Source organism: Micromys minutus (assembly GCF_963924665.1).
Source record: "Micromys minutus genome assembly, chromosome: 16".
Lineage (NCBI taxonomy): Eukaryota > Metazoa > Chordata > Mammalia > Rodentia > Muridae > Micromys > Micromys minutus.
In genome coordinates, this window is record NC_137985.1 from 47612800 (window position 1) to 47683662 (window position 70863).

General features: G+C 52.0%; 2 protein-coding genes across 2 annotated transcripts; one reads left to right on the forward strand and one right to left on the reverse strand.

Annotated features, from left to right (window-relative positions):
* Nucleotides 1-8284: 8284 nt before the first annotated feature.
* Nucleotides 8285-12207, reverse strand: CIMAP1C (ciliary microtubule associated protein 1C; the record flags this gene model as incomplete). The annotated part of the gene is made up of 5 exons (XM_080929938.1): nt 12102-12207; nt 11166-11282; nt 10233-10343; nt 9439-9552; nt 8285-8766 (listed from the first exon to the last, which is right to left on the reverse strand). The coding sequence occupies exons 1-5, from the start codon at nt 12127-12129 to the stop codon at nt 8285-8287; spliced, it is 852 nt and encodes a 283-aa protein (XP_080786064.1). The 5' UTR covers nt 12130-12207.
* Nucleotides 12208-24366: 12159 nt separating this feature from the next.
* On the forward strand, nt 24367-58090 carry CSPG4 (chondroitin sulfate proteoglycan 4). Its single transcript, XM_080929808.1, has 10 exons — nt 24367-24512; nt 42236-42399; nt 43704-47249; nt 48387-48869; nt 49100-49276; nt 50716-50914; nt 51032-51166; nt 51271-51437; nt 54771-54954; nt 55245-58090. Exons 1-10 carry the CDS (start codon nt 24425-24427, stop codon nt 57077-57079), a joined length of 6978 nt encoding a protein of 2325 aa, XP_080785934.1. The 5' UTR covers nt 24367-24424; the 3' UTR covers nt 57080-58090.
* The last annotated feature ends 12773 nt before the right edge of the window (nt 58091-70863 follow it).

Here is a 70863-nt window from a genome sequence, read left to right on the forward strand (position 1 = left end):
ACAGCCTGGGCTTCTACATGAACCCACAGGTCTGATCTGTAGTGTATCTCTAAATAGCCCATGCATGCCTGAGCCATAAGAATTCCTGGTGTTTGTGTAAATGCACGAGCAACTGCTGGCATGAGGTCTCAGTGCACATACAACAAATCACCTATGTGCGACGTTTATGTGTTAAATACAAGCCTGTGTGGCAAGGCTTGGGAATGCATGTACACATCTGTTTGCTCATGTGCACCACATGTCCACATGCATGGGCACTTCTGTGTGTTTTAGGCCGTGTCCACACGTTCTAGCTGCCTGCATATATTGCCATTCTGGCTCCCTGGAGCTGACACCTGTCCCCCACCAGAGAACCACTGTGTCACGTCTCTGGGTGGTGGTGGTGGCAGGGGCAGCAGGAAGCTAGGCCTGTAGGTAAGGATTACGCAATGTAGCAGAAGGCTCACTAATGAGGACACCTCCTTGCCAGCCTGGAAGCAGGTACGGCTAATTATTGCTCAGTGAGCAGCTCCCTGGAGAAGGGCTGCTGAAGGGCCTGCTCTCTCCCTCCCCTGAGTCCTCTTTCTCTACTCGCTGCTAACACTGAGAGGCAGCCAAATCCACAGACATCACAAAGGGAGAGAGAACAGAGGGCTAATCAGAGGTCAGTGCTTGGTCCCACCAAGAGACTCAAGGTGCTTGTGCGCCTTCCCATTAGCCCGCTTCTAGAAACCACTTCCTGTGTGTTCCTCTGTATTTGAACACAGTCTCCAAGAAGCCTTCAGAAGTCCCAGCATGCTCCAGCAGGAAATGGAGACCTGTGCACCCAGTGCAGTTCCTTCATGGACAAGGAACTCACACCAGAATAACACCAGAGGAGCAGTCAGTCGGGCTGGGCTGCTAACCCTACAGCTGTGTGACCTTGAGCATGTCCCTACACTTCTGGGCCCTGGTTTCTTTGTCTGTAAAATGAAGGAAGACTAGAAACCAACATTCACAGAGTGGTGTGTGACCCATGATGATGCCTAATCATTTAGAAAGTATGCCTTGTGCAAAATCTGTGGTGTTTGCTATAACCTGAGTACACCCTCACATATATATGAAATAATGACAAAAATCCTGCGCATGTTCAGTATAAACATTTTTTCCAGATATGTTCAGTTTACAATTGGGGTGACTCTGTGGATGCTGATATTACCAGAAAAAATGGATGGCTGCATATACTTGTATGTATGGAGCAGAGTTACACATGTGTGTGCATATATATTTGTGTGTATTAACTACAGCATTACATCCTGGTTTCACAAGTCTTGCTAAAGACAAGGCAAACTCACGTGTTTGGATTTTGTAAACCAGCTTAAAGAAAAATACAAGCAAATGGAAGTTCTGAGGGTGTGTGAGTGTAACAGAGTCCTGATTGAATAGATGTTAACAAATGGCCACCCCTCCCTGAGGTCCTTTCTCTGCCTGAGGAGTGTTGGGACCCCTGAAATTCAAATTATGCAAACAAGGTCCTGTGTCCCTTTGCCCTCATGGTCACCTGGACAGAATACTGTGTGAGAAGTCAGAGCCATTTGCTGAGGGGCATGTAGGACAGACATATCCTCTGGTCACAGGTCCCACAGAATCTCAGATACTGCACACTCATGGACCCAAACTGCACACATATGGCCTCAGTTTGGTTCAGCTCAGAACACCGAGGGACCCAACTGAAGCCTATATCTGCACAGAGGTGGCTCAGAATAGACCTAAATCTTCCCTGGGGGAGGAAACTCTGCACCATGCTCCCTGGGAGGCTGTCTCCAGCCCCTGTCATGACCTAGACTCTTCCACAAGCTCACCTATTCTGTCTAGGAGAGAAAAGCCTCTCCCATAGCCCCAAATGCCTCTGTCCTCCAAGAGGCTGGTGTGAATCACAGGAATTTACAGCCAGCCTAGAGTGGGATTTATGAGTCTGCCTGAAGCCCCGGCCATGAGGAGGGGCTGCCTGTCAGCCCCCCATTGCCACTGATTGATGAGGCTGTTTCCTGCCAAGAAAAACTCCCCTCTGAGGTTGGCAGTGAGGGAAAGACTCCCAGGAATAAGGGGTGGCTTCTCACCTTGCACCTGCTCCAGGCCTAAATGAGCCCACACTCACAGACCAGCTTCCCTGTGCACCCCCATTCTCACACAGCTGTGCAAGCCTGACATGATTCACCACCAGGTCTTCCACTCTCACCCTCAGACCCAAGCCTTGGAAACTGTTCAACTGAACCTGTTGAGTCCAAAGCCAGAAACTCTCTGAGAAGTCCAGAACATGTATAGACACACACACACACATAAACACATACAGACACATGCATGCACACGGAACATGTGCACACATACACACATATACATACACATGCACACACATGCACACAGACACACAGGCAGACACATGCATGCACATAACTGTATACACATTAATATATTTACATGCACTTGCACACACATGAACAAGCACACATGCACACACATAGACACACATAAATTCATGAACAAAGGAGTGGATCTTACACATGCACACAGACATATATTTATATACACATACACACATGCACAAACACATACACAGTCATGCACATACACACACATACATACAAACACACACACACACTTGTGAACCAAGGAATGGCTCTTATCCACTTACACGTTAGTACAGTCGCAAGACTGACCCTGAACCTAGAGCCTAGTCCCAGCTGATTACCACAGGTTCTCGGGAGATGGGGAGGCAATATTTTGGCCTCAAACAAGGGCTTCTCCCCAGAGGATAGACTGACTTGGGCTTAAATCCCTGCTCCACCAGTGTGTGTTTAAACAGTCACAACCCCTTCATACCTGCTTCCTTACCAGGAAAGTGGGGATCAAAATAAACTCAACTACTGTGAGATTCCAGTAGATGCTACAACCAAACCCTGTGACAGAGCACCTGAGATCTCAAGGGATCCACTATCTGGCAGCACCTTTTGGAGCTCAGGGAATGAGGTGGCTTCTTGCTGGAGGAGAGGAAGAGGGTTCCCTGGAAGATCCAGAGAATTCCATGAAAATAGAGCTGACCTTATACCTTGCCACAGTTAAGTTTCTACTGTGGGCAACCTGATAGCAAGTCCCTTTCCCGTTTCTGGCCATCAAGACAAAGCCAAGGAGGACCAATTTGGGAAACAGTGAGTCCCACCTTCTGCAGTACCCAATTCTTACCACTTGGAGGCAGCAGAGAGTGGACCTGGAGCTCAGCCTCCTTTCAGCTGCAGAGGATGCAGTCTGGCTGCTGGCCAGTCCCTCTCCCAGCACTTGATGGGTATTGTTCCTTTCCACCTCTAACCAGCTTTTCAGAGAACCAGAGCTGGGAGACCATCTTATCCAGATGTTTGATGCTCCCCACAACCCCAAGGAGCAGCCAGCGGTTCTCAGTTTTCTGATGGGGAAACTGATGAGCCAGAAAAAGGGAGGGTTTGTGCAAAGTCCCACAAGCAAATGTGCTGGAGCCAACTTCTCTACCCTCTTTCTCAGCTGCCATCCCCTGGGACAGGCCGTGTGGAAGGAGGGCTTCTGCCAGGCCAACCCCAACTGGACGATACCATCTCACCCCCAGCTGTGCTGCTGGTCCACTCATCTACCCTCTCTGAGCCTTTACTTACATCAGGGTCTGGAACATAGCAAGGACTGTGCATGAGGCTCCTGCTTTGCTTCTGGTGGGTGTCACGTTCCCCAAGAGACATGTCTATCTTACTCACTTGGCACCCGCCACCAGGGTCTTCCTGCTCGAATGCCCTCCACAATCTTGTATCAACCCTTTTTTTAATCTCTCTTCTCTCCAGCAGCCTCCCCCACCCCCACCCACACCCTCAAGCTTTGAGGAAGAACTAAGGGACCCCTTCTCCTCAGCATCCCACCGATCTCCTCTCCAGTGCCCACCCCACCCCCACCTCCCAGCCCCCTCTCCTCAGCCCTGCCTCTCCCTTGTCCCTCTCTCCTGCTGAGTCTCTGCTTGTGAGCACTGCAACTGTGTTTACAAGACAGCGATGACAGTTTTTTATTTCTCTCCTTTGTCTCCCTTCCTCCCCTGAAGGGAAACGTGCTTCCAAACTCCCAGGAAGAAATGAAGGCTCTAGACAGAAAGGACACAAAGGACATTGGGACCATGGCTGACATTCCACACCCACTCATGGGTTCCGTATACAAACATGCATGAGCACTCTCATGTGCTTGTACACTTGAGCACGCTCGCTCGCAGACACACTTTGTGTGTGGTGTGTGTGTGTGTACACACACACACATACGCGCACACACACACACACTCTGGCTAGAGACTCCAAGAGCAGCTGTGTTATTTCAGGGTAATTGAAAATGTCCATCTTTATTCTAGAGTATAAACAGGGCAGAGGGACACAGGAGTCAAGACGGAAAGCAGTGTCGGGGACCACAGGAAGGAGACCCGGTGAGAAGAGCTAGAACCAGATGGCAGGCTGCATGCCCAGAAGGGAAAAGCAGGAAGTTCTCTTCCCACCACAGACAGCTGAGACATGCATCTTCCCACCCTCAGCCACTACTCCGCCCGTTGAGGCAGGAGGACAGAAGAGCTGCCCTCACTCTGGGTGCTCCTTCTGTGTGCTGGCGGCTGGCAGAGACCACCTGACATCCTGGTGGACAAGCGACACCTTCGACCCGGAACACCTCAACTCTTTTATGAGCACAGAGCACTCTCCTGTCCTCCTACCTCAGCCCCCACCTCTGCATGTGTGCATGTATGTGTGTATGTGTGCATGTGCATGTATGTGTGTATGTATGCATGTGTGTACGTATGTGTGCATGTATGTGTGTATGTGTGCATGTGCATGTATGTGTGTATGTATGCATGTGCATGTATGTGTGTATGTGTGCATGTGCATGTATGTGTGTATGTATGCATGTGTGTATGTATGTATGCATGTGTGTACGTATGTGTGCATGTATGTGTGTATGTATGCATGTATGTGTGTATGTATGCATGTGCATGTATGTGTGTATGTATGCATGTGCATGTATGTATGTATGTGTGCATGTGTGTATGTATGTATCTGTGTAGGTATGTGTGTATGCAAGCATGTCTGTATGCCTGTATGTGTGTATGCATGTGTGTGTATGTAAGCATGTCTGTATGCATGTGTGTATGCATGTGTGTATGTATGCATGAATGTGTGCATTGCTCTGTCAATCTTATATTCTATATCCTTTGCTTCTGGAGATTTGGGGTGCGTCTGTGAGCCAGCCCAAGAGATGTTAGATGAGGAGGTGCCTGGAGTATCTGGGGTGCTACAAGGTGGGAGAAGTAACTGCTGTGGAATCTAGCAGAGGTTCTTGCTTTCTCCCTGGGAAGACAGTGCGAGGGATGTGTTCGAGGGCAGCTGGTAGAAGGTAAACTGTGGGGTTTCCATTTCTCTGAAAGACATCTTGGATCAGTGTACCTGTAAGTAAGGGACATAAGTCCACAAGGGACTTGTTCTGATTCTTTCCTCCTTTTTTTATCCCTCAGAACCCCAAATTCATTCCCAGGGTCCCCTCTAGTTCTCTCGTCCTCTGACCCTGCTCTTACCTGGTGAGCCTAGGGGCCTGGCTGATCTGTCCAGGGTAAAGAGTGGACTCAGCCCCAGGATGAGTAAAAGCCCCAATCCTGGCCACACAGCAACATGAGTCTGGAGACAGGCCACTCATTGTGTAGTCAGAATTGTTTCTTTGCCCTGGGACTTGATTCTATCCTTCTAATGGTGATCTGGGCCTACATTAGGCACTCCATCAGAAAGGGCCTGTGTAGGTCAGGCATGTTAGCACATGCCTTTAATTCCAGCACTCAGGAGGCACAGGCATGTGGATCTCTATGAGTTCAAGGCCAGCAAGGTCTACAGATCAAGCCCAGGACAGCCAGGGCTATGTTACACAGAGAGATCCTGTCTTGAACCACCAACACCACCCCTGTCCAAAAAAAAAAGAAAAAAAAAAAGAAAGAAAAAGAAAAGGCCTGCTCAGATACTGGTCTGAGGCTCACCTGACCTGATGACACAGGAAACTCACAGCCTGCAACCCCCACCCCCATTCAACATTTTCAGCCCAAGCATCACTAATTTTTGCAGCCGGTATGATAAATGGCATTGTCGGCAAAATGACATCTTTCTAATCTGCTGCAAGACAGATGGGTCCCTGTGCAGGCTCTCTCTCTCCCTCTCCCTCCCTCCCTCTCCCTCTGGAGAGCCTGCCTAGGCCAGCCTTGCAGAGGTTTGGGGATAATAGGACAGTCATGGGCTCAGGGTCTGGGAGGAAGAGACTTCAGGGCTCTGAGCCAGGTATGAACCCAGGTGGCTCCTGCAAGCCTGTTTCCTAAGCATTGCTGCGTCTCTTTTAATATTCCACCAGCAATCTCAGTTGCTTGCCTTCCATACTTAGGTTTATTCAATTCCGTTTTCATTTCAGCCAAAATCAGAATGTTAACCCGGGTGTAGTGGTGCACACCTGAAATTCTAGCATTCAGGAGACTGAGGCAGAAGGGTCACAAGGTCAAGTCCAGCGTGAGCTGCACAGCAAAACCCTGCCTTTTAAAAGGAAACAAAATCCTGGAGCTGGAAAGATGAGTCAGGCAACCCTCTGGTAGGCAAGGATGAGGTCTTGCGTTTGATTCCCAGCACCGTCAGGTATGGTAACCCACCCCAGCCCTGGGGAGGACACAGGAGAGGTGTGGGGGATCCCCTGACTAACCAGTACAGCCAAACTGAACAGCTTCTAGTTCACTAAGAAACCTGGTCTTGAAAGCTAAAGTGGAGAGGAATTGGGGCAGACTTCCAGTACTGACTGTGGTCTCCACATGCATACATGTATATGTGTACCCGTATGTACATGTGTGTGCACACATATGAACACCGAACACACACAGGCAGGTAGGCAGATCTCTATGAGTTCAAGGCCAGCCTGGTCTACATAGTGAGTTCCAGTACACCCAAGATTACAAAAGGAGATTTTCTCTCAAAATAAAATATAATAAAATAAAATAGAGAGAGGACAAGCCGTTAGATACTGGTTCTTACTCGGAATGTCCCCCTCTAGCTGAGCCAGGGAAGTTTATAGCCCTTCTTTTCTCCTTTCCAGGTTCCTAGGCCCCTAGATCTGAACCCTGGTAAACTGCAGATCAGGGGCTGTCACCACCTTCCTATGGTAGGTGAGAACCGCTCTAAGGATTGAGGTGAATTGGGGTCTGGAGGAAAAAGCTCAAGAGTCAATGACTGGCAGGTGTCTGCTTGGAAGGTTTCAGCCTACAGGTAACCCATCACCCAAAAGCCGGTGGAGCCAGGCCTGGCCTTGAAGACTGAGGAAGTGCTGCCCTCCCCTGGCCACACTGCAGTCTGTCCTCTACCAGGCTGAGCTACTGAGATTAGGGGCATAGGAGTGACTCTCCGAAGATAGCATGTGACACTCAGGCCCCCTCCCAGGAGCCCTCAGGCTGACCACAGCCTCCAGCACTGCCCTTGCTGGCCAGCGCTCTCTGACTGCCCAAAGTCTTCAGGAAGACAGTGTCTTCACTGGGTGTAGTGTTATACACTAATCCTACACTTGCAAGGCTAAGGAGAGCTTGGGCTACAAGACAAACAAAACCGTTGTCCCATCTAGCTAAAGCCCTCAGGGTACAGCCAGAGCTCCTGACTTGAGCAAGGCCTCAGCTTGCACCCTTTGGTCACCCTGTGTGCTGTCTCTCTACTTCTACCTGCCCCAGCAGTCTCAACGTGTCCATTTGGGTTTTCTCCCAAACCAAGATGACCCCTTCCATTTCTGCCATGCCCTGGCTCCTCTGCTTCTACCTTGGGGACTGGTTAGTCTGCATCTAACCAGGGACCAGAGCTACAACCCTAGAACTAGGGGAATTTAGACTTCATCCAGGGCCGTCCCCCATACTGTTGGGAAGGGACTATGAGACTCAGAGAAGAGCAGGGAAAAGCCACACAGATTGTCAGTGGCCACTCTCGGGTGGGCCCAAGGGCCCTGGAGGTCACACAGCAGCTTTCCCTAGTAACCAGCATGGAAACCCATGTATACCAGATAAATGTACCAAGGATCCCCAGCCCCTCGTAGCAAGGCCAAGAGAAAGCAGCTGAGAGTGCTTGCAAAACAAAGGAATGAACAAACAAAAATATTTATCCAATGCTTCTTTGTGCTAGCCACTCAGCAGGGACAAGCTCTGCTACAGGAATCCATGGCCAAGTTGCTCAATGTGATCTAGGAAAATAAATCTGTGAGGCCGGAGGGGCATGCACTGGCAGGGGCCTCAGTCATGAATGTCCACAATCAGTGGGCACAAGTAGGATGAGTGTTTGATGCCCATGGTGAAGGCAGGGATGCTGGGCTTGTGCACAGTGACCGTCTGGATGTTGTGGGAGCCTGGGCCAGGCCGAAGTGTGTGATCCAGAGGATAAGCAAAGCGCTTGGCCATGCTGAACACAGGGCTGCGGTTCTGGTAGACAGACGGCTCGGGTCGGGCATGCATAGCAGGTCCAGGACCTCCTGCAATATTCTCCTTGTGGAACCAATTCTTGTTTTTGGAAGTCAGACTATAGCAAGGGGCAGCTCGGAAGACCGGGACGTTGGGCCCCAGCGAGAGTGGCAGCTGATACTGGTTAGGAGCCGGGTTTGGGTCCATCACTCTATATGGACACCGGTAGCCAAAAGTATACTGGGGAGGCCTACGTTCCGCAGGGGGTCGTGTCTTCTCAAGGTTGTAGTGGCAGGAGGCTGGCATGGTACTTAGGCCTGAAAGTAAAGAAAACAGAGAGAGCCTCACAGCTCCTAATACCAGCTGCTGGGTCACAAAGAGAGTTGAGTTCTTGCCCAGCCCTAGGGGCTTCAAACAGTACAGCAGCAGACACAAGTTATTAGGATTACATGGGGCTGTGGGCAGGGAAAGGGCACTAAGACAGTCCCTAGGATGGTGACATTGTTTTCATAAAACAAAAGCCATCACTGCCATTGTAGCAATGACTCCTTGGCAGTCAACAGGATGGCATCGCCCCATGTCCCACGACAGCACCAGTAATATTTTTTTAGGTCACTAGATGTGTGAGTTCCTTAGCATGACAACTTTACAACTTTGACAAGAGCCCTGTGACATCACAGCACAATGTATATTATCACTGGCTCCTATGAATAGAAACAGTGGCACCTGCATGTTAATAGCAGCATCATGTCCATTTCCTCTTTTTAGAGACAGAGTTACTACTATGTGACCCGACCCTGGCCGGCCTGGGACAGGCTGTGTAGATCAGGATATCCTACTTTCCAGCTGCTTCAGCATTTCTGTCATAGTGTGTATGAGATACCAGCACTCTCGGGTATGCTCCTGCTTCATCCCTTTCCAGGTGCTAAGGATGGACACCCCACACACAGCTCATCCTCCCTATGGCCCACTTTCCCAGCCCATCTTACGTAGGTTGGAGATGCGCTCCTCCATGGGGACCTGGGGGCAGGTAGATATTCCAAAGCGAGTTGCTTTGGGGTCCAAGAAATAGCAAGGTCCGGGGCTGTTTGTGTCTGTGATCCCTGCAAGGGACAAAAAAAAAGGGGGGGGGGCTGGCCTGCCACAGCTGCCACCCAGCAAGGGCTCCCTCCAGACTCCTCTGCCTCTTAGCTGTCTTGTGGGCTTCAATTTCCTTATCTGTAAAATGGGACCCCTTGTGCAAGACTGCTGGAGGCTGCTGGCAGGACCACAGTATGGTCAGCCTCCTACCGCAGACACATCTGGATTGGTGCCAAGGGCAGTGACAACTGCTGCAGCTACTGTGAGGACTAAGAAAGGGCTCAGTCCCAGCCAAAAACCTCTGCCAAAGGGATGTTAGGGCGGGGGTTGAGGGGACAGTCACCCTAGACGTCAGAGCCCCAAACACACGACCAGATCCCCACCCAACCTCTCATCTCACTGGGCTTGGCTGTCAGCCACAGGTCATCGCTGACTACTGCAAGCCTCCCCAGCAGAATATGTGACACCAGAGCCAAAGAGCCCCAGGGAGAGAGAACCCAGCTCTGCCAGCGACAGGTCTAGGCCCCCACAGTTCCCTGGGGAGATCTGCCTGATCTACCTTCAGATGTTGGGGGTCCACTTAGGAAATCTTACTGGCTTCCTTCTGTCTCCATCTTCACCAGCCACAGCCCCCAGTGGCCTGTGGTAGCAATCTTGGACAGTAGACCTGACCCTTAAGGGACAGACAGTGGGGACTGCTCACGTTTCTTAGTGTGCCTTGTATGCAGACTGAAAGCTGGCTCCTGGAACATGGAGATGTCATGGGCTATGTAGCCAGTACAGGATGGCCGGAGGTACTTGGCAGGCCCTGGACCTGTAGGACAGACAAGATGACCTTTAGCCTCAGCCCCAGCCCACTGTGAGGACACAGGGGCTCTGCTCTGGCTAAAGGCATACTGCCACAGAGTTGAGCATCAGCTGGTTCCCTACAAGGTAGTATGCAGAGGTAAAAGGCCATTCCCTGTGGAGCCACAGCTCACCGTAGAAAGGCAACAGTTAAGGTCAGTGGAGAACTTGGTCTTTATTAAGACTCATGCTAACCACTTGATATGGCTATTTTCAGTTGAGCCTCCAGACAACCTTATTAAGACAGAGCCTCTCATCTTTTCCACCTTACAGATAACAATACTGAGGCTAAGAAATAATCACTCTATCCAGACACAGTAACTGGCGACGTGAGACTCAGGAGAACCCAAACATTTCATCGTTCACCACTCTGAAACACTTCCCAAGTAATAATCAGCTAACAACTTAGTGAGAAGTCATTCGCCTGGTCTCCACTTGAAGGAAATAGAAATCACCAAAGGCAGGGCTGGTGAAGTATCTGAGCGGTGAAGCCCTCACCTATAACGTCTGGATCCCAGGGTTCAGTCCCTGGCACCCTGAAAAGAAAAAAAAAAAAAACCAAGCTAAAAGTTCCTAATCCTTTTCCCCCAAAACATGCTGTGTGCCCCCTAAGTCCTGACCTTCTTCCAGCATCTCACAGAGCCAGTGGGTGGCTTTAACTTGGAGGTTCAGGTTGCTTTAAGGTCTTGAGGTGTGTTTGCTGGGATTTTGCTGGAGGCAAGGCTGGCTGTCCCGAAAGGCCTTGAGCAGCAGCCTGGAAGAATGGGCCATAGGATAGGGCTGCTCTCACCTTTGATTGTGGCCATGACCACAGGGGTCTGCTTGATTTCCTGCCACGAAGGTATTTCTTCCTCCTTCTCTGGGTGCTGTGCGTAGAACACATAGTTCCTGGCCCCCATAGTGAAGGCTGAGAGAAAACGGTAGCAGGCAGTTACGAGTAGTACCTGAGAAGCCCGGAGCCAGTACCCCTGCCCAGGCCCCCCTACCCATTACCCACCCCACTTCAGAGACACCAGAACAGCTGGAGGGGCTGTGTGGGGAGATGCCTGGGCTCGGCAGTTGAAGCCACCACAGGAGTGCAGCCAGCACGGTGGGGTGGGGGTGGGGGCCCAATGGCTGGAATGGAGAATGACATCACATCACAGCAGAACTTGTACTGTGAAGCCCGGAGTGTTTATTTCCCCCGTTGCCGTGGCGCCTGAACTGTGGCATGGCGGCTCTCAGCTGAGAGCCCAGATACAGGAAAATTTAGCTCCATGTCATTTCACATATCCAACCAGGCTGAATGCCCTGGGCGTTCCCCAGTACCCTAGGTCTGGGAAGGGAGTAGCGAGTGACATGAATCCTGAGCCAGCTACTCGCCACCCCAGTAGGTATTTTATAACTGGGGACAGAAACAGAAAGGTTGAGTAGGTCCCAGGCAAAGGGTTCCTGCTCCAGTCCACCCCTACAGCCCTGGGACCTTCTACCCCAACCCCCCATCCCCTCCACCTAGCTCCTCTAGACTCTGAATAAGTCCTCTCTTCTGTCAGAGTCTACTTGTTTCAGCTAACCCATTTCCCACTAAGGTGTGACTGTCTCCCTCACAACCCCTTCCCAAACTCCTTTGCCAAAGCATGATATCTTTAAGGATCCACATCTAGCTAAAAAAAAAAAAAAAAAAATACTTATCTAATGGTGGCATTTCAGACATAATGTAAGGAGCAAAGAGAGGAAAAGGACTCACGGTCCGGTCCACAGCAGCAGATTCCCATGACTCTGAGGGAGTATGTCAGACTATGCAGTCTCCATGTGATGGAGGGATGAGTCTCGGGTCTAGGAAAATCCCAGCGATGTCTGTTCATCCACCACTGGGATTAGATCTGAGCCAGGTTAAGAAAGATCTCCATCATGGGACCTAAAATGATGGATGGTGGTAGCCTTTAGATGGGGTCTGTCACCACCCCGGTGTAGACCCTGAGACCACAGCAGGGAACAAGGACTTATCCTAGCTCCTAGCTTCCTCAGTGACTGGAGGGAAACCAGGACACAAAATGCACGGATCTCTTCAGATCAGTCTCACTACTCACAGAGTTGCTATTGTGGTGGTGTTCTGAAATCATGGCAGCCACCAAGTGCTGCCATCCTCAAGGCATGCTGGGAAATCAAGTCTTGGGGACAGAAAGGCTCAGAACAGAGCCGGCTCCCAGCTCTGCTGGGGACCATGTCTAGATGCTGCCTGTCCATCCTGTAAACACTCCGGGCCGCCCCCTCCTGCCTGTTTCCTTCAGTTCTCCAAGTGTTTCCTTCCCAGGGGTCTTTGTGTTCCTGTCAGATGCCCGCAGACACAGCTTTCTTGAGGAAATGGATTCCCACACCTCCAGCTGGCCCACATTGCTCTCCTCTGGTGTAGTCACTCCACCTCTGATGACGTTTGGGATCCTCTGAAGCAGGCCCTTGGTTTCCATTCATGGCTCTTTAGAGTCCCCTCTTTGTCAAATGGGTTCCAGGGACCAGAAGTAAGTTGCCTCAGCTTCTCTGGGCCACCTGTTCCTCACAACCCAGTGTCGGTCCTGGCTTATAGCTACTTCTGCCCTTCTAACTCCTACCATGACCTGGAAACTTTAGCCCACCTAATAGCCACTTCTCAATCAATGGCCAGTCCTCCTCATGCACAAAGACCTCTGCCAAGGCCCTTCCAAGCCCTGTTCCCAGCAGTGGTCCTGGGCTTTTCATTACCTCACACAACACTAACTGCCACCTCCCGGTAGATACAAACTTCATTTCCAACTCCCTAGTAGTTGTTATGTACCAGAATGATGAGCCCTTGCCTCCTCCCCGCCTCTTCCTCCTCCTCCTCCCCCTCTTCCTTCTCCTCCTCCCCCTTCCCCTCCTCTTCCTCCTTCTCTTCTCCTCCTCCCCCTTCTCTCCCTCCTCCCCCTCTTCCTCCTCTCCCTCCTCTTCCTCCTCTTCCTCTTCCACCTTCTCCTCCTCACCTTCTTCCTCCTCTTCCTCCTCACCCTCAGGCTCTTCCTGCCTTCAGAGCTCTCAACCTTGGATTTGGCAACTTCGACAAGCCTCACCTCTAGGAAGTTTGCTCCCTGTCCCCAGATATTATCCCAGCATGCCTCAGTCCCCTCCACAAGACTAGACCTCCATCCAGTTCCTGCCCACCTGCACCAAGCAAAAACAGAGATCATGAAATGCTGTAGCTACAGCCTGCTCAGCGAGGCCTACCCACTCCCACTTCCCACTGGAAGCTATGGCTGCTCTTCCAATTTCCACGTCATCAGGCACCTCTTGTCACCTGACATTCAAGGTCCTAAAGAGATGGCTCACTGGCTAAGAGCACTTGCAGTTCTTCCAGAGGGCTGGGGTTCAGCTTCCAGAACACACATCGGGTGGCTCATAACCACCCATAACTCGGGGTCCAATACTCTCTTCTACTATCTAGGCCCTGCATACATGTGGTTACATTATACATACATTCAAGCATACACAGATACTCATACAATGAATAAATAATGTCTTTAAAAATAAAAGCAACCCTTCCCTTGAGCCCATGCGTGTCTCTGGACCTACCTGTCTGTCACTGCCTTTTCATAGTCACGGTTACTCAAAGGGCGTTTTCTCTGTGGTGACCAGTCTGTCTCTCTCTCCTTCTTGACTCACTAAAAGCTGGCTTTAGGCCCATTGCTCCACCCAAACTAAGCTGGACTAGATGCCCACAGACCTGCATGCAGACACTGAACACAGTGGACTCTTAACAACCTCTTCAGATTTGGCCTCTTGGTAACACTGGACCAATCCTGCTGACCACTCCCCCTGCTTCTCACAGACCCTCTTCTAGCTTCGGGATGTTCTCCTCCAGGATGTTCTCCTGGTTTCAGCTGTCCCGTTACAGACTTGCTTCTGGGTCTTCTTCCTCACCCTGACCTTTCAGTATTGGCAAATGCCTATTAATCACAAAAATGGAGAAGAGTAACTGCTTGGAAGCAGTCTGGTGGGCTCGGCCTCAGCCAGGTGATACACATGTGACAAAGCTCAGTGGGTAAGGTGCTTATGATGCAAGCGCAAGAAGCTGAGCTTGGACTCCCTGGATCCTCATCAAAAGCGAGATGAAGCGGTGTGTGCCTGTAGTCCCAGCACTGGGGAGGAGTGTCTGACCCTTTGGCTTTACCTAATCAGTGAGCTTCAGGTACAATGAGAGACTTGGCCTCAAAAAAGAAGGTAGGGAGCAGTAGAGAAAGCTACCCAATGGTGGTTGACCTCTGGCTTCCAACAGGAGTACATACACTTATATCTCACAGAACTGTTCATTATTGTGTTGCTGTGTGTTGTGTGGGTGTGTGCACACCACAGGACAACTTTTAAAAGTCAGTGCTCTGCTTCTACTGTGGGATCCTGGGACTGAACTCAGGTCATCAAGCTAGTGAGTTCTTCTACCCACTAAACTGTCTTGGCTGGCCCCAAGTTTGCTGAGGGTGGGGTCTCACCATGTAGCTTCAGATGTCCTGAAACTTGCCATGTAGACCAGGCTGGCCTCGAACCCACAGAGATTGCTTGCCTCTGCCTCCCAAGTGCTGGGTGCTACCATGCCTCATTCCACAATATTTTTCACTTAAAAACCAAAACAAAGGCAAACAAAACAAAACTCCACCAAGGGAGACACTGGAAGAATACGCAGGAGACACTGGAAGAATACGCAGGAGACCACAACACCACTCTATTGTGTTTCCCAGAGACACAAAATCTGACCACAAGAACACCAGACAAACTGAGGTCAAGACCCATCCACAAGGCCTGGAGTTAAAAATCAAAAACAAAAAACAACTTCCAGTATCACAGAAAACAAAGAAATCCTGAAGAACTGTGCCAGATTTGTAAAACCTCAAAATCCCAGACATCTCAATGCAACATGGAAGGCAGGGCTTGCTTTTTTTCTTACTTATTTTTATTTCATATGTGTTGGTGTTTTTACTTGCACGTATATATGTGTGAGGGTGTCAGATCCTCAGGAACTGGAGTTATAGGCAGGTGCTGGGAATTGAACCCGGGACCTCTGGAAGAGCAGCCAATACACTTAACCACTGAGCCATCACTCCAGCCTGGCTTGCTTTTGATGTCATTAGGAAAATTGGCAAAAACAGAAATAAGTCTATCGCTTACTTCAAAATGTAGCCAGGTTTATTTCCTGGTTTATCATTGCACTCCTAGAAGGGAAGGTCTTTGTTCTTAGAAATCATTGACTTGTTTAAAGAAAAATTGTTCCTCAAATGATTCAGGAAATAAACATGATAGACAGAAAGACAGACAGACAGACAGATTGATTGATAGACAGGTAGATAGGTAGGTAGATGATAGATAGATAGATAGATAGATAGATAGATAGATAGATAGATAGATAGATGCACGCATATATAGATAAAAAATAAAAAGCATCTGCCTTTATTCCTAACACTTAGGAGGCAGCGGCAGTCAGAATTCTGAATTTGAAGCCAGACTGGAGTAAACTAATGTATAGAGTAGACCAAAATAATCAGGGCTACATAGAGACCCTGTCTCAAAACAAACAAAGGAGTGGTAAAATATTAGCACTTGGGAACTCTAGGTGAAGAGTGTGTGAGAACTATTTGTAATAATCTTACCACTTCTATGTAAGTTTAGAACTATGTGCAATAAAAAAAAAAAAAAAAAAAAAGGAAAGGAAAAAATAGCAAGCTGGGGAGATGGCTCAACAAGTAAAGAGCTTTGTTGTAAAGACCCAAGTTGGAATGTTCAGAACTTGTGTAAAGCCAGGTTCAGCAGCATGTGTTTACAATCCTTGGCTCCAAACACCATGGGAGAATGAGGCAGGAGAATCCCACTAGCCTGACATATAGAACAGCAAACTAGACCCTGCCTCAAACAAGGGGGAAGCAAGAACTGACAATAGAGGTTGTACACGCACAAACACACACACACACACACAGACACACACACACACGAGGGGGGACTTAAAAAGCAAAGCTGTGAGTACTGGTGTCTGCAGGTCTACAGGCTCAGACCTGCACAAGGCCCCCCTCCTCTTGTGGCTTCAATCTCATTAATCAATGATTCCTCAACAGTTCTTCATCCTTCCTGTATTCTCAGCAGCATTAGGCTCATGCCTACACCGTGTCATTTGGAGTTCACATGCTCTGCAAAATAAACATGCCTGGTTCACTGTAGTTGAGAATGACCTTGAACTTCTGATCCTCCTGTCTCAACCTCCCAAGTGCTCAAATTAAAAGTGTGAGCACCACTATGCCTGGTTTTATCCTTACCAAACCTAGGACTTTGTACATACTAAACAAGCCTTCTAACAACTGAGCTACATCTCTAACCTCCAAAGAACTTCTTGTGAGATGTCCCCATCTCAGTGTGTCATTCCCACCAACCCCATCCATCTTAGTGCCTGTGCCTTGGGCTTGTCCTTTCTGCCCAACCAATTACCAGCTCACTTTAGGGAGCTTATAAATCCCAAAATTCTGACTCCTATAATTAGTCACCCTAGTATCCCCAATGCCTCCCTCTGGCATAGTGCCTGGCACCTGGTCTACATTTAAGAAATATTTCTCAAGAGGTGGGAGATAAACCCATTGATAAACTACCTGCCATGCAGTCATGATTACCTGAGTTCAGATTCCCTGGCACCTGGTAAAAGCCAGACACAGCTGGGAACCTATATAAGTTCAGTGCTGAGGGGCAGGGGCTGAGCACAGAGAAAGGCAGGTCTTTGGAACTCTTAGGTCCTTCTATCCGAATCAGACTCAGTGGCGGACCCTGTACTAAAAGCTGGGGTGGAGGGGCTGGAGAAATGGCTCCGGAGTTAAGCTCTTCCAAAGGATCTGAGGTCTGTTGGCAGCGCCCACGTCATTGTCTCACAGCTGCCTGTAACTCCAGCTGCAGCAGATCTGACCTCTGTCAACACCTTCATACATGTGGCATACATTCACACAGATACATAAATAATGAGAGAAAGGGGGAAAAAAACAATCCTAAGCTGAAGGGCTGCCTAGACAGCTCAGTGGGAAAGACACTCACCACTGACTTGAAACTTGATAGGACAAGACCCAAGTGGTAGGAAAGAAACTATCCCTTTGTCCTCTGGCCTCCACTCACGCACTGTAACATGTATTTGTGCTCTCTCTCTCTCTCTCTTTCTCTCTCTCTCTATCTATCTATCTATCTATCTATCACACACACACACACACACACACACGCATTTAAAATAAGATGAGCAGCTGGGCAGTGGTAGCATATTCCTTAATCCCAGCATTTAGAAGGCAGAGGTAGGCAGATCTCTGTGAGTTTAAGGCTAGCCTGATCTCCAGAGAAAGTTCCAGGATAACCAAGGCTGTCAGAGAAACCCTGTCTCAAAAAACAAAAACAAAAAAAAAAAAAAAAAAATGTGGCCATCAATTAAGACACCTGATGTTGAACTCTGACCTCATCATGCATGTACCCAGATGCACACACACACACACACACACACACATACACACACACACACACACACACACACACATGTTCCCACACATGCACTCCTATGAACACATGAATAAACAACCTATAAACATAGACCAAGGGAAAAAATATTTTGGGAGGCTGAGGGTGTGCAGCTCAGGAGTGGTTGGACATGTGTCTAGCTTGGGTGAGACCTGAGTTTAACTCTCAGCAGAGGGAAGGAATGCTGTTCGAGTAAGTTAATTCACTGGCCCACTGGTTGAGCAGAGGAATGCCACTCGGTCAGCAGGAGTAGAGCATCCTTGTCGGGTGCAAACACAGGTCTATCTCACTCACTGGTCCATCCTTAGAAGGCAGCTATGCAGTATTACACCCATTACCTAGTGTCAAGACACAAACAACTTACTACAGCAATCTCCTGTCTTCACACAGTGCCTGGGATTGAGAAATGGGGACAGATCTGGCTTGAGGTTCAGGTTCTAGAGCTCTGGGAGGTGGCAGTCAGAATGATGGTAGGGCCTGCAGTCATGTTTGGAGCTGGCAGACACACCCTAAGATGGCTCATTCTCATAAGAGGTGAGGTGGTGCTGGCTGTTAGGGAGTGGCCTCTGCTCCACCCCACACGGGCCTTCCCCAGGCTGCCTAACTGTCCTTATTTATGGGATGACCATCATAGCAAAGGAGCAGAGGGAGCAAAGCCTAGCCTTGGAGGCGGCAGTATCCCTTCTACCCTGACTTCTTAGCTGCATAGGTCAGTTCTGTTCATCCAGGGCAGGAACTGCTCCGGATGGGGACTGCTGAGGGCTCTTACACACTGGCTACTCTGAGGCTCTGTGTGTGCATGTTATATGCATGTATGTATGAGTATGTCTGCCAGTGCATTGGAGGTCAAAGGTTAACATAAGACGTCTTCCTCTATCACTTTTGAACTTCCTCTTCTGAAAGCTTTATCCTATTTTTAATCCTGTATATGTTTGTCTTTGTGGCTCTAGGCCAAGTATGCAGGAGTACCCCAGGGGGCCTGGAGCTGCCTGATGTGGGTGCTGGGAATTGAACTCAGGTCCTCTGGAAGAGTAATGCACATTCTTACCCACCAAGCCATCTCTCCCACCCCACTCCACATTATATATTTTTGGAGACAGATCTCTCACTGAATCCAGAGCTCATGGTTTTAAGACAAACTGGCTAGCCAGCAAACTTCCAAAAGCCTACCTATTTCTACTCATCAGAACTGGGATCACAGGTCAGGCCATGCTTAGCTTTTTACATGGGTGCTGGGGATACAAAATCAGAGGCTCATACATGTTCTCAACCATCTCCTCAGCCCCATGGGGAAGTGTTGCTCTCTACAAGGGCAAGGGATCAACAGACCAGAGGTGGCTGCAGCCAAAGCTGCATGGGCTTGTATAGACCGCATTCTCCTAGAGTTCTAGAGAGGTTGATAATAGCCCCACTAGCTTCCCCTCTCCTAAAGGGAATCCAGAGAGTCCTAAACAAAAAGTGAAACCCTGGCAGAACCTTCATCCAGGCTCTGCCCTTTAATTTACAAAGCCTCGGTATCCTTGGAGGCCATCATCCCGTACCATGGTGGCTCTGCACAGATGAGGGAAAGCACAAACAGGTGACATGACTCATCTGAGGCACACAGAGAAGGCTTGGCAAGACACAACTCCTGGCTCCTCACCCCACATTCTTTCCATTTCCCTGCCCAGATCGCCAGCTCAGATCCACATCTAAAGCCCATTGCAAGGTCCGAGCAGGTATTTCTCATCCTTCCCGGAACCCAGAAGAGCCCCTCGGATGCCCAACCCATTCCAGACCTTGAATGAGTACACTCACAGATTTTCCACCTAATGGGCCCCATTCAGCCCCCTTCCCAAAGCTTGTCTCGGCAGGCTTTCAATGTCCATTAAGACAGCATTGTAAGGGTTAACAGCATGAACTAATATTTAGAAATAGCACATCCCAAAGGGAGTCAGCTGTGGCCAGCTGGTCACAGCCACTGAAGCCACAAGCCTTTGTGGACTTGGTGTGGCAGGGGAAGGCCTATTCTGGGGAACCTGAGAAGCCCCGAGAGGGTAACCCACCCCTGCACCCATGCCATAGACCCAGTATGGCATAGGTATGGCCAAGAGCCCACTGGGCTAGATAGGCAAAGCTCCCCATGGGCCTCCTATTCACAGCCTTGCTCCCAAACCAGCAAAGACAACTTTTCAGCTTCTGAATTGTGTAATTGTTGGGACTAGCTGCTCCTGCCTGCCTGAGCTGGCTGCCTGCACTTGGAGTAGCCCCATAGGCTCCTGGGCCAAAAAGCTGGAGAGAGACCACTCCTAGCAGAAGCTTGGCCTGAGGCTGCTGCAGGGGAGTTTCTGATTATGAGACTGTAGAGCTGAGGAATCAATGCATAAAGCCATGTCCCCTTGCACAGGGTAGTCTGCATTCTGTGCCCTTTATGGCAAAGGCCCAATTCCCTAAGGGCAGGTTCCAAGCAGTTGAAGAACAAGACTCAGACACCACCCCTTGGAGGGCAGAAGCCCACGCTATTTACCAGCAGGCTGGCTTTGGCCACAGACTCCTTGGGTGGAGCCAGTCGGTCAGAGTGCAAAACACCCAGGCTGAGGGCAGGGTGGGGCTGCCACTGCCAAAGCGGGCACGCTTAGTCCCAGATGCACTGGGCATGGGGGCCAATAAAAGTAACCAGAAGAGCCTAGCCAGCCTGCAGAGATACATATTGTTGGGAAAGTAGACATTGTTAGGCTGTCTGTTGTCTCATTCCCTACTTGGGGAAACTGAGATCTCATATTCTCTAGGTCACTGAAGCATTAGAGAATTTTTAAAAACTTTTTTTTAAAACATGTATTTATTTCATGTATGTGAGTACACTGTTGCTGTCTTCAGACACACCAGAAGAGGGCATCAGATCCCATTACAGATGGTTGTGAGCCACCATGTGATTGCTGAGAATTGAACTCAGGACCTCTGGAAGAGCAGTCAGTGCTCTTAACCACTGAGCCATCTCCCCAGCCCAGAGAATTTGGAATCCTCTGATTTATAGGTGGGAATGTTCAGAGTCCTCTCCTTTCATTGTCTCACCAGGTGTCCTGTCCTGTGGAGCTGTGTCAGTCTAGAGGGTGGGAAAGCACTGAATTGAGCCCCCCTGGTTTAGTTAGGGAGAAGACTCTTCAGACAGAAAAGTACCTGTCGAGGAAAGTAGGCAACAAAAGCTTCCCAAGGGAAAGTAAGACATGACCAGGGAGGTAGGGCGCCGGAGTAGTCACAGTGTGTGTCTGGTCAACCCAAGTCAATGAAAATCATGACAAAGGTTAGCAGGCAGAAAAGAGTCAAGAGTCAACCCTGAGGATGCCAGAGAGGTTTGGTCACCTCTGCTCAAGACAGGCATGCTCAAGTGGCTGGGGTGAGGGCAACTGAGGAGCTGGCACTAGCCCAGCCAAGAGCATGCTCTGAGTCAGAGGGAGATGGCCAGTCATTCTGAAGCTACATGGGTCCTCAATTCTCATGTCTCTGCTGAGCTTCTGTCCAGAGTTTAAGCCTCACACTGCAGACTAACAGAGGCCCGAGCATGAGTATCCACGGCCCTGCAGGATTGAGAGCCTCTGTTTTCTCTTGTCTAGGGAGGTTAATTTCCTAGGTGAATGATTCTTATTTTTAATCTCTGTCTGTCTTCCCCCACCTCAGGTTAGTCTGGAAGTAACTTTTTAGTTGAATATGACCTTGAATTTCTGTTCTCCTGCCTCTGCCTTCCGAGTGTTAGGATTAAAAGCTTACGTAGCTATGGGCACTCTTCTGTCCTTGCTGTGTGTGGAGGGGGGGTTGTTTTGTTTTGTTTTGTTTTGCTTAAAGATTTATTTTAGGGGAGCTGAAGAGATGGCTCAACAGTTAAGAATACTGGCTGTGGTTCTTCCAGAGGTCCTGAGTTCAATTCCCAGCCATCACATGGTGGCTCACAACCATCTGTGATGGGATCTGATGCCTTCTTCTGGTGTGCATGAAGACAGCGGACTCATATACACAAATAAATAAATCTTTTTTTAAGTAAGATTCATTTTAATTGAATTTGATTTTTGTGTGTGTTTATGCGAATGTATGGCATGTATTCAGGTACCTGTGAAAGCTAGAAGAGGATATCTTCCCAGGACTGGAGCTACAGGTAGTTGTGAGCCTCTCAGTGAGGGTGCTGGGAACCAAACTCAGGTCCTCTGCGAAAGCAGTAAGTGTTTTAACTGCTGAGCTACCTCCCCCCATGCCCAGGTATCATGTGGTGCTGCCGAGCAGGGCATTTTGATGCTCTCAGCAGACACACTACTAACTGAGCTACATCCCCATCCTACCCTAACCCTTCTCTGACCCCAGTGCTAGAGAGTCCAGAACCTTGTGTATGATAGGCAAGTGTCCTGTCACCTAGCCATTCCCCCTGGTGAATGTTTTACAAGCTGGGAAACCCCAGCAGAGATGCATGAGCTGGGTCATGAACGGAGTGCTGGTTGTGTTCTTCTTCTGGGTCTGTTTCTCAACCCCACCAGCAACAAGGCTGGGAAGACTCTGAGCTCATTCTGTCTTAAAGCTCTCAGCTGTGGGCTGGACTGCAGCTACTAGTCTGGAGGCTCCCCAGACAGAGAAATGATTCCTGGTGGTGGTGGGCAAACAATCCTGTAGGTAGGGACCAAGCGGGATGCGAGAAGACGGTGGCGTAGGATGGCGCGCCTTTCCACTCTGGTTCCCAATTCATACAAAGGCAAACACTTCCCCTTCCTCTCATTCTTAAAGAGAGAAACCGTCTCCCCAACCTTCCAAGAAGCCTCCCCTCCCAAACCCTGGATCCATATTTGGACGGTAATTGGCCCTTAACGAGGACCAAGTGTTGTGCTGACTCAGAAGAAGGACAAGAAACAAGGCCTGGGCTCCTTGTGTCAGGTCACCTAAGGGCCTGATAGTCCCTAAGTCTGCCTAAGTCCCCATGGAATAGCAGCAATCGGCTTCTTGGTCAACCTTAACAGGTACTTATGGAACTGGAACACCTACTGTATGCAACTGCCTGTGGAGGGGACAGCCGAAGGTTCACAGAGGACCCTCCATCTAGGGGAGAATGTGATGTAGTTGTATACAAACTGTGAGGTGCCGGGATGTATAGGATGAGAGAGGAAGAAGAAGAGAGGATGTGTTGAGCACCCACTGTCTGCCAGACCCTGGAGTAGGCATTTGAGACACATTAAAACACTCACTGCTTATAAGGTCAAACCTGTACATGAGGAACTGGAACACAGGAGGAGGGACCGGTTAAAGGCCGGACAGTCAAGTAAGAGAACTGGGATCAAGAATACCATCAGATCAGGCTTGGTAGTAAGAGCACAGAACTTGGGCTCAATGATTTGGCTTGCCCTCTCCTGGATCAACTCGCTCAGGCCCTTTCATCTCTCTCGGCCTCGGTTTCTCTACCCAAGTGGGGCTCCGTTATATCAAAAGTCACGAAAGGGGAGGAGGATTGGAAAGAGGGTGCACAGTGGAATGTGGGCACAGCAGGGAAAGCGGTGGAGGGATATGTGTGAGAGAAGATGGGAACAGGGGCGTTCCTCTATCCAGCCCCTGCAAAAACCCAGTACAGGTCCCATTGCAGCTGGGGCTGGCCAAACACAAGCTCGGGGAAAGGCCACAATAACTCTGCTTTTTCCAGCTCCTGGTTGGGACTAGGCAGGCTCTTGCCTGGGAAGGAGCCAGAAGGAGAAGGCCCCAGCCTGAAGCTGTTAGGTAGGAGCTAAATCCAGGGCCAGATTTCCAGGAGGCGGTGAGGCAAGTGCAAACACCAAGATTTTTGGGTCAGGAGGCCTGGGAGGAAATGGCCAGACACCTACCTTTGACCTTGGATTCTGATCTGGGCTCCTCCTCCACAAGATGAAGGGAAGGGTGCTCAGCCCCCACCTTGCAGGATTATTTTGAAGCATGTGTTACCACAGGGCTGAGCTTCTGTACCACAAGATCCTGACCTCTTGTCTTTACAGCAGAGAATGTACGGTCTGTGGAAAGAGAAGGGCAATCCGAGAGCCCTGACTAGCCGTCTTCTCCAGTGGAGTCCTCGGGGACCTATGACCTTGAAGGCACCTAAACCCCTACATCTACATCCCTGCAAGGGCAAAAGAGGGCTGGCAGCTCTCACTTTTATTTCCTATTCTCAAATGATCCTGTCCACAGTGTTCTGGAGGTCTAAAGACTTAGAGATGTGGTCCCAAATCCTTAAAATGGGGCATGAGTCTGCCTTGACAGGAAAGGTTCTTCAACCCTAACCAGGAGCAAGAGCCCAGCACGGCCCCTTTAAGAAGGTTGGAGGTGGGAGCAGACAGAGGGAGCCCCCGCCCGAAATCCAAGCGCGGGTCGGCGCCCGCCCCGCCCCTGGAGTTAAGTACGGGACAGCCCTTGCGCCCTAGCCCGCGCGCGAGGAGCCCTGCTCCCTCGACTTGCGACTTGACTTGACTTTCGACTTGACTTGAGACTTGCGACTCGCTGCTGTCCAGACTCAGCACGCTCTGTTCCCTAGCCTTACAAGTCCAGGCGCCCATCCCTGCCGCGGCGATGCTTCTCGGCCGGGGACACCCGCTGTCAGCTCCAGCCCTGGCCTTGGTTCTTACCTTGGCCTTGTTGGTCAGATCTACAGCTCCTGGTGAGTGAGAGGCTGAGACCCTGACCCAGCCTAAAGGATCTATATGGGGACTGCGTTTATGGTCCCTGATGAAGCATCCAGGGGGCCCCCAGGCTGAGAGTCTGGAAGGAAAAGTTCTGATCTCTGTTTATGGGAACTCTGGGTATTCAAGGTTGTCTGGCTTTCCTGACCCTAGAAAGTCAGACTCTGAAAAGGGCCCCCTGGAGTCAGATTGCCAAGGGTGTGGCTCTGCCCACCCAGATTGTCCGGGACACTTAGGCCACCTCGGTGCTATCCATTCTCTTTGAGTGACCACAGTGCGTATCTGAGGATACCCAGAGGCAGCATTAAATGTGCATCCTGGCCACAGATACTCTGAACCAGAAGTGGGGGTGCTGTGAAGTGAGAAGCTTGAGAGGAGGCATTAGTGCCCCACCCTATGTGGGTGCCCAGCACACCTCTGCCACCGCCATCTCTAACTGCCTCTGCCTTCTGTACCCTCTCAGAGCTCTGCACCCCTCTTTTTGTTCCTGGGACAGGCTAGCTGCTTCTGCCCCTACCTCTGTCCGTCCTTATACCTTCTTCCCCCCTCATCCCTGCTCTTCTCACTGAGAGGACCTGGCTGGTGACAGACAAGACCACCCACTCTCCAGGTTCCAGAGGCAAGGCTGCCACCCCTCAGATGTCAGTCTGTTAGCCCTGGAGCAACCCAGGCCACACCCCCTGTGCCTAGTTCTGGGGTCTGATCAGCAGAGACCAGAGACGAGTGAAGAGTGCCTTCTGAGGGGTGCCAGTGGGCACTGCCTCCGTCACGGTCTCAGGAATCAATCCGAACTGTACAGTAAACATCTTCCTTTACTGGAGATGAGGTCTGTGGCCTCGGGGCCCCATCACTCATTACTACCAACGTATGAATCAGGCAGTCAGCCTACATCTTGCAGGACCATTTCCAAGAGCAACTATGAGCAGAAAAGGAACCTGAGTCTCCCTTTCAGGGGCCCAGACCACACCCTTCTCCCCACCAGATGGAGGAGAACAGCTCTAAAGAAGGGCATCCTCATGGGGCACCTAGAAGGGAAGTGAGTCAGGGAAGGACCCCTACACCAAGGTCACTCCTCATCCCAGCTGCACAGACTGCCTTTCCTAAAATCTCACAGCCCCAGAGACGAACAGACCCGAGAGACCTGAGAAAGTAGCACTGAGGTAGCTGGGCTTTCACGGCCAAGAGATGGTTCCCAGCAGTCCCTACCTGGCCTGGGCTTCAACTGAGAACATTTTTTAGACACCATCTTAGCGCTGCTAACAAGAGATGCGATGCTGGAGCTACACAAAGATGGGCGGGCTTAGTCAGGGTGTGGCAACGCATGCTTGCAATGTCCGTGTTGAGGAGGTAGAAGGAAGGCAATTGATTGCACTGTGGGTTCAAGGCCAACCTGGGCTGCAGAATGAGTCTCAGATCAGCCTCAGGTGGAGTGAGACCCTGCCTCCAAAACAAGCAGAAAAAGAAAAGGGCAGGAAAGAAAGGAGGAGAGGGGAGGGGAAGAAGGCGGGGGGGGGGGGGGGAGAGAACTTGTGTTAATTCAGGAGATTCTAATTGTGTACAGCAAGATCCAGCCGAGAATGTGCAGGAAATCAGAAACAAGATGGGTGGGACAGAGGGCTGTCCTTAAGTCCAATTTTGAAGGGTGGGAAGGGAGTCTGCACTCCTGTCTGTGGGCCTCAGTCTGGACAAGAGGTGGGTGTAACAGGGTGTTGAAATAGAAAGACCAGCAGCCTGACTGGAAGGTATATTTTGAGCACAGGACAGGAAGAGCCATTGGGCTGGGACACAGAAACCTTAAATGGCAAAATGAAGTCCACAGCCTGGGCACCGATGGTGTGAAGAAGGTGCAGCCGTGTGCCTGTTTTGTAACATTAAACCCATCCCGGACTTCAGGAAGGTCCCGGAGATGGAGAAGGAATGAAATAGCTAATGTTATCCCCTGGGTCAGACAGAGCTTCTGCATAACAACTCTGTCCCCCCCAACCCAGTCCACGGGCTCTATGTGGGGGCTGGACTTACAGCCCCACATCAGGAGTCCAGGGGCCTGCATTTCTTCCCCAGGCTGATTTCTGTTTGTAGGGTCTCCAGTTGTCCCAGGTTGTCTGGCTTTTATGACCCATGGTGTCAAACTGCCCAGACCCCTCCAGAGTTCTGACTGAAGAAAGCATCATCCCCACCTCTCTTGGAGGCCCGTGGGTTCTCTTGTCCCAGCTGAGGCACACTTGGGTGGCTCCCCTACACCTCTCTGCATTCCAGAGTATCCAGGTCATGGGGTCCGGGAGGCAAGTTTTCTTGGCAACCATCTGGACCAACATCTCAACTGTACAGACAGGTGAAATGAGCCCCCAGAGAGGAAGCCTTTGTAGACATCCAGCTGTCGAAGAAAATTCCCAGGGGAGAAAGGGAGCCCCCTCCTCTGAGCTCTGTGAGAGACCCTCCACAGAGGAGCAGACCTGGGAGAGCGTTGTCTGAGGGGCTGGCTGAGGAGACAGAAGATGGCATTCCAGTACAAGAAGGCTTGACTATGACCCCAGATCCTGGGGTGTGTCAGAATGGCACAGTGACCTCCATGCCCCTTTTCTGGCCTGGCCTCAGAAACTAAAAGGTGGGCTATGAGAGACTGAAGTAGGACCTATATACATGCCTCCCAGAGGAGTTCTCAGGGTTATCTGAATGGGACCAGGAGCAATGGGGTATTTAAGGCAGCCAGGCTCCAGGGCTGAGAAACAAGAGAGAGAATCAGCAGATCCTGCCGGCTCCGAGAGTGATTCACAGGGGCATCAGTGGTGTGGAGACAGATGACCCTTGTGCATGTACTGTGAGTGTTGCCCCGGAACTCTGGGGCAGGGCAGAGGCCAGGGCCTTAGCCCAGCCCACCCAGACTCTAGAAAAGCTTCCCCCAGAACCAAAGATAACTGAGCTCTCCCCCCTCCCAGTGTCCACATGCCCAGGCAAGACAAGAAGGGCCTTTTAGCAGTTCCTGCCTAGGCAGGGGTTGTGGGGGAGGGGGAGCCATGCCAGGTGGGCTAAGCTGCTGTTTGCTGGAACTAGGAGGGGAGAGGGCCACAGGGAAGGGATTGGGCATGTGTGGCGCTCACGCAGGAAGTGTATAGGCTGTCTGGGAACTGGGCGTGCTGCCCAGGATGAGGTAGGGGAGGGGGAACTTGGACATCCCTGACTTTCATGCTTGCTTGTTCGCTGGCACACACAGATGGGGCTCACACATGAGGACCTACAGGCTCAGGCCATGGTTGGTGTACAACTGTTCCCACAGACCCTAACTGAGGCAGTGGGGACAGGAGTAGCTGCTGCCTCATCTCCAGCCTCTACCTGACAGTCTTGGGCTTGGTATGTGGGGGTGATGACCAGAGTTGTACTTGCTGGTCAGGACCAGGAGCAGATGGACTAGGGGCCTGGAGGCTGGAGTTTAAGCCTGATTCCTCCGTTCTGTTGTTTTACCGAATCCCCTACACCTGCCGGCCAGGTCTCGAGTCCCTCCGGCATGCCCTCTGTCCCAGCCTATGTCAATGCGGCAAAGCTTTCCAAAGATTAAACTCTTTCTTGTTCTAAGTGCAGATGGAGTGGGTCTGGGTGCAAAGTATTACCTTCACTGTGGAATCTGCAAGAAATCTTGGGATTAACTGGATTAGCATTGCTAGTTAAGTGTTTAGATCCTTTCTAGGGCAAGGCTCCCTAGCCCTCTGGCCTCCAGGAGAATCCAAACCTCCTAGTAGGAAGAGGGTCAAGCCAGTTTATGACTCAGTCTGAGAATGTGCCTCCAGAGCTAGCCACGGAGGGTGCTGGGGTACAAGGCAGGAAACAGCCCCATTTTACAGAGGAGAGAACTGGGTTCAGAGAAAAATAAGGACCCCACCCACATCCCAGGCCCCCCCAACCCCTCCCACCCCCACCAATCACTCCAGGCATTTTTATCCATCCCAGTGGAATGGCCATCCCAGACCAGGCCATCAGAGTGAGAACCATACACCTCCCCCCACCCCGGAAGAGAGAGATCTCTAGAGAAGTCCAGGTCTCTGTCGCTGTCCCACCAGCAACTGTCTCCATTTTGCTAAGCCCTCCTACCTCATAGCAGAAGCAAATCTCCCATTAAAACACCTTTACCTACTTCCAGCTAGAGAAAAACACACACACACACACACACACACACACACACACACACGAAAGGGAGCCACACATTTGTCTCTGACACAGGTTATAGCCTGCGGCTGTCGTCAAGGTGGCTTGGTGGTGTGAATCATCCATGTTCTGGAGGTAGTGTGGGCGGGCCTGGTCAGGAGCAGCGCCTGTCTTGTTGACCAGTTCTCCTCACTCAGTGCCTACCTACGCCCGCCAACTAGAAGCCTGGGGAGCAGCCAGCTCTGCCAACTCTGGTGTGCATTAACCAGGCTGCCAGCCATGCCTCATGCTTACTTAAGTGTTTCGGTCTGTCCCCTCCTCCTCTGCCTCCACAGACCTCACAGCAGAAACCCTGACTCCAGACCAGCCCCAAGCCCGTCACAGCAGCCACAGCGGCCCGTCACAACACATCCCTAGTCCAGGGTCACATAGTGCTTCTTTAGAGGACTGTGGGCTAGGCGTCCCTGCCCTTCATCTTTATTCCTGGCATGGGCAGTGACCTCACCCATAGGACCGGCAGCCCCTGGAGTCTCACCTCCTTTCTTGTGGCTCTCCACCACATAGCTGAGCACAGGGTTTGTCCACTGGGGGCTATAGAGATCTGTTCGCTGACCAGGGATTTGGCTCCCAGGGATCACACACCAGCCCACCAGGAGGTATATGATCCTGAGAATATGAGATGCCTAGCTCACCCAAGTCCACGTGTAGCAGCTTCCTGCATGAATGTTTATAGGCTGAGTTTTATCTGGTTTTTGCCAAGAGTGATGGTGCATTCTTATAAACCCTGCACTCAAGAGGAAGAAGCAAGGTTTAAAGTTCATGGCTGGCCTAGGCTATCTAGCAAGACCTTGTCTCAAAATAGTAATGATGATGATGATGATGATGATGATTATAATTATGATTATTAAAAACACTGTGGGGTGAGGAAGTAGCTTAGTTGTTAGAGTGCTTGTCTAGCAGGTATGAGAGCTGAATTCAGGCCCCAGCCCCACTCATAAACTGAATGTAAGAGCATGCACCTGTTACCCCAGGACTCGGAGACAGAAGCAGGAAGACCTAGAGTTCAAGGTCATTCTTGGCAAGATAGTGAGTCTAAGGCCCTTAGATGTTCTTGGCTCAATTGTGAGATCCTGCGTCAAACAAAACAAAACAATAAAAATATACTGTTTTAGCAGAGGGTTTTGTGGCAGAGAAAGAAAGAGAATGAGATTAATTGATTAAGACTCCTAGCTTTCAAAGAATCCCACTCAATCCTGAGTGTAGGGCTTCCTGGAAAGTGTCCTTCAGCAGGGAACCTGAGGCAGAGAGCAGCCCCTGAACACAGCCTCCACACACCCAGACTGGGGTTTCTCCTGCCCAGACTCCCACTATGCTACTCCTACAATCAAATAGAACATTCCTGAACATCTGGGTGAGCAGAGCCTCACTGTCTGGCCACACTCACCACCACACCATTACTATGCCGTGTGCTTCTCTCCCTCCATGGTCAACGTGAGTCATGTCCTAATGGCTGGCCATTAGCTAACGTCCACTGTAGTCAGCTTTTCTCTTGGGGCTCTGTATAAAACACCGTACTTTCACCTTCCCTCTGTCTCCTGAGTATGGGTAGACACTCAGCGGGTGTGCATGCATGAATATGTGTGTGCCCGCATGTACACATACACACTGCTCAGTGGGCTCTGACCAAGACTATGCCCAGCCTGCAAGCCAGCAGTCCTAGGGGGAAACCCCAATTTAAGACACATACCCTGGCCAGGAAAGGGCCTCTGGCTAAGTCTCCGGCCAGTCTGCTCTCTGGGGAGCAGAGGAGACTGGGGAGAGGAGCCCAACTTCCGTTCCCACCTAAGAGCAAACTCTTCCCCGCCCACATTTCAGGAGGGGCAGCTATAAATATCAATGGGCCCAGGATGCTGATTCCCACGACATCAGCTCCTCCCTGCCCCCTCCTCTAGTGCACAGGCACCGAGGCCAAGAAACTCTGCTGCAGCTGGGGCAAGACAGGCGTGTGCCCCCCCCCCCACTTCCTGGCAGAGGGAGAACAAATCACCATTTTGGGGAGTCTCTGGGCTATGGCTGAGCGTCTTTCCAATTCTCATTTTGACTCAACCCCCACCTTTCCTGCTCTCAGCCCTCGGTCCCTCAGAGACCTTGTATAGGGAGGCAGAAGGCTAGCCAGGCACAGCCTTTACAAACATGGTGTTAGAGCGTTCATCTGGGATTAGATCCTAACCCTTGTGCGAGGACCTTGGGTTGGCCCACTCTGAGCCTCCAGTTAGCCCTTTATAAAACAGGAAAGAATAACCCCTACCTCCTGTATGGGTTGAAGACAACAAAGATCATGGACGGGGGGGTGGGGGGGAGTTCTTCTGCCAGACTTCTGTGCCCAAAGTTGCTGTTATTCTGTTCCTGCTGTTGTTCCAGGGTGGGTGTCTCAGTGAGGGTGATCCTGTTCAGGAAAGCTTCCAAGGCAAGGACTCTGGGGGGGGGCTGTCAGCCACCCACCACACCCCCCAGCCCAGGCCCCTTTACAAAGTGGAGGCAGGGTTCTGTCCCACATGTGGGCTGAGGTCTCACATTGATGGAACCTCACTGACAGAAGACTAGGCCCCCAGAACCTGTTTCCCAATAGCAGACATCCCTGTACAGGCACATGAGCTGAAATGCAGCTGAAACCCAGTCACAGGATACCACTCGAGGAACCAAAAGATAGTCAAACTCTGTCCCTGTACGGTTTATGAGTAAGGGAACCCAGAAACCTGATTTTTTTCTTGCCCTCTGCCAACTTCCAATTCTTGGTTTCCTCTCCAGTTCTGACCAGGGCCCAGTGACATTGACATAAAGTGGTTCAGGGCACCACGGGACTATTGCCACCACTGTAATCGGCAATGCTGGTAGCATAACAAGGGGCAGAAATTCAGGCCGAGGGAGGTGGAAAAGATGTGTCTGGGATGCTGGCAATGCTGATGTGAGTTCAGGAAGGACGTGTGAGAGGTGACTTTCCAGAGATGGCTACAGGGTGAGGAGCCTGGCCTTGTAACTCTATAGGAATCCTTGGGATGAAGGACTGTCCAGAGCCTAAGCCTCACCCCAGAGCATTCTGGGAAGGGCCCAGTCGGCTCCCCGGATGTTCTAATAGAATCCAGGCTCCTGCCCCTGGCTGTTTCTGTCTCTAGGCATCTGGGGTCTGTATACTTCTGGTCTCCCATCTGTAACCCAGCTGAGCCCTTCTAGAAATAGGGGCTAAGATGGAGGCTCCTTCCTCCACTTAGTAACAATCAGCTGGTAGAGAACTTGTGTCCATGTTTACTATGAGACAGGTTAAGATATCTGACCCTGCTGTGTGGCCTGCAACAGACGTCTGTCCCCCTCGGTGCCTCTGCACAGGAACTTTACTCTCCCAAGTCATCTCTAAAACTCTGAGTCTAAGCTCTTAAGAGTGGGGCAGGGACTCAACTTCTAGCTAGCCACTTGTCCTGGGCCGCATAGTAGGCTGGGGTAGACCTTCCTCGGGGCTTAAGGACACCGGTTAGCCAGTGTTCCTGGGCTCTGGGAAACCACTTTACAAAGTTGGCCCCAGACCCTGGGGCTCTCCCAGGATGAGAGTTCCCCTAACCCCGGTTCCCATCTTCCACCCCCAAGCTTGGCCCCACCCTGCCAAAAATAAACCCAGACCACCCCATTTTATCCCAGCCAGACCCACCCAACCCTTCCAGAGCCAGTTGAGTCACTGCTTGGGACTGTTCCTTTTTTAACTGTCTGAGTCACCGGTTGTGGCTATGGCTCTGACACATGCCCAGGCTACAGTCAGCCCATCGCCCCTAAAAGCACGCAGTGGCAGCATCTGCGTAGTGAGTAGCAGCAGGTGGATTTAGCTTGTAACCTCTCAGGCTTAGGAAGCTCACTCTCTAGTAAGTCAAAGATGGAGCTGACCCCAAAGGTACATCTTATTGCACTCACCAGCCCTAAACTGTACTGAAGGAGTACCAGAAAGAGAGGGGTCTCCACGCCCAGTGTCTAGGGATGCATGGGAAGGTCACAGAGATTCTTTTTATTGACCTTACCCATTTGATTCTAGTTCAGAACCACACTGGGCCCTGGGTGCCCTGAAGACCCCCGGTTGGCGGGGATACTGCCTTCTGTCTTCCCCAGTTGCCCCTGCCTAACTCTGCTTACAGATCCACAGGACTGCAGTGTCCCTGTCTCTCCCAGACCCTTTTCCGTCCCATCTCTGTCTCTCCATCTCGACCACCCCTGTGCCGTGCCTGGCTGTCATCATTTCTCCACATCTGTGGTTCCTCTGTCTCTCCATCTCCTCCCTTCGAAAAGCTGGCTCTTCACCTTTGCCTCTCCCAACTCTGCTCCTGTTCTTTCTCTCTGTCACCCTTTACCCAGTCTGGGTGACAGTCTGAAGGGCTCACTCCGCAGCTGGCAGATAGACCCACATTCACCCATCCCAACATGGGAGTCTGGGCCCTGGGGACCAATAATCCTGAAAGAAATTTTCCATCCCCCTCACCCTGGCCCTGGCCCCTACCCCAAAGCATAGGCTATATCCTGTCCCAGGGAATGTCAGGATCCCACAGACACTTCCTTAGAGACTGGGGGTGGGGAGGGGGCCTGGGAATGGCCCCTCCTTGAGTCCTGCTGGGGCAGAAGCCTGCACAACTTCAAACCCCATTCCCCGTCCGCGGTGAAGCTTCCAGCTATAAATAGGGGCTCACAGTCTATTTTCTTTAAAAACAAGCATCAGACTGGGTGACCATGGCCAAAAAAGCAACCCCTGGCGGGAGCAGTCTCCCACCCATCCTCAATCACTGTGTCCAGGCGCCTTAGACCGTTAGCAGACCTAGAGAGGAGGCTGGGGTTGAAACACAGTGGGAAATACACCTGTGAGCTACCTGGACCAGCTAGGGGGCCGCCCTTTCTACACCCCTCCTCATCTCCCTCTGTCACACAGAGAGTGGTGGTACAGCTCTCCAGCCACTGCCGAGCATCTGCACCCCAAATAAAATGAGGGTGCTTGGCTATGAGACAGGGTGAGGGAAGCATGAGGCCTGTCCTCTGAGAGAAGGATAAAAGAGATGGATCCAAAACAGGGCGTAGGGACACGGCAGATTTGGGCATTAAAGTCTGAGGTCCACCAAAGCTGGTACCTAGGACAATGATAGGCGGGGGGGGGGGGGGGGGATGCTGTGGATAGCAGCAAGGTCACCCATGGCCTTCCACATCACTCTCGGGGCTTGGAACCTACCTGATCATGGGCTGGAGAGACACCCGAAGCTTCCAAGCCAGGGAGGATGCTGTGCAAGTTGATTTGCAGGGGAAGGCAGGAAGTTTACTAAGACAGGCCCAGGATGGTGATGCTCTACCCTTGTAGGAGGACACAGTGGGAAGGGAGACGAATTCGGGACAGAATTTAGAGGCAGGGTAGATGGGAAATGGCTATCGCTTGGATGTTATGAGGCTGGACAGAGTGAGTCCAGGAGAATCAGTGTCTGTCTGAGGTGGCTGGGTATTGGGACCTTGATTGGAACAGTGAGCAGCTTGGGACAATATGACCTTGTTTGCCTAGTGGGGTTGGACATGGGGGTTTATGGCCCAGATGTCCAAGGGCCTGAGGACTCAGCAAAAGAGGCTATCCGTGCCTAAGGCTGGAGAAGAAAAGATGGGTACATTGTAGCAGAAGTAGGGTTTAGCTTCTGGGAACTACAGGTGGCAGGAAAGCTAAGTGAAACCAGTGCTAACAGGAGGCAGACATAGGTGGAAGGCCTGACTAGCCCTCAGGCTATTAACAGGGATCCTGTGACTTGTGGACTCAACCTTGTAGCCACAGACTCCAGTGGCTGGACACTGGCCAGTGTGATATTCTGCTACACTGCCTGTGTGAGAAAGATCTCCTTGACAAGAAGCTCCCAGGCTGGAGAGATGGCTTAGACGTTAGGAGCACTGGCTGCTCTTCGGGAGGACCTGAGATTGATTCCCAGCACCCACATGTAGATCACAACTGACCATAACTCTATTTCCAGGGGATCTGACGCCCTCTTCTGGCCTCCACGGGGACTGCATGCTTGTAGTGCCCAGACAGGCAAACACCCATACACATAGAAAAAGAAAGCTTAAAAAAAAAAAAAAAATTCTCACATGGGTCAAATGTCACCTCCTTCTGATTTCTATCCCTCTACCTACGGAGGCCTCCTTTGTTCACACTTTCATGGATCCTGTGGTTATGGAAGTGCCTTAGGCAGGGACACAGCCTGGATCCCACACTGAAGAACTTCTAACACGTGGAGGTGCTGCTCATGGTGAAGCCCATGCTTAGAACAAGGCCCTGGTCTTGATCTAGCACACACACATACACACACAGGCTTCCAACTAGAGGACCAGAGCTGGTCCTCATTCCTACTTTAGTGACCACGGCTTTCTATTGGCCACACATGTCTGGGCTGACGTGAATCTAGGCATGGATTCTTCCCCTCATCTAAGTCCCCTTTCTCAGATGGAAAGACTGAGGCCAGAGAGAATGGTGAAGATCAGGTTTCTGAGATCAGGTTTCTAAGTTTGAGTGTGTGTGTGTGTGTGTGTGTGTGTGTGTGTTTGTGTGTGTTTCTGTCTGTCTGTCCACCTGACAGTCTGTCTGTGGTCTATGTATTTTAGGAGACTGATGATCCTTAATCTATGTCCAGATCTCCCCCTCTTCTCCTTCCCTAAATGTTAGACATGATATTCCGAGGAACACGGCCTGTTTTGCACACACAGTGCCACCAAACTTTAAGTTGAGCTCTATCCAGCCCCACAGTCATTGTCCCCCACCCCAGCTCACACACCCACTATCTCCAAACCCAGCTCTCCGGGCAAGGAAGCTCCAAGACACCCTCCCAATAGCCCTGTCACAACTGGTCTGTGGCTCGCAGGGGACACTGACTTATGAGCCCTAGGTCCAACAGACACTCAGAGTAGCTTTCACCCTTGCTTAGTCCCTAGACCCTTTATTTCCCACCCTTCCTGACCTCCAAGTCCCCAGTGGGCAGAACTGGCTTCTGAGAGTACTGGGCCGCCTCCTGCCAGCCCCTCCCTCTCCCAGCAGCTCCCTGAGCCAACCCGCAGCTGCTCCAGGAGAAGCCAGGCCGCCCTCACCCTGCCAGCCAAAGCAGATGCGTTCCCTCCGGCCCTCCACTCCTCCCACTTCCACCCCGATCCTGACAGAGGGAGCCTCAGGGGGACAAGAAGGGAAAAAGTGTGTCTTCCCAGGCAAGCCGCCAGCCAGCCCTCACACCCTCCTCCCACCCCAGCCAGTGCAGATGCTCCACTTCCGACTCACGTGCTCCGGCCACCACTTCTGTGTGTGTGCACCTCCTTGCCAGCACCCACAGCACCCAGCTCTGGAGCCACGCCCACAGGGGGCTGCAGTGTCAGCCTGGCCTCTGCCCCTGTAAACCTCTCTAGGCCTCTCAGTGTCTTCTCTTGTAACATGGGAATTGTTTCGTAGAGACCTTAATGGGGCTGGGGAGGGTCTCTTCTTTTTCTCTTGCGAGCCAGTAATCTTATCCCGGGCTGGACCCACAAAGATGGGAATCTCACACCCACTAGGGCCTGGCCAGCCAGGGATAGGGTAAGTGGAAAAGGCCCTGAAAATTCATCCATCTGAACAAGGAGGAAAATTATAAGGCAGAGAAAAGCCTTGGAATTGCTCCTCACCACACTAGTCCCACCCTCTTTGCCTGAGGCAGGGGAGCAGTAGGGCTCCACAAAGACTTCATTGAGGCCTGCTTCCTCCCAGTTCCAGCCTCCAGGCTGGGTGGACTCTGGGCGATTGGTTCCATCAAAACCTCTCATTTTCCCTCCTACTTCCTCTTGTGCCCAGCATCGCCCTGGGGTTGGCATATGTGGCAGGAAGCCCAGGACACTAGTCCTGCTTCCTGCAGAGCTCACAGGAGACCATTCCTCCTCTTCTCCAGGAACGCTCATCCTCCATATGGGCCTCACTGCTTTGAAACCATCCTTGGTATATGCCCCTCAACGTGGCTGACTGGTGGTAGTTGTTTAGTGAGGCCAGTAGCTGAGGCCAGTACCAGAGCCAGAGCCTAGGCAATAATTAAGAAAACTGTTCTGTTCTGGCCTCTTTGGACTTTCAGGGAACCAAGTCAATGAGAGAGTCAAAGTCTGAGTGTGATTCTTGTGGTCTCAGAGTTCTTGGGATGGCGGGAAGGAGACTAGCAACAGTCTTTTGATGCCCGTTCATGGTGGCTGTCTGCCTGGTCCTGCAGTGCTCGGTCCCCAGCATTGCCCTGAGATGAGGGCTTGTCTCTCTAAATTCCAATCCCGTGTGATGGTGAACTGGTCTACTGTTGTTCTTGCGGCTGGGAAGGCTGGAGTCTAGAGAGGTTAGCTGAAGAGCGGCAGTGTGGGCAGCTCTTAGCCCTGAGAGCTGTAGTCATGGCTGTAACCGAGCGCGGTGCCTATGAAGGCTGTTGTCCCCATGGTCTGACCTGAGTCTGCTCCATTGCACCTTTCCCGAATACCTTCAGAGTAGCAGAGGTGAGGAAAAATGAGGGCCTGCCTCAGGATGGTGGCTTGGCCTTTCAGTGGGGTGGGATGTGTTGATGGAGGGTATGTGAGAGGAGATAGCCCCCCAACTAGACCCACCAGGCAGATTTTTCTCTTGCCAAGTGGTCTTAGGAGGGGACAGATCTGTTAGATTATCCCTCGATCCTGGCCAACCAGGACCCCAAACACACAGTTGCATCAGTCTCTGTACCCATATTCAGCATCCACACTGACCACATACTCACCTACACTTACTATCCAGGTATTCTGACACCCCCAACACAAACACACACACACACATGCATGCACACACACACACACGAGCTCATGCATACACAAACACACACACACATGCATGCACACATGAGCTCATGCATACATACACACACGGGCACATACACAAACACACATGCACACAAGCTCATGCATATATGCACACACACACACACACACACACACACAAGCATGCATGTGCACATAAACACACACACTCACACATTGGCTACTTGGGTCTGTGGGGACTCCACAGGCTGCTTTAGTCAACCTGTCACTCTGCTTCCCCAGCCCAGAGCAGAGAAAGTCAGTGCCCAGGACACCAGCCTCTGCCCATCCCTAGGGAAACCTCCTTCAGGTTTCCAGTGGAGAAAAGAGAGGGAGTCCTCGGAGGTACAAGGAAAGGCAAACTGGCCTGAGGGCTGGATGACCTCAGAGGGAATACAGTGGCTCAGGCAGGGCACTTGGCCCATTGCTCTTACAAAGGCTTTATTCAGGTGGGCCCCCACACCCATCAGTGTAGACAGAGAGCCCTTCAACCTTGCCTCAGCCCTCCCAAGACTCTACCCCACAGCCCCTCAGACTCTCTTGAAAACTCCAGCCTCACCCTGCCTCTCAGACCTGGAACCAGGATATATCACCCCTGATGCCAAACCTCACAGGCTACAGTAGAGAAATCCAGCTTCCCCAAGGCAGAATCCTCTTCCTCCCAACTCCCTGGACACCCCTCATTCCAGCCCACAGCAGTAGGTCCTGCCTTCTCTGTCTGCCTGGGCTTCCTTGTCTCCTTTCCTAACTCTAGTCTGTGTCCCTTGAGTTCAGTCCTTGTGAAGGCCACTATGTCTTGTTTTCAGTGTCTTTCTCCCAGGCTGGTTCTTTCCCATCCCAGTTGCTGCATTAGGGAATATACACATATATGCCCGAGCATGTGGATGGATAGACCAGTGATCGGTGAAGACTGCTCCCCTGTCTCTCTTGTCCACCTCTCTTGCAGCAGTACTGGGTGTCACCCTCATGCTCACACACCCAGGGCTCCCACCCCCGCCCTGTACTGAGCTGGGCAGCAGGCATTCCTACTGCCCATCCTGCCCAACAGCCCTGGGCTCCCATTTTCTCCCTTATAAAGTCAGGCTACGGCAGACAACCAGGAATGCTGCCTCTACTCATGACGCAAGTCAGCTGTGGGAGCCCGCCTGACTGCCCTAGGCTATGAGGGGTAGCACAGAGCTCACGTGGGGTTCGCTGCCAAGGAACAGGGTGCTGTAGGTGGGGCTGGGGTAGGGTTTAGGCAGTGACTGAACTGAGACCTGAGGCTTGCCTTTCTGAGACCAAGTTGGATAGCTTCTTCTCCCCTGTACCCCCTCTAGGACTGGGCTGCAGAGACCTTTGATATCATGGAACTTGCATTCCAAGATGGGGCACCCAGGACAGGGGTAACCAGAGGCCTGACTCTCTAGTACATCCTAGGGCAGGGAGCTGTACTCCCAGTTAAATGGGTGCAGGGAAAGCCAGAGAGAAAGCTGGGGGGAGGAAACAACGGGGGGGGGATCAGAGACCAGATGCAGGGCAGTGGGCAGGGCTGGGAGTCAGAGCGGTGGTGTGGACAGATGGAAAGACAGACGGCTGCACAGGGTTCAGAGGACTCGAGGAGCTGGGTCTGCAGCAGGCCCCCTGGGACTAGAGGAAGCCTCAAAACCGGAAACCTTGCTCCCAGCCCAGCAGAAAGAGGTTAACGTGCACAGAGTCCCCCCAAGACGATGCAGACTACACATCCAACTCTGACTACATGTGTAAGATCCGACCTCAACAAAACGAAAGGGGAACTGGAGACAGCAGCCTAGTGCAGGGACCAGCTCCTTACTGACACACTCCCCGGGAGTGTCACCCCAGAGATCCAGGAGGTACCAGAGAAATTTGGGGCCTGCCGAAGGGTAGCTAGCTAGACTGACCAAATCTTCGCTTGACCATCTGTGAAAGAGACCAGCACAGCAGGACACTGGCTCTTTCTGTACCCTAACCCCGGGTCTCAGGAAAAGCATGGAGCCACCCCACCCTGGGGCCCAGACAGCAGCTCCCTGTTCATGAGAGGAAGGGTGGGAAGCCACGAGGACCTCCCCACCTTCAGCAGAATTCTGGGACGGGAGGGGCAGGAGCCCTCCAGGAACACATGGCCCCTTTGAGGAGCCAGGCCTGTCCAAGTAATGGCAGTCAAAGGAGGCAGGAGGAGCTGGGTACAATCGCCCCTCTGTCCTAACAGCTCTGGGTCCTTACGCGTATACACAAACACATAGCTTTACACAAACCCCAAAGACACCCCCAGCCGCCACCCACATACTCATGCACACACGCATCTGTGTAGCTCTGGACACTCACCTGTGACCTTCCTTCACCAAAAATATTAAAAAGAAAAAAAAAAAAAAGCCCACCCAGGCAGCAAGCCTTTCTGCAGCTCCAGTTCATCTCCCAGAGCCTGGGGCATTTGCCCCTCCCACACAGAGGGCTTGGCCTATACACACTAGCACCACAACCCCCCTTCCTCAGCCTCCACCACTAACCCTCTGCCTGTAAGTGGTTTAGAACCAGTAGGGGGCATGGAAGCAGAGGCCCCCACTGCCCCATCCTGAAAGATCTATACATCCCTGCCAGCCAACCTTCTACTGATCCTTCTCCCTGAGAGCATTTGTTTCCCTTCCTCTGTGATGCTTTATGCCACCCTCACCTCTTCCAAGAAGTCCTTGGGGATTGACTTCTGGCTTGTAATTTCTTCATCCTGCACCCCTCTTTATATATGAAGGCCCTCTCCAACTGCCCCCTACCTAATGAAAGCAATTCTGGATGCAGCCTGTCAGAAGGGTGAGAGGAGTACAATTATGGAGGTGAGGTGGGGGTACTGTCAGAGTTTCCAAAGGCCCAGCCAGCTCAGCTTCAGAGGCCTCTGTTCTGACAAGGGGGCTGCCCGGCCTGCACACTCCAGCAACACAAGGCAGCCAGTGTGAGTGCCTCTCCACACAGGAAACAGCAGGGCCCGGTTCCTCAAAGGGCTCATTCAGACCCCAGCTCTCTGGAAAGTACCTCTGCTTCCTGCCACCCTCCCACTTAATCAAACAGGCTGCTGCTCTCTCCTGTGGGAAGGGAGCAAGGGCAGGTGGTTCAGTGGTTAGAGCCAGCCGTGGACCTTAGCGTCTAACCCAGAGCCCTGCCTTCATCTAAGACCTAGGAAGTTAACATACCTTCTGCAAAAGGGAGTGTGGGTGGAGTCACCCCCACTAAGGGGAGTGTGCCCTCTTCCTTGTGGGTGGTGAGCAGCCCTGCCCCGGGGTTTGAAATGTTTACCCCTTTGTGGGATATAAATATTCTCAGAGTGGGCAGTATCACCTGGCCCACAAGATCCCTGACAGTTTACTGCTCAGCTCTCGCCAGCTGGTCCAAGCCACTCCAGCCCACCAGGGCGATGGCTCTATCCTGTGGGGGCTGTGAGCCCCACCCTCTGTTCTGCGGCTGCCCATGGTTTGGCCTGTTGTGTTTTGCTCAAACAGACAGGGCACCCCCACAAGCACCTACTGCTTGCTGACCAGTCTCCAGGCCTGAGGTTCCCTGACACAAGAGCCCTGAGCAGGTGGCTTTGCACGAAGGCTGTCCTAAGGCCACCAGGGAGGGTTTCAGCTCAGCCCTGAGAACAGCATTATCTTTCATGGCCATCTCTCTAGGGGATGGGGGGGGGGACAGAAAAGGTGCAGACCCCTGCGGTGGCTGATGGCTCAGGATGGCCAGGGCCCAGCACTAGTGTGGCTGAGGCCAGATCATCTCTAGCAAAGCCTAACTGGGCTGGGTTTCCTCTCCCGACACTAGATATGTGTCAAGTTTTCTAACCACTGCAAGAATGGCTCAGGAACTGTGGAGAAATTGCTGGAGACAGAAGGAAGCCAATTTTAGAGAACTGCCCGAAGGAGGGATAAAGCTACTTAGAAGGAGGAGGTTATCTGTGTGGTCCAAAGGGGCCAGCATGGTGCTCGCCAAGCCTGGGTAGGCCGTATCTGTCCGGCCACCTGAGGAGACCCTCATTGGTCCAGCTGGAAGACCTGTGGTATGTCCCTGGCCCTGGCTTGGCTTAAGGAAGGGGATCTCCACTGTTGTCTTCCCTGGCTCTTTTAGGCATCTTTGGAAACAGAGAGGCCGGATGTGAGTATTCACCAGAGACCGGCAGTAGTGCTGAGGCAGGAAGCAATCGCAGAGTTGTAGAGGACAGTTTGGCCCATTTTCAGTCTGACACCGCACGTGCTTCCCATTGGCCCGGGAGCCTTTGCTCCTCGGCAGGCTCTGAGCAATAACCAGCCCCACCCCACCCCGTCCCCACAGACACTAGAAGGCCTGCCTGCATACCACCACCAAGCACCACAGCCAAACAGAGGTGAAACGCGGTCATGGCAAGGGCTGAGGACTAAGGAAGCCACCCTAGGAGAAGAATGTGATCAGGGATCAGCCTTCATTGTGAGAGTCCCTCAGAACTCAGATCTTATAACAGATGGTGGTGAGCCACCACGTGGTTGAACTCAGGGCCTCTGGAAGAGCAGTCGGTGCTCTTAACCACTGAGCCATCTCTCCAGCCTGAATAGCTGGAATCTTAACGAGGACCCTAGGCAGTGTCACATAGAGCCACGGGGCATGTCGGGATAGAAACACCTCCCTTGCCCTGCATCCTACCGGTCCATCTCTACTGTACCCACCTCCTCCTCCTCTGTGTCCCCAGCCTCCTTCTTCGGGGAGAACCACCTGGAGGTGCCTGTGCCCTCAGCCCTGACCAGAGTGGATTTGCTGCTCCAGTTCACCACATCCCAGCCCGAAGCCCTGCTTCTCTTGGCGGCAGGCCAAGCTGACCATCTCCTGCTCCAGCTCCACTCTGGACGCCTCCAGGTGAGTGGCACACCCGGGAACGGGGCTAGGGATTCCTTCCGTGGGTTGGAAGGCCTCACCTTTGGCTGTGCAACCTCCTACAACACGAGTCACCTCTGCCCTCGGGTCTTGGCCTGCCTACTGTGGGTGGCCAGCAACATCCCAGATGTGGTGGGGCAGTAGTGGCTCTGCCTACTAGCTGTCCCTGGTCTCACTTCTCCTCGTAGCTCCTAGATGGCCATCTGGACTGGGCACACTGAGCTTCCTGGGCCCACCTCCTCACAGTATCTGACTAACAGGCTTTCCTCACCTCTGCTCTCCCCTATTGCCCGCCTTTCTCTCTCTTCCCCATGCCTGACCAGCCCCCTCTCCTTGACATCTGTGTGTGAGGAGTATCCCTGCTCCCAGGGAGTATCTCTGTGCTACTCACTGGACCCAAGTTCCTCCACTGGGAGTCCCCCTGGCCCCTAGGCTCCCCTGTAGTATGGTGGTAACAGTGCCGTATACCACCTCCTACCACCCTCTCCTGTTCCTATTGCATGCGTTAAGACCAATTTTACTTTGAGCCTGGGCCTGAGGCAACAGTCACAGTAGGGTCCTCAGATGCTCCATGCTTGGATTCCTGAGTTCTGGTGTCTGTCTCTCATGGAGGATGCCTCTCCACTAGATTCTCAAGACCAGAACCTCTGGGCCGGTGAGGGAGGGACAGCTTCGTGGGTAAAGGCGCCTCTGTGCAGGGCCTAATGACCTAAGCTTCGTGCCCAGAACCCACAAAGTAACAAGAGAAAACTGACTCCTCAGAGTTGTTCTCTGACCTTCACATGTGCCTGCACACACACGCACACACATGCACACACACGCATACACATATGCACGTACACATACTACATGTACAAATACCCATACACACTCACACACATGCACACACACAAACCAATAGATAAAACATTAAAAAGAAAAACAGACCATCTTTTTGGGTTCTTAGCCTCACAGTGAGCCAAGCTACTTTTGCCTATGAGGGGGGCACATCAGGGTATTCCAGAGTCCCCATTACTCCTCCAGGGGTAATTTTTCTAGAACCCACAGTAGGTTTTCTGACAAGGCTCACTCAAGGGAAGAGAGGAAGGATAAGACCATGCAAAGTCTTCAGGAGAGAACCTTGCTCTGTGTAAATCCCTAGGGTCAGGGACAGTCTCTGAGCCACACTGGGGCCTCGACTCTACCCAGGTAAGAGTGACCTCATGGAAAGTCCTGCCCTAGCCCTGTGTGTGGGGCAGACAGAAACGTCAGCCACTCTCACCCCTGATCTCCCTGTTTTTCTTCAGGTCAGACTCGCCCTGGGAGGAAAAGAGCTGAGGCTGCAGACACCAGCAGACACGCTGCTGAGTGACTCCGCCCCCCACACGGTAGTCCTCACTGTGTCCAATAGCTGGGCTGTGCTGTCAGTTGATGGCATGTTGAACACCTCTGCCCCCATCCCAAGAGCATCCCAGCTCAAGGTCACCTATGGGCTCTTTGTGGGCTCCTCTGGAAGCCTTGACCTGCCTTACTTGAAGGGAATCAGCCGACCCCTAAGGGGCTGCCTCCACTCAGCCATTCTCAATGGCCGCAACCTTCTCCGTCCACTGACCCCCGATGTTCAGGACGGTTGTGCTGAAGAATTCTCTGCTGGTGAGGAAGTGGGTCTGGGCTTCTCTGGACCCCACTCACTGGCTGCCTTCTCTGCCTGGAGCACTCGGGAGGAAGGCACCCTGGAGTTCACACTCACCACTCGGAGTCAGCAAGCACCCCTGGCCTTCCAAGCGGGAGACCAGCGTGGCAACTTTATCTACGTGGACATATTTGAGGGCCACTTGCGGGCTGTGGTTGAAAAGGGCCAAGGCACCATGCTGCTTCGTAACAGCGTGCCTGTGGCTGACGGGCAGCCCCACGAGGTCAGCGTGCACATAGATGTCCACCGGCTGGAAATCTCTGTAGACCAATACCCTACACGCACTTTCAATCGTGGGGTCCTCAGCTACCTGGAGCCCCGTGGCAGTCTCCTCCTTGGGGGGCTGGACACAGAGGCCTCTCGCCACCTCCAAGAACACCGTCTGGGCCTGGCACCGGGGGCTGTCAATATCTCCCTGATAGGCTGCATAGAAGACTTCAGTGTTAATGGCAGGAGGCAGGGCCTCCGGGATGCCTGGCTGACCCGTGACATGACAGCAGGCTGCAGGTCTGAGGAGGACGAGTATGAAGAGGAGGTCTATGGCCCATATGAAACTTTCTCCACCCTGGCACCGGAAGCCTGGCCAGCCATGGAACTGCCAGAGCCTTGTATCCCTGAGCCAGGGCTGCCTGCTGTCTTTGCAAACTTCACCCAGCTGCTCACCATCAGCCCCCTGGTGGTGGCCGAGGGTGGCACAGCCTGGCTTGAGTGGCGGCACGTGCAGCCCACGCTGGACCTGACCGAGGCAGAGCTGCGCAAGTCCCAGGTGCTGTTCAGCGTGAGCCAGAGCGCACGCCACGGTGAGCTGGAGCTAGACATCCCCGGAGCCCAAACCCGGAAGATGTTTACCCTGTTGGACGTGGTGAATCGTAAGGCCCGCTTTGTTCACGACGGCTCTGAAGACACCTCTGACCGGCTGATGCTGGAGGTGTCCGTGACTGCTCGAGCACCTGTGCCCAACTGCCTGCGGAGGGGCCAAATTTACATCCTACCCATCCAGGTAAACCCTGTCAACGACCCACCTCGTATCATCTTCCCGCACGGCAGCCTCATGGTGATCCTGGAACACACGCAGAAGCCTCTGGGACCCGAGATTTTCCAGGCCTACGACCCGGACTCTGCCTGTGAGGGTCTCACCATCCAGCTCCTCGGCGTCTCCTCTGGTGTCCCTGTGGAACACCGAGACCAGCCCGGAGAACCAGCGACTGAGTTTTCCTGTCAGGAACTGGAGGCGGGCAACATAGTCTATGTCCACCGTGGTGGGCCTGCGCAGGACCTGACGTTCCGGGTCAGCGATGGGATGCAGGCCAGTGCACCGGCCACACTGAAGGTGGTGGCTGTGCGCCCAGCCATACAGATCCTCCACAACACAGGGCTGCGCCTGGCCCAGGGCTCCGCCGCAGCCATCTTGCCTGCCAACCTGTCAGTAGAAACGAACGCAGTAGGACAGGATGTGAGCGTGCTGTTCCGAGTCACCGGCACCTTGCAGTTCGGAGAGCTGCAGAAGCAGGGGGCCGGAGGGGTAGAGGGCACCGGGTGGTGGGACACAATGGCCTTCCACCAGCGTGATGTGGAGCAAGGTCGAGTGAGATACCTGAGCACTGACCCACAACGCCACGCCCACGACACAGTGGAGGAACTGACCTTGGAGGTGCAGGTGGGCCAGGAGACGCTGAGCAATCTGTCTTTCCCAGTGACCATCCAGAGGGCCACAATATGGATGCTTCGGCTTGAGCCTCTGCATACGCAGAACCCTCATCAGGAGACCCTCACCCCAGCCCACCTAGAGGCTTCCCTGGAGGAGGAGGGGGGAGGCCCGCACCCTCATACCTTCCACTATGAGTTGGTTCAGGCCCCCAGGAGAGGAAACCTCCTGCTCCAAGGTACAAGGCTGTCGGATGGCCAGAGCTTCAGCCAGAGTGACCTGCGGGCTGGTCGTGTGACCTACAGGGCCACAATGCGGACCTCTGAGGCAGCTGACGACTCCTTCCGTTTCCGGGTCACATCTCCACCACATTTCTCCCCGCTCTACACGTTCCCTATCCACATCGGTGGTGACCCAAATGCTCCTGTCCTCACGAACGTCCTTCTCATGGTACGCGAGGGAGGGGAGGGAGTGCTGTCTGCTGACCACCTCTTTGTCAAGAGTCTCAACAGTGCCAGCTATCTCTATGAGGTTATGGAACAACCCCACCATGGCAGGTTGGCTTGGAGGGACCCAGAGGGAAAGGCCACCCCAGTGACATCCTTCACTAATGAGGACCTACTACACGGCCGACTGGTCTACCAGCATGACGACTCTGAGACCATAGAGGATGACATCCCATTTGTGGCCACACGCCAGGGCGAAGGCAGCGGTGACATGGCCTGGGAGGAGGTGCGAGGTGTCTTCCGAGTGGCCATCCAGCCTGTGAACGATCACGCCCCTGTGCAGACCGTCAGCCGTGTCTTCCATGTGGCCCGGGGTGGACAGCGGCTGCTGACCACAGATGACGTGGCCTTCAGTGATGCTGACTCAGGCTTCAGTGACGCCCAACTGGTGCTGACCCGCAAGGACCTCCTCTTTGGCAGCATCGTGGCTATGGAGGAGCCGACGAGACCCATCTACCGTTTCACCCAAGAGGACCTCAGGAAGAAGCAAGTCCTGTTTGTACACTCAGGGGCCGACCATGGCTGGCTCCAGCTCCAGGTGTCTGATGGCCAACACCAGGCTACTGCCATGCTGGAGGTGCAGGCCTCGGAGCCCTATCTCCACGTAGCCAATAGTTCTAGTCTTGTGGTTCCTCAAGGAGGCCAGGGCACCATCGACACAGCTGTGCTCCACCTGGACACCAACCTGGATATACGGAGCGGAAATGAGGTCCACTACCATGTAACAGCTGGCCCTCACTGGGGGCAGCTCCTCCGGGATGGCCAATCAGTCACCTCCTTCTCCCAACGGGACTTGTTGGATGGGGCCATTCTCTACAGCCACAACGGCAGCCTCAGCCCCCAAGACACCCTGGCCCTTTCTGTGGCAGCGGGGCCAGTACACACTGACACCCTCCTACGAGTGACCATTGCCCTAGAGGGCCCCCTGGCCCCACTACAGCTGGTGCAGCACAAAAAGATCTACGTCTTCCAGGGGGAAGCGGCTGAGATCAGAAGGGACCAGCTAGAGGTAAGGTGGTTCACCCGGCTGCCAGGCTGGAGGGTACTTCCATGAAGGGGATGCCCCTGAGGTGACGCAGGTGTTGCTTCGGTATTTACCTGTATGTGTTGTAGCTCCACACACTTCTAGGAAGTCTGTTATGCATACACCTACCTGTGAAGTGTCATACCTCCAGAGATCACACACGCATGTATCCTTGCTGTGGCTAATCGTGTAAAATCTGAACTCCAGCCAGATCCAGACAATCTCCAAAGCAGAGCCCAAGAATATATGTTCCCTTACACTCCCTAGGAGGTTCCCGTGAGCAGTGAGCTTTGAAGAGTGCTGCCCCTCAGATCTACAGGTCCTCAGCTCTCTCCCTGGACCCCACGCCAGGACCGTGTGGGTCTATGCAGTATTTATTAGCTCAGGGAGCTCACTGCACAACACTGACCAGCAGGCTCACTTGCCTTGCTGTGAAACCCCGACCAGATCCTTGCCAGTTTTGAGGCCCTTCCGGTTCTGAGCGTCTGGACTTTGAGAAAGACCATGACTAAATGTGTCAGGAAGCGCCCGCACCGGAGGAGGTGGCATATGAACCAAGCTATGGTGGTGCACACCTTTAATCCCTCCCTCGGGAGGCAGAGGCAGCCAGAGCTCTTTGAGTTCAATACCAGTCCGGTCTATTAAGTGGGTTCCAGGCCAGACAAGGCGCAAAAGAAGGGGTGGGGGGAGAGCGGAGAAAAGAGAGAAGTATGAGGAATGGGCAGCAAAAACTAGCAGATGGCATTCCAAGCTAAGAGAAGGTGATCTGCAAAGGCATAGAGTCAGAAGTGCAATTTAAGAGTGATGCTTAGACGTGTGTGTGTGTGTGTGTGTGTGTGTGTGTGTGTGTGTGTGTGTGTGTGTGTGTGAGTGAGTGTGTGTAGATCAGGCATTGAGGGAGGACTCAGCCTCCTTTGGGCTGAATCAAATCAGCCAAGTGTGTAAGACCTGGAATCTGGGAGCCTGTATTGCTGGGTATGGTGAGAGCGCCCTCTTGTGGTACACAGTGTCAGCTACAAGAGCATTAACCACTTGCAGAAGCAAAGCATTAGCAACACGTGGCGACCGAGCCGGTTCTGCCGCCTGAGGAATCCCATATATCCCATCGTCTCTGTTGACCAGGTAGTCCAGGAGGCAGTGCTGCCTGCGGACATCACGTTCTCGTTGAGAAGTCCCCCGAACGCCGGCTACCTGGTGATGGTGTCCCACGGCGCTTCAGCAGATGAACCGCCCAGCCTGGACCCTGTGCAGAGCTTCTCCCAGGAGGCAGTGAATTCAGGCCGGGTTCTCTACCTGCACTCTAGTCCTGGAGTCTGGAGTGATTCCTTCTCCCTGGATGTGGCCTCGGGCCTGGGTGATCCTCTCGAAGGCATCTCTGTGGAGCTAGAGGTGTTACCCACAGGCATCCCCCTGGTTGTTCAAAACTTCAGCGTTCCTGAGGGTGGCACCCGCACCCTGGCCCCTCCGCTGGTCCAAATCACTGGGCCTTACTTCCCCACACTGCCAGGCCTTGTCCTACAGGTGCTAAAGCCACCGCGGCACGGAGCCCTGCAGAAAGAGGAGCATCCTCAGGATGGGAGCCTCAGCACTTTCTCCTGGAAAGAGGTACCCTAGTTACTGGCACTGCTTTGTGTTTTATTTCTGCCCTCCTCTGGGGAAACGGAAACCGTGTCGTTTTTCCACACACGCACATGCACACTTCTCACCTGTGGAAACGGGTTCTAAAACTAGGTCTTCTGTACCTAGCAACGGGACATTAAGGGTGTTGGTCCCAAGATCCCTGCTGAGTCTCAGACTCGCTGAAGACTGACAACCAATTCTGGGTCTCCTAATAGGTGGAAGAGCAGCGGATCCGCTACGTGCATGATGGAAGCGAGACGCAGACAGACAGCTTCGTCCTGCTAGCTAATGCCTCAGAGATGGAACGCCAGAGCCAGCCCATGGCCTTCACCATCACCATCCTCCCTGTGAATGACCAACGCCCTGTCATCACCACAAACACAGGCCTGCAGGTGAGTTCACTCTGGGCCTACCACATCTCTAGAATCCCTTACTTCTCCCCTGTTCTCAGGCTCAGTTTCATCCTCTGTGAAATGGGTTCACTACCACATACGTGGCTATTGGAAGGAGAGATGTGTTACTGTGCTGAAAACAGAACACAGTTGTGAAGTCTTGTTACTGGGCACTTATAAATACAGTGGGCAGTCTTGTTTAAGAAAGACCATCCTTGCCCCTGGGAGTCCCTAAACCCACCTGTAGCAAAAAGGTTTTTTCCTCATGTCTCAGGCCCAAAATACCTAAAGAAACTTACTATAAGCCCTGCAGGTTGGGAGCTCAGGTGTCACAGAAATAAAGATCGCAACAAGGCTCCCCAAGTTTCTGTCCCTATAGACTGCAGAGCAATGTCACCCTGTTCTGCAGAAATGGAGGCTGAGGCCCGGGCGGGGACAGAGTTCAATGGAACAGAAAGGATATAGATTGATAGGCCCACAGAGGTTGGACTAAGTTTCGGATGACAGTCTCTAGGGTCTAGACCACCATCAGGGGTAGCTTTGGTAGAAGGGTAACGTGAGGGCTGCTTCTAGCATGGAGTCTTTTGTAGTTACCTATGGAGCGGTGGTATAGTCTTGTCTTTAGGTAACTAAGGATTGCCTAGGATCACAGGTTGGAAATGACATGTGATAGGTTGGCCAGTAGGTGGCGATATCCACCCATGTTAGTCCCCTGGAGCCCAACTCTGCTGTCTCAACTTACTCTAGGACTCTGGGAGGGCGAAGCTCATGAGTATTTGAAGGATGTTTTCTGATATGAGAGCCTCCTACCCAGAATGGCCCCAGTGACTGGCCCTGTGCCACATGGAACAGGGCTCCGGAAGAGGACCTTGCCCTGCGTGGGTGGGTAGCCTATGGGGCCTCCCCTGCACTCTGCATGGGTAGGTTCCTAGCTGAGAAGGAAATTCAGCTCTCCTCTCCGGTCTCCATCTCCCTCCCGACCTCCGGTTGGCAGGAGAGCCTCTTTCTGAGTGTCCAGTGCTGGCCAAACACCACTACCTCTGTCCTGTGCCCACCCCTGCCAAGTGGTATATGCCATAGCAGGAGGGAAGGTAGATCCTTGCCCACCAGTGAGACACAGCAGCTCCTTTGGTCAGGGATGAGGATCTCTGTGAAGTAAGAACTCAGTAAGGGTCGAACAGGAGCATTTCTAGGCAGGAGGGTTGAGGTCTGGCTTTGAGGTACAATTAAGATTAGGCCAGGTGGAGAAGGAATATGCGTGACCGCAAAGGAGAATGAGATCGAAGGCCCTTTCCACAGTGGGGTCCAGAATGGCACAGGCGGCCATGACAGCTGAGCAGAGAAGGATGGAGGCCTGGTGACAGTTCCCCGGCCAGGAGGAAAGAAGGAGATGGGATGGGAACAATGTGGACAGAACTTTCACAGGTCTGTGTCCCCAGATCTGGGAGGGGGCCATTGTGCCCATTCCCCCTGAGGCCCTCAGGGGGACAGACAATGATTCCGGGCCGGAAGACTTGGTCTACACCATCGAGCAGCCCAGCAATGGACGGATAACCCTGAGGGTGGCTCCAGACACCGAGGTCCACCGCTTCACACAAGCCCAGCTGGACAGCGGGCTTGTGCTGTTCTCACACAGAGGTGGGTGCTGATGCTGAGTGGGTTCTTCAGCCCCCCCGCCCCCGCCCCGGGGTGGGGGTACCATGAGGGGAGGGAGCTAACTCGGGCCAGTAAGATCCAGCTCCACCTTGTGCGCAGGAGCCCTGGAAGGAGGCTTCCACTTCGACCTCTCTGATGGCGCGCACACTTCTCGTGGTCATTTCTTCCGAGTGGTGGCCCAGAAGCAGATACTCCTCTCCTTGGAGGGCAGCCGGAAGTTGACTGTCTGTCCAGGTAAGTCTGCATGCTGAGCAGCTGAGGTGGAATTGAGGATGGGGGCGCAGGATCCTTGCCTTGGCTCCTGTCAAAAAGCTAAGAGGTTCTTTCTGCTTTTACAGAGTCTGTGCAACCACTCAGCAGCCAGAGCCTGAGTGCCAGCTCCAGCACAGGCACCGACCCCCATCACCTGCTCTACCGGGTGGTAAGAGGCCCCCAGCTCGGTCGACTCCTTCATGCCCAGCAAGGAGGTGCAGAGGAGGCCTTGGTGAACTTCACGCAGGCTGAGGTAAGGGGCTCGCTCCTCAGCCACTGCACAGACCCCATCCTTACCTCAGGTGGCCTCAGGGTCTAAGCGCTGTGAGCAGTTCCTCTGGGCCATGGTGGAGGACGGGCTCCCGAGAGCAGACATCGAACTTGGTGCTCCCACCTAGAGGCTATAAAATTACAGCATGACCCCAATTATTTCCACATGAGCAGGATCCAAGAAGACACGGCGGGTCCTGCCACTGGATCTGTGGTGCTGCTCCAAGAACTCTCAAAGGGGCTTACCCTGGCCCTTGAAAAGGGCAGGACCCACCTCTCAATAGAGGTCTCTTTCCAGCACTCCTTTCCCTCAGAGGCCTCCTGGGCCCCACAAGTTTCACCCCATCAGGGCGTGTGCTCCCCTGAGAGGTGCTGGGACGGGAGAGCTGGCAGGGGGAAAGCAACTCCCACCCAGCAGCCCAGCAGCTAGCTCAGAGGAGGATGCTGTTCTAACTAGGCTCAATTAAGATTCCTCAGGTCTGGCACATCTTTTGCTAGGCTTGTATTCTCTCTTCTCCCAGGCCCTGGCATCTACCATAGCCCCTTTCTCCCCCTCCCCACAATGAAATCTGCCAGTGGCTTGGGCAACCGTGGGAACTTTGTTATCATAGACCAGGAAGGAGGAGAGACTAAGACAAGGCCATGAGTGCCCCTCCCCCACCCAGCATTCCCCTATGCTCCAGTAACACGAAGAACAAGAGCGAATGGCCACCAGGGGGCCAGACTGGCAATGCCACCCAAGAAGGCTAGAAAGGCTACGTGGCACAGACACCCTCCTCCACTGAGAGAAGCCAGGCTGCAGTAGGCGGTAGATTGACAGTACCACTGCCCTTCAAGAAGCTGGGCTGGACAAGGCAGGGCTCAGGTAACCTTAATTTTCAGACAAGGAAGTGCATAGGAGGTCAGGTGATTTTTATTCAGTATACATGACTAGTAAGAAGCAAGACCATGATTAAACTTCTAACTGCTTATCTGAGTTCCCTTCACCTGAGGACACTGTCCCCAGAGCCTGGGAGACCCCTGCACACCTGGCCGGAGTTTTGCCTTTTTCTCATCGAGACCCTTCTCGTACAGAAGCACTGATAGCCAGCCAGGTGTCACACTGACCTCCACCACCACTGCTGGGGGGAGAGGGGGCTCCATTTCCCATCATTCCCACCATCTGCCTGCCGGGCTAGAGGTTACAACGGTCAGTCTTCCATCCTTTAGGACACATCTGGCCCACAGATGTGTTTTATTTGAATACACATTACACTTAATACCTTTTCTTATTGGTTATTCTCTGCATTTACATTTCAGACGTTATCCCCTTCTCCCAATCACATCCCCCCTCCCCCTCCCATTGCCTCCATGAAGGTGTCCCCTCTTACACTTAATATCTTAACATTAGTTGTCATTGTCGAATCCCAGGAAAGTTCACAAAAAAACCTGATACCCAATTCTTTAAAGGCCTGTGCTCTTTCTTGTAGCAAACCACCAAGGAGACGCCCCTCCCCACCCCACCTCCGACGCAGATAGGCTCCCAGTGTAGATAGCACTAGCCTTCTAAAACACTCTGGGGCTCCAAGATTGCTTGCTTACAGTGTTCCCACCGTTTCCGTTTTACTGTCGCACAAGTCCCGTTGTGCTGAAAGGAAAATTCTTCCTTGTGTTTTCCTCCTAAAATGGGAAAACAAAGACAAGGCACAAGGATGTGTCTTGATCGGAAGGTGCAGGAAACAGGTTTCTTTACAGAAGCAAAGAATGTGACTTGGTGTTGAACATACATACAGCCCTAAAGAGTAGGTCATAAAGTCGAGGTGACGGGGAGTCGACGTGAGGTCTCCCGGCTAACAATGGTGTTATGTGAGCAGATACTGAGCTGTTGCAGTGCTGAGCAAGAGACAGGCTCACATGCTGAACCTGGCACTGTGGCACACACCAGCTACTTGGGAGGCTGAGGCAGGAGAATCAGTTGAGCTTGGGAGGTCAAGGCCAGTCTGGGAGACATAGTGAGACCCTTGTCCAAAAGAAAAACAGGAAACCGACCCTATGTTTTCAGAGGCTCCCTCTGTCTTCAGACTGTAGAGGCAGCGGGCAGAGCCCTTGAGCAGAGCGTGAGAGAGGAAACATTTGCAGTAACCCAGACGGGACCTGGGCGGTGAGGGAGAAAGGAGCCGAGGAAGCCTCTGGGGCTTTCCCTGAGCCGCTCAACAGCAGAGCTGCTGTCATGGCGATGGAATCTCAGGTGAAGCCACTGGGGCACATGTGGGCCTAAGGGAGCTTAAAACATCCATTGGACGTCTGTGGAGCACAAGACACAGGTGGAGATTTGAGACTGGGGTTCCGGCGAGAGTAAACTGGGCTGGAGATCCCAGGAAGGGCCATTTGAGGTCCTGAGACTGCATGGAATAGGTAGGGCAGAGACCATGCCACAGGATGCAGGATGCTGGGGGCGCAGGACCAGCAGAGCATCACATCCCAGAAGTTTCATCGTGTGAAGCGATGCTCAGCAGTCAGTGAGACCTAAGCCAGTCTCTGGCTCGAATGCACAGGGCCCATTAGTGCCATTGATGACGTCATGGGGGCTCGAATGCACAGGGCCCATTAGTGCCATTGATGACGTCATGGGAACAAAATCCTGAGTGGAGCAGGCTGAGGATGGGCAGTGACAGTGGACACTATTCTTGGGGAGTTTTGCTGCAGCGAAAAGAGAGGTGACAAGCACCAACGGAAAAGATGAACCGGGGTCTGGGGATGTAGCTCAGATGCAAGTGTGCCTGCCTAGCACACATGCAGCCCTGGTTCCAGCCACCACCATATAAAACATACATTTTAGCAAGTTCCGGGGCAGACTAGGATACACGAAGCCCTCTCTCAAGAAAAAGAAAGAAAAGAAATTCAAGAGTGATTTCTTGTAAGATGAAAGGAAAAATTAACTTGGTTGCATATCCAAAAAAAATCTATTTGGGGGAGAGCTGACGTAACAGAAACAGCGTCTGTGGGGAGCAAGGAGGATGGGAGGCATTTCGGAGGAGGAAGGACCCTCTCTAAATGGAAACATGAATCAACGACCAGTTTCCCCAGCTAAAGCTAGAGCTGAAATGCAGGCTTCTGCCTTCAGAGCCCAGCTTTTCCTGGCCGTGTAATTCCCTAATGGTGACCCCTTGAACCAGTGAGGTAGAGAGCAGGCGCCATAGAGAGACCTGTGTTCAGCCAGAGGAACTCAGAGTAAGGGTGAGAGTGCCGGTGCCCAGCCAGCCTGACAGGGAGCTTCCAGGTTCTACAGACTGAGCCCACCTGTTACACCCAACCACGATGTCTCCCCCCCCCCCAGGTGAATGCTGGGACTATTCTGTATGAGCATGAAATGTCCTCTGACCCCTTCTGGGAAGCCCACGATACCATCGGTCTCCTGTTGTCCTCATCACCAGCCAGGGATCTGGCTGCCACCCTGGCTGTGGTTGTGTCTTTCGATGCTGCCTGTCCCCAGCGCCCCAGCCGTCTCTGGAGGAACAAAGGTGAATGGTGTGATCTAGCATGATGGGATGGCAAGGCTGAGGATGCTGGGAAATAGAGAATGCCCAAACAGGGGGATAGAGCCTGGGTAGCGGCTTCGGTCTCAGACCCGGGTATAGGGATGGTGCATGGGGAACACTTGTTCCTTGTTCTCCCAGGGCCGTGAGCCCCATCCTGGAGCTACTGCTGGTCTAAAGGAGTGGTACAGACTTACCCTGAGGTCTCCTTTCTGAGGACTCATGGCTCTTCTTCCAGTGGACTGGACCTTCATAGCCTCTGTCTCATCCCCCAGGTCTTTGGGTCCCTGAGGGCCAGCGAGCCAAGATCACAGTGGCTGCCCTTGATGCCACCAACCTCCTAGCCAGTGTACCAGCGTCTCAGCGCAGTCGGCATGATGTACTCTTCCAGATCACACAGTTCCCCACCCGGGGCCAGCTCCTGGTGTCTGAGGAGCCACTCCATGCCAGGAGGCCCCACTTCCTGCAATCTGAGCTGGCTGCAGGACAGCTGGTGTATGCCCACGGTGGTGGGGGCACCCAGCAGGATGGCTTCCGTTTCCGTGCCCACCTCCAGGGACCAACGGGGGCTTTTGTGACAGGACCCCAAACCTCTGAAGCCTTTGTCATCACTGTGAGGGACGTGAATGAGCGGCCCCCTCAGCCACAGGCCTCCGTTCCCCTCCGTGTCACCAGGGGCTCACGAGCCCCCATCTCTCGAGCCCAGCTGAGTGTAGTCGATCCAGACTCGGCTCCAGGGGAAATTGAGTATGAAGTACAGAGGGCACCCCACAATGGCTTCCTGAGCCTGGCTGGGGACAACACTGGGCCTGTGACCCACTTCACACAGGCTGATGTGGACGCAGGGCGACTGGTCTTTGTGGCAAATGGGAGCAGTGTGGCCGGCATATTCCAGCTGAGCATGTCTGATGGAGCTAGCCCCCCAATACCTATGTCCCTGGCTGTGGATGTCTTACCATCCACCATTGAGGTGCAGCTGCGAGCACCCCTGGAGGTACCCCAAGCTCTAGGACGTTCCTCACTGAGCAGGCAGCAGCTCCAGGTGATTTCGGATCGTGAGGAGCCAGATGTAGCTTACCGCCTCACTCAGGGGCCCCTGTATGGGCAGCTACTGGTGGGGGGCCAGCCCGCTTCAGCCTTCAGCCAGCTGCAGGTAGACCAGGGGGACGTGGTCTTTGCCTTTACCAATTTCTCTTCCTCTCAGGATCATTTCAAAGTCCTGGCTCTTGCCAGGGGTGCGAATGCATCAGCTACCGTCAATGTCACAGTGCAGGCTCTGTTGCATGTGTGGGACGGTGGGCCATGGCCTCAGGGTACCACCCTGCGCCTTGACCCCACTGTGCTCGATGCCAGTGAGCTGGCCAACCGCACAGGCAGTATGCCCCACTTCCGGCTCCTGGCAGGACCCCGATATGGCCGTGTGGTCCGTGTGGCCCGAGGCCGAACAGAATCTAGGAGCAACCAACTTGTGAAACGTTTCACACAGCAGGACCTGGAAGAGGGAAGCCTGGGGCTAGAGTTGGGCAAGCCAGAGAGCAGCTCCACTGGTCCAGCAGGTGACAGACTTACTCTGGAGCTGTGGGCAAGGGGTGTCCCACCTGCTGTGGCTTTGCTGGACTTTGCCACTGAGCCTTACCATGCAGCCAAGTCCTACAGTGTGGCCCTACTCAATGTCCCTGAGGCTGCTCGGACAGAAACAGAGAAACCAGGAAGAAACACCCCCACTGGCCAGCCAGGCCAAGCAGCATCCAGCCCCATGCCCACCATGGCCAAAGGTGGTTTCTTGGGCTTCTTAGAGGCCAACATGTTCAGCGTCATCATTCCGGTTTGCCTGGTCCTCCTGCTCCTGGCCCTCATCTTGCCTCTGCTCTTCTACCTCCGCAAACGCAATAAGACAGGCAAGCATGATGTCCAGGTGTTGACCGCCAAGCCCCGCAATGGCCTAGCTGGTGACACAGAGACTTTTCGAAAGGTAGAGCCAGGCCAAGCCATCCCACTCACAACTGTGCCTGGCCAGGGGCCCCCACCAGGAGGCCAGCCTGACCCAGAGCTATTACAGTTTTGCCGGACACCCAATCCTGCACTCAGGAATGGCCAGTACTGGGTGTGAGACCTGTCCTGTGCCCAGATGCTGCCCACCCTCTAAGCCTACTGCTTCTGTACCCTGGTCTGGCCTGAGGATCTCCAGAGCCAAAGAGACCTTGAGATGCCGGATGTGGAGGGAGCTGGGAAACAGTCTAGAGATCCTAGAGTGAGCCGAGTCAAGAGTTGGAACCTTCCTCAGCTCACTTAGACCTAGCGAGCCACAGGGGCCAAGGTGAGAGGGCAGCTAAAGTTAGCTCACTGCAGAAAACAGAAGAACATCCTAGATGGATCACAACTCTGAGTCCTGGGACTGTGACCTTAGATAAGTCATATCTGACTCAGACTGCCAAGGTCAGGAGAAGAGAGCACCCCTGGGCTTTCTACCCCAGCTCTGGCCATTTGTTGTCTCTGAAGAACAAACTCTCCCTCTCTGGTGTTTTCCTGAAGCTGAACAGGGAGGAATGTTAGGCAATAGATTAATATATTCAAGGTGCGAGATGGGTGGGATTGCTCTGGGGTTGGTTAATTTAAGGCAAGAAAGCTATTTAACATGGTGCTGGGCTAGCCAGGCCTAACAAAACCCTGGAGTATATGCAACGGACAAAGGTCTGAAGCCATTTCACCCACAGGGCCCTGTGGTAGAGCGTCGAAGCATTGGAGAGCAACCTTCTTGGACTGGGAGTGTTGAAGGCCCCTTTGGTTGCCATGCTCTTCCCAAGACTGGGGAGCAGGGGGCACTTGACTCCAGGGAGCCTTGGTGAATGGTGCTTCAGAGGCTCCGGACAGCTGTGCACTGTTTGTGTTTGACTGTGCATAGGGCTCTTAACCTTGGCAGCTTCGCTCCCCTGGGGCAGGCCGTGTGGCCTAGCTCCATGGGGGTGGGGATAGACAGATCTGGACAAGCTCTTGAATTTCCACCTCCTGGGGCATTCCCAAAGTCCTCTGCTCGTGCCTGTACTGGCAGATGGGCTGTTTGTTGAGATGGGACCAAAGCCCTTATGCTACAGGGTACTTCAGGGAAAATAAAAATAAAAATAAATGCTCCCAGCCTTAGACTCCTTAGCCTGGGTTTTGGCCTCCAAAGCCCTATCCCGCCCCAACCTCCCTTCATTGTGGCTGCAAAAGCAAACGTGGGGGGAATGGGGGTGGGGTGGGGTGGGAGGAGATGTGGAAGCTTGGGACACTTGGGACACAGTGCATAAAGGGAGAATTTGGGCATGCAGACTTTTATGTGGAACCTTTCACAACCTCTATCCGTCACCAAGACCCAAGTACTTCTCTAAAGGAGAGGAAGGAACGCAGACTCAGAAAAGTCGGACCCCACAGAGCATACCATTCAGCTAGCAATGGGTCCTGAGGTCCTGAGTCTCCAAAAGAAAGGCTGTTAAATGAACGACAAGGCAGACGGACAAAATCCTCTGGTCCTTCCTATGAGAGGATGATGCAAGATCAGGGACAAAGGAACCAAACTCGGGCCCAGGGGGGATCATCTGGTCTCGAAAATGGGCTGAAGCCATTAGAAAAGAAACTTAAAGCTTAAATGCTGCCAGAATCCCAGTCCTCCGGAGGCCGGACATGAGAATGACTTCCAAGTCATTCTCGGCCCTAGAAAATTTAAGGCCAATCTGGGCTACCCAGAGATCCTGCCTGAGAGCTAGAGAGGGAGGTATTGGTGTCTGCGCTCTGGGGAAAACATGGGATGTCTTGGGACCTAAACAGGCAAATTATAGATGAAGGGCAGAAAGTAGCCATTGGCAGCTGACTTTCATCTGGGGACTAGGATGAGCTCTGACTGTGTTCCAGCATCTGTAAGATTTGAGACTTGTTCCCACTCACCACCCTGCCCCGAGACAACCCTCCCTCACGGTGTGATATCCATTTTATCATCTGGCCCCCTCTCAGAGGCGTCAGACAGGAAACTTGGTGACCAGGTGGATTGCTGACAAAAAGGTCTCCAGAGGAACAGGAAGGACGGGAGACAGAATCTGGGAGGGTATGACACTTAACTAGAGCCACACAACAGAGACCCAGCAAGGCCTCGGTAGTACCACAGAGAGAAAGACTGCTGTGGAAAAAAAAAAAATCACTGCCTCCCTCCCCCAAGATGGCCTCTAGAAATACTCTGCATCTTAGGCTGCCAACACTAGCTTCCTTTTTATAAACGTGATGTCTCTGGTTAGGAAGACCAAGAGCATCCCCATGTAACACAGCTCTGCCTTGCCACTCCCAGGAAGTTAAGGCTGGATCCTCGGGGGCCTTGCTATCGTGAACCAGTCTCCACCCAGAGTAAGAAGCTTCCCAGAAAGTGTAAGCAGAGCTGTGGGTGACAAACCTGCCAGGCAGGATTTGCCCTCATCTCCTGTTTCCCCTAGAGGACTGACAACACCCTCTATTCACACAGCCTGCCCTGCCCTGCCCCCAGGCGCTGGCACAGGCTGACACAGCTCTGTTGCTCTGAGCCTGGGCTAGATGGTTAGCTGGTACCCAGACATTGTCCCCACAGCCATAGCCGTGCTAGGACCTGAGCCTTTCATAACACAGCCAAGTTAAGGACTGAATACAACTCTGTGTGTGTGTGTATCCCTTTCAAATATACTCCTCAAACTTAAGGGCAGTGGAGTTCCATCCCCTCTACTAAATCTCTCATGGAGGCTGGAGATATAGCTCAGAGGTAGGGTGCAGGGCTGGAAAGATGTCTCAGTGGTTAAGAGAGCCAGGTCTGATTCACAACACCCACATGGTGGCTCACAACTAACTACAGTTCTGGGGATTCAACTCACTCCTCTGGCTTCTGTGGACACCAGGCACAACATGACACACAAACATACATGTAGGCAAAAGATCCACATACTTAAAAATTAAATCTTAAAAAAAAAAAAAAAAAAAAAAAAAAAAAACTTGCCTAGCATGGGGCCCTGAATTCAAATTTTAACAAAACTAAGGGCGAGAAGGAAAAAGAAAAAGACAAAGACAACTACATCTTCTCCTTTCCTAATGAGCTCGTTCCTCCTAGTCTCTGGAGATAGATAGGAACTGATCGGTGAACAATATTTAAGATGTTAAAAACTTAACCCTCTTTTTTTGTATACACATATACAAACACACATGGTTATATATGTGAACATGGTTTTCTCGTAACATTTGGACACACAATACAGAGATCGGTACTTGTCTGGATAATATACAACCTATGAAAAATGTATACAAGCTTTGGAAGCATGTGGACTTTGCCTGTGGCTCTCCCCAAGGCCTAGGAGCTAAGGGGTTAGGACATCCAACCCATTAAAGGACCTAAACCAACATCATTGAAAAGAGAAAGCATTTGGTGGTGGTGCATGCCTTTAATCCCAGCACTTGAGAGGCAAAGGCAGATGGAACTCTGAGCCCAAGGCCAGCCTTGTCTACAGAGAGAGTGCAAAGACAGCCAAGGCTACACAGAGAAATCTTGTCTCAAAATAATAATAATAATAATAATAATAATAATAGAAGGAGGAGGAGGAAGAGGAAGAGGAGGAAAAGAAGAGAGAACCCATGGGTGTAAGGAAGGCTTTCATAGGGGCTCAGGTACCCAGATATCCAGACTCCCAGCTAGGAAACTTTGCCTATTGCCTCTTAGAGTCTAAAGAAGGAAGCCCTTTAAAAGCTGGCCCTTCAAGGGTGGTTGCTATGGCAATTGTGCAGTTCACTGAGTTAGAGCACCCATCTTCTAATAGGAAGCCAAAGAAGTGCTTCTTCCACCTCTAGCCTAACCTCCCCTGACCAATAGAAACTGCTAGAGCAACTGTCATCTTCCTCTCCACAAGACACAGATCTTAAAGGAGTGATGGTCCAAGGGCAGAGCTCCAGATTCCTTGGTTGGGTCCCTCTCCTGTGCACAACATGGGAGGAGTCCTGGCCAAGTAGGTAAGGTTGGCCTGATGTCCATCTTGCCCTGGGTCCCCTACACACTTTGCAGTTGCCCCTAAGATTACTCAGGTCTTAGCACAATAAGCCGAAATTACTGAGATAGATACAAATAGAAATCCACTTAATCCTTCCCGAAGAGGGCCAGACATTCCAAAAGTAACCAAGGAACTATGATGTGTGTGCATCAAGCCCATGGAGCTGGCCAATTAGAAGTCCAGAATGGGAGGGCTAGGCTAGCTGACCTCTCTTCTGACAGACAGCTGGGCATTTCCATCAAAGAAGAGGCAGCAGGCAGCCACAGGAACTGAGCATGTTTCTTCCATCCTCAGTGTAATGAATCATAGTCGTTAACTGATAGCTGCTGTCCTCATAAAGGGCGTAACCTCCTCAGAGGGCCTCCTGTGGCCATCAAGATAATGAGTGGTTTGAACTGTGTTCCTTTCCATTTCAGATGTGAAACAACCCTTTGGCTAAGCCAAGCAGTAGCCAAGAAAAGACTTTTGTACATAAACAGGAGTGAGGTTGAGGCTGGAGTGAGGCCGAGCCTGGAGATCTCCTGTCCCCAGACCTGAGCTAATCAGAGACGGAAGCTATTCCCAAACTTTATGGTACTCTGTCAGAATGCTTTGCAGAGGACTCCCAGGGTCCAGGTTCTGGTCTCCATGGTGCAGACAAAATGGGTTACCTACCCTCTTTGCTGCTCCAAGTCCTCTGGGGACTAATAGCATTACTTGTGAACTTGTTAGAAATGAAGGACAGGTATAGTGGTCACATACTTGTCATCTCAGCATTTGGGGGGGTGGGGGTAGAGACAGGAGGATCGGGAGATCAAGACCAGCCTATCTTAAAGAAAAAAAATGAAGAGCCAGGTTAGGCTGCAGCTCAGCGGCAGAGCCTTCACCTAAGCAGTTACATAAAGCTCTAGGTTGCAAAAAGAAAATGAAGACTCCCAGGCTCTTCCCCAGATGGCTGAGTGAGATTTTAACAAGGCTACAGGCAATTGAAATGCACACAATAGTTTGTGGTTCATTGAAGACCACTCCCCAACCTGGAGCTTGCTCATTATACTGAGGGGCTGGAGCAAGGCAGGCCACAGGAGCACAGTCAGTAGCTGGGTGGGAAAGAGTCAGGCCATACGACCCTTCCCAAATGCTTTCACCTTTACTTCATGATGCTATCTGTCCTTCTCTGCACATTTATAAATTCCCCTACATGCTCTACCTACCTCAGGGTAGGGTTCTAACCACAGGGCACTCCACTAAGAGCAAGAGAAGGAAACTGTCTTGAGATCATTGTCGACCAGGTCTGATCTGGTGGAGGGTCTCCAGGAAACAGCCCACTACCCTTGCCTCCCAAAGGCCAGCCCCTGGCTAGTGTGACAGCACCAAACACGGTGCCTTGTACAGCTGGGCTAGTCCCTCCTACCAGTGAAAAGGACAGAGATCTCTGGACAAAGTCGCCATTTGGAAAGCTCAGTAGGAGAGCCCCAGAACACTACTGACACCTGTCAGAGAAAGTGGGGCACTCTTAGAAGGCAAGACTAGGGCTAAACCACTCTTGACTCTGCCTATGGGCATGGCAAGGCCTAAATAAGAAGTCTCTACACCCTCAGAGGGGTTCTGCTCTTCTGTGCAAGACTGCCCAGAAAACAAGATGGCTCCACTGGTAAAGATACCTACTACCATGCCAGAAAACCTGAGGTATCACACATACATTCACAAATACATACACACACACAGAGCCACACACACACATACACACACAGCCACAGCCACCTACCCCTACGCACCCCTCAATACCCACTCAGTTTGATCCCCATACCTACATGGTAGGAGAGAATTTCTCTGCAAGCTGTCCTCTGACCATGCACATATGAACAAAAGTCATAATTTTTTTTCTAAATAATTTATCTAATTTTATTTTATGTACATAGTATGAAGGTATCAGATCCCCCTAGAACTAGGGTTGCAGACAGTTGTGAGCTACCATATGGGTACTGGGAATTGAACCCAGGTCCTCTAAAAGAGCAGCCAGTATTCTTAACCACCTATCCATCTCTCTAGCCCCCATGAGTTCTTTTCAAAGTTCACCTCAGTCAGGGGCCTGAATCCATAAGTGGAAAGAGGGAGGTGTTACCTGAGGCTGTGTACAAAGCCTACTCATTCTAATTCAAGATGGGATAGCTGGGCTGAGGTTATTCTCAATCTAGGGGAACTCAGGTCCAGCAGAACTCAGTACGAGCTTTCTGACTTGAGTCTCACACTTGCTTTCACTCCAGTCCCATTTCCTGTCTCTACCTGGATCTATGACAGACCAGCTTCCACCACCTCCCAATTTTCCCTGGACCTCAGGGGTGTCTGCCCTGACCCCAATGTCTGACACCTCTGGCCCATTTGCTGGTGCTTCTTCATGTGCTGGGAAACCCATGATGAGAGGCACATCCTTGACAGCTGGTAAGGTTTCAGTTAGCTCTGCTCAGCTCTGCCGATGAGTTGCCCTGTGACTCCTAGTCTCTGGGCCTAAGACTAAGTCCCATCAGGAACTTTGGGGACCAAACAGAAAAATCTGCATGTCCCTGGTCTAACAGGGTGTAGACCCTGAAGGACATCCATAATGGACTGGATCTTTGTCATCATCAACCTTTCAGGAAAACATCCTTTAAGATACAGAACTGGCGTGGTGTTGGGGTGTGGCTGAGTCTCCAGGACAGATCTCTGCTCTCAGTTGCCCCACCTTTGCTGGGTTACTGAGATGCTGAGGCTGATGCTGATCCGGCAACTGCACCAAGAGTTACTAAGATGGGACATGGCCATCCTTTTCCAGATATACTCTGAATCCCACCCGACTGATGCTGGCCCAGCTAGGCGGGGCTTCAGAGCTGACTGGAGATAGCAGATAACCAAACAATGATGGGACAGGACCGAAGGGAGCTCTCTGAGCCTCCGGTGGGCTGGAAAAGGCCAGGGTACACATCCCTGCCTCCTCATGCTTGACTGAGAACGAGGGAAATACACCCGTGTGAGTCACTGGGCTTGTGGGTGTGGGAGATGATGTCAGGAAGGAGGCATGCTCCCAGCCCCAGCTGCAGTGATGACAGTACACACAAGCCGGTGAGCACATACTCAAAGAACTGTCACATGCTCCGTGCACATGCATGGGCAGAGTCTCACCGGTACTGCAAGGAACATGAAAACCACAGCCTCCACATGGCACCGTTTTGAGAAGAGCTGCCATCCGGCAGATGTCCAAAGTCACTTGCTCTGAGCAAAGAAGCACTGTGTTAGACATGAGCTCTACCAGCGAATAAGCTAGACAAACCCAGTTACCTTGGATGCCGCTTCATACTTGGGCAAACAGCTTTTCACCTGGAATCCTAGCAGGTTGGGAGGTTGCAGCAAAGAATTTGAGGTCATCCTTGGCTACAGAGTAAGTGTGAGACTTACATAGGCTGTGTGTGTTCAGATTCTTTGTAAACCCCACCCCACAGTTACCTGGCAACAGCCAGGTATGCTCCGCCCCAGTTACCTGACACTATAAAAGGAGCTGCTTGCCCCCTCCTCTGTCTCTTGCTCTCCCCACCCCTGCCCCTCCTCACCCCATTCCCTTCCCCCATCTCTCTCCAAGCGTTCATGGCCAGCCTCTGTTTCTCCACTCCTCTCTTCTCTTTTTTCTCTCTCTGCCCCTACTACACTCTTAACTCCCCTCCTCATACCCTGAATAAACCCTATTCTGTACTATACCGTCGTGTGGCTGGTCCCCCAGGGGGAAGGGATTTCCAACATGGGTCCCCCCAGAGGCATCCCCCTTACCCCCATGCCTCGCTGCACCTCCATGGAACATATTCCCCCCCACCACACTCTCTTCATCATTTCCCTAACAATATGTGACATTGTACCAATAAGATAAAATAAAGATAAACAGATAATATAACAAAAATTGGGCCTCATGACTTATCCCTTTAATGCTATCATATTTGGAAAGCAAGAGAATGGGAGCCCAAAGCCAGCCTGAGATAAAAAACTATAATCATAAGTAATATTATAGTTATAGCCTGGGCTACAGAGTGAGTTCCAGACCATCCTAGACTGCATAGAGAAGCCCTGTCTCTAAATCAATAAATATAAAAATTTTAAAAGGGGGGGGAGATATGTAAAAAAAAAAAAGAAGAAAAAGAATTAGCATTAAATATAGACCTTTTCATAGAATTCTCTGCTAACAAGATTAGAAAATGTCTGGAGTTTTCTAGAAAGCAAAGGCTATGGGGAAAGTAAGAGTGGCCCACCATTTATCATTATGAAGCCGAGGGATGGCCTCATGGGACCTACTGGACCAGTTTCTCTATTTTTGTACATGTTTGAAATTGTCCATGATATAAAAAGCTAAATACCATCATTACAACTGGTAATAAATAAGACGAAAAGTTAAGGGCAGGATAAGGGGATAGAGGCACTAGGAAGTCTCCTTGAAGTGGATGGTCAAGGAAGGCTCCGAGGAGGAGGTAGCATTCAACCATGATGGTGTGTATCTGTAATCCCAGCGCTGAAGCAATGGAGTCAGAAAGATTGGGAGTTCAAGGCCAGCACTGGCTGTATAGTGAGCCAGAGTAGCTTGGGCTACATGAGACCCCTATCTCTAAATAAATCAATAAAAACTGGAGTAACAAGTGTACACTGTGTCTGTCTCTGTCTGTCTCTGTCTCTCTCTCTCCCTCCCTCCCTCCCTCCCTCCCTCCCTCCCTCCCTCCCTCCCTCCCTCCCTCCCTCCCTCCCTCCCTCTCTCTCTCTCTCTCTCTCTCTCTCTCTCTCTCTCTCTCTCTCTCTGGGAAGACCTTTCCAGTCAGGGAAAGCAAATTACAAAAAATTACAAAGGCCATAAGACACTAGCATGCATATGGAAGAGGGAACCATGAGAGACTGCTGAGCGGCTGAGTCTAGAGTTGCAGAAACAATGGATGAGGGAGGCCAAAATGAGAGCAGAGGGTGTTGGGATGAGCTACAAGTACTGTATTTACCAGCTCTGAAAAAGTGTTTCCAGTCGTTAGGGAGCGTCTGGCGGGATATGTAAATGTGCGTCACTTCCTCACCTGCCCAAAAAAGAAAGGCAAGCGGCTTTAGGGAAAGTCTAGTAGCCTCCAAAGCCCACTGGTTGCTTAAGGAGTGTGGCTTTTTTGCATAATAAAGGGTTGGTGGTCTGAAGCTGGGACAGAAAGACCAGCAGGTTGGGCTGGAGCCCGGAGCAAGGCAGAAGGGAGAACGAGGCAGGGCGGTAGGCAGAGGGCGCCACGTGGAAAGATGAAATGGCAGAGACGTCGGGTTAAGTTAGAGGCTAGCTGCGATTACCCAGCGAAAGGCCGACAGCTTTAAACTATGGAGATGTCTCCGTGTCTTTATTATTAAACCTTAAGTGGCACCCTAAAATTCCTGAAATAAAACGGCACCCTGGCAGGGGAGCTACAGTCTGTCTGGAGCATGGAGACACACGGGTTGATCTGAAATGTGGCTGCAAAGGTTACTCTGGCTCCTGCTGGAGTTCGCAGAGCGCTCCGTCTGCCCAGACAAGCGGTAGTGTGGTAGTGAGGGCGCCAGTTTGGGATTCTTTCTGCAGCTTTTTTGCTCGTGGATGTGGTGTGAAGTGTAACAGCAAGAACAGGGATGTTTGATTTCAGACCCCGGGACAAGTGACTGAGGTATATAGTTTACACATTAAAGCAGACCTGGCCTTCAGGTTCTCCCAACATCAATCCCTATCTGGTATACCCCACCCCCCTCCCGCTCCTCTCTCTCTTGCTCTCTTGGCCTCTTGTGTTCCTGCTCTTGCCCTCCCCCACCCTTGCCCCTCCTCTCTCCATCCCCCCACTCCGTGCTCATGGCTGGCATCTGTTTCTCTTCTCTCTCTCTCTGCCTCTACTATACCCTCTTAACTCCCCTCCCCATGCACTGAATAAACTCTTTTCTGTACTATACCATCCTGTGGCTGGTCCCTGTGTGTTGGGGGGGGGGGTTCCCAACATGGGTCCCCAGAAGCATCCGCCTTATCCCATGCCTCACTGTACCACGAAGCATACCCCCCCCCCCAGACTCTTCATCTTTTTCCTAACATTCTCTTTTCTTTCACCCTGAACTTTCCAGCCCCAGGGTTGTGCTGCCCTTCCCCCAGAGGCTCTTCCCATGTAATCTGGACATTTTGGTCTCCACTCTCTCTCTCCTCTCACTTCTTCCCCTTCTCCCCCCCCAACTTCCTACCCCCACTTCCATGGCGATTCCCCTGGCCTTGGTCCTTCCGGCCAGTGAACTCTCCCAAGGGCAGCTTCAAAATAAACCTGCATTTCGTATAATATAATCTGGCTTGAACTGGCTCATTTCACCCGCAGAGAAATAACCTATCACTAAGCACCATTCCAAGTCTAGCCCTGAGTTCCAAGGTAAGGTATCAGGCTTTTAAGGCTGAAAAACAAGCTCTGTGGCTATGAAAGACAAAAGTTGCTGAATGTCACTATCTGGAGTGTACACAAACCACACAGATGAATGAATGCACACCCTCTGGGTATCTGGAACCCATCTTCCTTGACTCGTTCTTCCCCATGGTTGACCCCCAGACTCACAACCATCTCTCCAACTTGGCCCCAGCACTAACAGGACCCATCTCTCTCTTTTTTTTCCTGACAGCTCTCTTTGTCCCTCTATTGTCTCCTGGAGAAAAAGCCTTTGCAATTATTTTTGTTCTTCTTTTTTTTGTTTTGTTTTGTTTCAGAGACAGGCTCTTGCCACAGAACCCAAGCTGGTGGCCCCAGAACTCACTATATAGCCCTGATTGCTTCAAACTCTCAGTAATCCTTCTGCTTTAACCTCCAGTGTTTACCTCCACACCCCTCCCCCATGCCTTTGATCCCTGGGTTCACCTAACCAACAGTTCTTTTTCTTTCTTTCTTTCTTTCTTTTTTTCTTTCTTTTTTATTGCATAGTTTTCATTACATATCCCCTTTCCTGGTTCCCCTCTCCCATTCCCCCTCCCCCTGCTTCTATGAGAATGTTCCCCCTCCCACCCACCCACTCCCACCTCCCCACCCTGGCATTCCCCTACCCTGGGGAAATGAGCCTTCACAGGACCAAGGGCCTCTCCTAATGATGCCAGACAATGTCATCCTCTACTACAAATGCAGCTGGAGCTGGAGCCCTGTCCCTGCCCCCAGTTTGCTTCCCTTGGCCTCTTCTGTTCATAAACAGACCTCCTTCCTACACTCCGGCCTGAGGCCCTATAGAAAAATGATCATTCAACAAATATTTGTCTAGCACTGTCTGTGGGTCAAACTCTGCTCTTCTACCTGCTTCCATGAAGGCGGAGCCTCAGCACACCATCTGGATTGCACAGGAAGGTTACACGATTCATACCAGTGACTCAGTGCCCTTAAGCTACTGTCTGCTGGAGCTTGTTTGCAAACCTAGGCCAGTCGGTAGGATTTAGCCTAAGGAACAGAGTACAATAGCACACAGTAAGACTAAAAGCTAGCTACTGATACACACTCAGGCCTGCCTTAGCTGGCTGCCTGAGAACTAGCACACCTGGGAAAGTAATCATGTCCACACTTCCAACCCTGTGGTCCTTGTGATCATAACCATTGTTGGACTTATGTGGGGGGAGGGGCTGAAACTGAATGGTGACTTTGCCAACAGTCATCTCATGAATCTATACATGATAGATCTGGATATGAGTCTCTGCACTCCTGGGGTACTCTCTGCACTGTGTGTTCTAACCATCCCATCCGGACTGTGGGCACCATGTCTGGAAACTGCTCACTATAGAGACAATGTGGCAACATGGCGGGAGACTTGGCCCCTGGTCCACTCATGCTAGCTACACCTTACTGGGCTTGGGATTTATCTTCTCACTTAGGAAGCAGGAAGCCAGAGTTCTTGGCACCAGCCTTCTCCGGGGGCTGTTTTGGCTGCACCCAAGACCAATAATCTCACTTCCATGTGTAAAAAGCCCAAGGCAGGAAGATGTCCACCATGTTGTGTGTCTTTCCTTTTTTCCCACCCCTTGAGGTACAGAATGTAAAGTGGGGCTTCACAGCCTCACCTAACCCTCACCTTTCACCAGCCTCCTGCTCCTGCTCCCTGAGATCTTGAGACATCAGTGAATTCATCAGCACTGCTTCAAGAACAGCCAGGGCTGGGTTCAAGAGAAGCCCTGCCTGGGCAAACCCGTCTTCCCTCTGGCCAAGTCTGACTCTGGGATGAAATTGAGAGGCTGACCAGGACTGGCCCATAGAACAAAGAGGCCACAGCTATGTGTCAGATACTGCTTTTTTAATAAACAAAATGAAATGCTGTGAATTTTAACCAGTAAAACAAAACCAAGAGAAAAATGTTTATGTTGAACTATTAGATCCCCAGGGCTGGGTTTTGCAATCAGCCTCCAAGCTATAAGTCCTGACATTTTTCTTTCTTTTCTCTCTCTCTCTCCCTAAGATTTATTTATTTATTATATATAAGTGGCACTGTTGCTGTCTTCAGACACACCAGAAGAGGGCATCAGATCTCATTACAGATGGTTGTGAGCCACCATGTGGTTGCTGGGATTTGAACTCAGGACCTCTGGAAGAGCAGTCAGTACTCTTAACTACTGAAGCTTCTCTCCAGCCCCCACCCCACCCTTGCCTTTTCTTTTCTTTCTGACATTTTTCTATAGTTCTCTTGCTAGGGCTAATAGTCTCCTCCTGCCCCTGGCTTAGAGAGAGAAGCCTGAGGGCAGTAGTAGGGAAGCAGGTTGGGGTGGATGGGAGAGCTGTATAGGTTTGGCTCCTAGAGGTCTGAGTCAGCAGGGCAGGCAGGGCGGGCTCAGTCCACACTTGCTCTTGGAGAACTGGGTACAGGAATGTTCCTCCCACCCAGGAGTGGGCCCTGCCCACCGCTTCCTGGCTCCTTTCTCCTTTAGACTTTAAAACTCAGCTGCAGACGGGAGATTCTTCAGAGCCTGGAACTGTGGTTGGTAGGTTCAGCCAGGGGCCTTCAGAACAGCCTGGTCCTGAGGACTGGCTCAGGGTAAACAGGGCCAAGCCAGCCTATGCAGAGCTGGGATCTGGCCCCAGAGCATCCCCAACCCTACTGGGTGAAGTGGTAAAGTACCACCTTCACCAGAACTCAGGGTCACTGTCTGTAGAGTAAGTTGAACTCGGTGCTGAGAGTTCATCTTGACTAAATACCCAGATACTCTGAGCACCTGCCTGTATGTGCTCTTGTAACTTGCTTTGCATCTGCTCAGGGACACTGGACCTCTGTCTGGGCTGCTTGCCCCTCAAAGATCTCTTGAGTCTCTAATGAATTGCTCAAGGGGCCTATGAAGTGAAACAGACCCAGCCCAAGGGTCGTATATTTATGGAACACCTTTGTTGCATACGTGACTCTGACTATGTAAGGCTGTGTGCTGAGTAGTGTCACTACATAGCAAAGTGGCCGAGACTTACCTGCAGACAGGTGGCAACACATAAGTGGTCATAGCTATGAATACATGACAGAATAAAGAGCTCATGTGTGCATGTGGTCACATGTAGCCTTTGGGTAAGTGTATGACTGTGTGCATTTGTGTCTGTTTGTGGCAGTACATCTACAGCCAAGGGACTGTGCCTGAGGCCGCAATGCCACAGCCATGGCACAGCTCTCCTGAATCCTAGAGGGGGCAGGATGCAGGTCTGCCTCCATCCCCCCACCCCCATCTCTACATAAGCACAAAGCAGACTCCTTTTCCAGGGCTGGGCCAAGATTGGGAACCCATAAGTCCCAACCCCCATCCCAGGTTCTGGTAGCTGCTCAGGACAGAAAGGGAGGCCTTGTTTTCCAACCCTCTCAGAGCAAAGTGAAAGAGGAAACTAGAGGCAGCTGGGCCCAGCTCAGTCTGGAACATCTG

What these genes read in the sequence shown, in the direction of transcription:
- CSPG4 (XM_080929808.1), top strand. Translation starts at nt 24,425, where the DNA reads ATGCTTCTCGGCCGGGGACACCCGCTGTCAGCTCCAGCCCTGGCCTTG. An exon ending in CCACAAACACAGGCCTGCAG is followed by an intron (nt 49,277 to 50,715) that starts GTGAGTTCACTC and finishes CTGTGTCCCCAG; the next exon opens with ATCTGGGAGGGGGCCATTGT. An exon ending in CCGTCTCTGGAGGAACAAAG is followed by an intron (nt 54,955 to 55,244) that starts GTGAATGGTGTG and finishes CTCATCCCCCAG; the next exon opens with GTCTTTGGGTCCCTGAGGGC.